Source organism: Glycine max, chromosome 15 (assembly GCF_000004515.6).
Source record: "Glycine max cultivar Williams 82 chromosome 15, Glycine_max_v4.0, whole genome shotgun sequence".
NCBI lineage: Eukaryota > Viridiplantae > Streptophyta > Magnoliopsida > Fabales > Fabaceae > Glycine > Glycine max.
In genome coordinates, this window is record NC_038251.2 from 8,783,876 (window position 1) to 8,847,328 (window position 63,453).

General features: G+C 31.6%; 4 protein-coding genes across 4 annotated transcripts; 1 reads left to right on the top strand and 3 right to left on the bottom strand.

Annotated features, from left to right (window-relative positions):
- Positions 1-16,778: 16,778 nt before the first annotated feature.
- Positions 16,779-23,251, bottom strand: LOC100804429 (pyrophosphate--fructose 6-phosphate 1-phosphotransferase subunit beta). The gene is made up of 16 exons (XM_003547224.5): positions 22,866-23,251; positions 22,636-22,791; positions 22,417-22,538; positions 21,823-21,876; positions 21,615-21,721; positions 21,339-21,444; positions 20,739-20,802; positions 19,761-19,849; positions 19,478-19,609; positions 19,157-19,327; positions 18,941-19,056; positions 18,631-18,742; positions 18,393-18,477; positions 17,595-17,639; positions 17,218-17,286; positions 16,779-17,028 (listed from the first exon to the last, which is right to left on the bottom strand). Exons 1-16 carry the CDS (start codon positions 23,047-23,049, stop codon positions 16,952-16,954), a joined length of 1,689 nt encoding a protein of 562 aa, XP_003547272.1. The 5' UTR covers positions 23,050-23,251; the 3' UTR covers positions 16,779-16,951.
- A 1,503-nt stretch (positions 23,252-24,754) lies between these two features.
- Positions 24,755-30,816, bottom strand: LOC102665237 (uncharacterized). Its single transcript, XM_014767854.3, has 3 exons — positions 30,419-30,816; positions 28,025-28,156; positions 24,755-26,449 (listed from the first exon to the last, which is right to left on the bottom strand). Exons 1-3 carry the CDS (start codon positions 30,725-30,727, stop codon positions 24,872-24,874), a joined length of 2,019 nt encoding a protein of 672 aa, XP_014623340.2. The 5' UTR covers positions 30,728-30,816; the 3' UTR covers positions 24,755-24,871.
- An 8,495-nt stretch (positions 30,817-39,311) lies between these two features.
- On the bottom strand, positions 39,312-41,684 carry LOC100806895 (plastid-lipid-associated protein, chloroplastic). The gene is made up of 3 exons (XM_003546121.5): positions 41,123-41,684; positions 40,133-40,328; positions 39,312-39,794 (listed from the first exon to the last, which is right to left on the bottom strand). Exons 1-3 carry the CDS (start codon positions 41,530-41,532, stop codon positions 39,480-39,482), a joined length of 921 nt encoding a protein of 306 aa, XP_003546169.1. The 5' UTR covers positions 41,533-41,684; the 3' UTR covers positions 39,312-39,479.
- A 5,762-nt stretch (positions 41,685-47,446) lies between these two features.
- On the top strand, positions 47,447-48,319 carry LOC100804959 (uncharacterized). Its single transcript, XM_003547225.4, has one exon. The coding sequence runs from the start codon at positions 47,555-47,557 to the stop codon at positions 48,182-48,184; it is 630 nt and encodes a 209-aa protein (XP_003547273.1). The 5' UTR covers positions 47,447-47,554; the 3' UTR covers positions 48,185-48,319.
- Positions 48,320-63,453: the final 15,134 nt, after the last annotated feature.

The following is a 63,453-nucleotide window of genomic DNA, read 5'->3' on the forward strand; positions in this document are numbered from 1 at the left end:
ATCCCTTCAAATCGTTGGGTTTTCACTATTATCCTACGTGTGCTAGTGGAGACGGTTACTTATAAAAACACTTAAACCCTCAAGTCAAATATAAATAAGTGTAATAATCTAGAATGAATAGTAAATTTATTTAAAAAATCTCACCCTGTATATAAAGATGGGCCTTGGAATCCATATGAGTTTTGTAGGGGTTCTAGACTCTGTGGGGTACAAAGGATGGTTTTTGAAAATGTCCGCAAGCACTGACTTTCAATTCTCAAAGTCAAAATGAATACATTAGAAATTGGAATTACCGTTCTGATGGTTAGAGGAGCCCAAGGATAAACAGGCTGAAGAAGAAGCCCGTTTTAACAGCAACCAAAAGGACTTCACCTACAGGTGGCTGCAGACTATTGTGGAATGTATGGGGTCCTAGATATGAGTTTCTGAAAAAGGATCATCTTGATGTGTATTAAGTTTCATACTTTCATGTTTATTTATTCGCCTATTAATTGTTTTACTAAAACTTTACTTATCTAGGGTAAAAAATAGTATCTCCATCTCTAATGATAAGATATAATTGATTAATTTATATTTATTTTGAACTTATATATAAATAAAAAATATTTTTATATGTTAGACTTAAATATAAGAAAATTTAATTAATTTTGTTATATTTAATTATATCATTCTTAAAATATTATTTATTTAATTCTATTTTTATTTTTTGGTGAATCTTTTATTTATTTATGATAGTAAGTTCCAATGAAATTTATTTTAGAAATAATTTTTTTTACTTGAGATTAGAAAAATTAAATTTTGTAAACTAATTTTCTTAATTAGTATATAATTAATTAGTTTTTTTTATATATGAGTCAAGAAGAAATACTTATTAATAAAATTAATTAATTTCATTATTATCATTAAATTTATAATATTTTTTAAAATTTATTGAGACCTATTCATCTTCTTCAATCTTCATATATAAGAGAAAGAGATAATTCATAATATTTTAATTAAAAAATAATTAATGTAAAAGAGATGAAATGAAATCTTATAACAAAAGAAAAAAGATTTATTATCTATATCTTATAAATAGAAAGGGAGACCGATAATATCATATCATGTAAAAAAAACTCTATTTTTATGAGAATCCCACGGGACACGAAAGCTTTGAAAATTGAACACCTCAAAATGAAAACAACGGAGTTGAGGTTGTTAATGGCGTTTGTTTGGAGGCAAAATGATAGAGGCATGTGGGGGCAAAAGCAAATATTATTTCATCAATGAATTTGGCCCCACTTCAAACCCAGCTTTTTAGTTTTTATTTTCTTTTTGGTGATCAGCATTTTAATGTCTCTGTAGCATGAGAAGTGAGAATTCAGATTACATAGTTAAATTTTAGCTGTTGCTAAAACTTAGCCACATGTCCATACTCCATACTCCACAGTTCTCTTCTCCAATCCTTCCATTTTATTTTCCACATCTTTTATTTCCAGAAAAAAAAATCATATGATTTTTGTCATTAATCAGCATGAAGGGTCTCATTCATTGCCATAGTTTTCTAGTAACTTTTAATGTTTGCAATTTTTTATTATAATTTTTAATAAAAAAGTTAATAAATAAGCATCATTTAATTTAAGTAAGTTACTTGTGTGGGCATACCTTGCTCACCTTAAGCTATTCAATAAAATTTTGCTTACCAAAAAAAATAAAATTAAAGTAAGGTAAAATTATAATTTAATTAAAAAACCTATTAAAATGTACTAGCATTTTAATTTTCACGAATATTTTATAAGTATAAGTATTTTGAAAAGTGTAATAAAACCGTAGATGATGATGATTCCTCTAAAAAAAACCCGTAGATGATTGTGGCATTCTTTGTCGATTAGATGTGATTTGTCAGTTTCTCCGCGGTTTATTTAATCTTGAGGAAATGCTCATTGTGATTTTCAAACCCTTGGCTGTTTGTTTCAATTTTGTGAGATATTCTTACTTATCTTAAAAATATTACGGCAATAGCTCGATAATGCTATAACATATATATGATTCATATCGCATCTTCATACATGTCATTATATTAAGAAAACATAATTGAATTAAATTTAAAGAATAAAATCAAGGCAAAGATGGTTTAAGTAAGATTAGGTTAAGTTTATAAAATTTTAAATTTTAGTTTTATAAATGAAAAAAATATAGTTAAATTATTTTTATTAAAAATAATTAATTAAATTCTTCCATAAAAATTAAATATGATAATAACATGTGATAAGATAAGTGTCCTATCATATTATAATTCTTGGTGCGTCAACTTATTAATTTTTAACACACACATATATATATATAGAATATAATTTTGCATCTTATTTTGAGAATTTTTTTATGCTTCTTATTTTCATTTTTATATAAAAATATTATCTTATTTTTATTTTCAAAGATTTATATAGGCAATAGTAAATAAAAATGATTAATTTTACTATTTTCTATACAAATATTTGAAAATAAAAAATAAAAATATATTTTGTATTTAAAAGTAAAGATGAAAATTAAAACTATTTTCTTAAATTAAACATGTATGAAATTTCCTTTTAAAAGAAAATTCAAGTTCTGTATTGAACAGACAACAAAAACTCATTAAAAGAATGAGACAATCAGACAGATTAAGAAGACTAAAATCAAAATTAAATCTCAAGTATAAGGGTAGATATGTGTGTTTAGCTTGTAGAGAATTTTGAAAATTAGCAGGTCTCTATTAAAAAAAAAAACTTTTGAAGAGAACCATCGGAGAAAGATAATGTAATTACGTTAAAACTTAGTGTTCCTTTTCCGTTTGGGTTGCAAACATTACATATAATCATCTAAGTCTTGATTACACCTACTCCAGACATGAGAAAAGACAAAGGGCATTGGAATTTAGCTCCTGATACAAAGTAAACAAATCTTTCAGATTTTCTTTTCATAAAATATTATAACTGAACAACATAAATAAGAAGAAAAATTAAATTGAATTGTCAATTCCAGGCAGCCTGTCAGTTTGTCACTAACACTTTAGATGATTATTGCTGGTCCTTGTTTGCCAAGAGGGTTCAGCACTTAAGTACCTCAATCTTAATTTAATTATTTTAGATAGATTTTATGTGCAATTGTGTAGAACTGAAGTTCTAATCTCTTTCTTTTGTCTCCCTCCCTCCACTCAATTAGGTACACATAGGGGAATTAGAGAACAGGAGAAAACTTTCAAAAATTGGTCGCTTATTAACACCATGGATCTTGCAAGTGATTAGGATAATCCTAAACTTTTTGAGTGAGTTGTAAAGGCATAATATATAATGACTTAATGAGTAAATTAGGTTAATCTAAATTTTCGGTTCTCTAGTTGTTGAACCAAAATAATCTCACGGTGTGTTTCCAAGAAGTTTCGGTAATGTAAACCCTTTTCGTTAGATCGTGCCCCTCGTGTAGTAGTTGCCTTGTGAACCTTTTGGGCTTTTCCTCTTTTATATACGCATAGTAATCTTCATAAATTCAGAGGTTTTAGGGTTCGAGTATTAATTATGCAGTTATATTAAATATTTTTTTAAAAAATTGTTCATAATAATTTTATTCAACTTAAAAAAAATTATTTTCTATGAAAGAGATTTAGATAAATTTTTTCCTTCATAATATCAGTCTAACCTACTGGGCTCTTCCTACAATTATTTGTTCAACATTTTTATAAGAAAAAAAAATCTATTTCAGTTTAAGCATAATTATTACTGCTGAGATTGTGAATCAACATGAGCTTAGTTATTGACATACTTGCAATTTAACATTTTTTTTAGTACTGTCGTATTTATTTAGCATCTAACTCCTTTATAGTTTTAACAAAAGCGAAAATGTTAAATATTTTGTCAAATATAACAATAGCCATGAACATCATTTATTTTATTCGCTCCATTTTGCACTTTGTGGGTGACAAAAGCTAAAGATATATGTTAGGGACCGGTTCATATATCCACCAAAATGATGTTAATAAAGCTTTTGATTTTTGAATAACAAATGGGAGATCCTTCCAAGTTATATCGAATCAAGAGTGAGAACTAATAGTGTGACTGTTGTGTGAGATTCAGTTCTAGACTTCTAGTGCATGTTCTACGTACTTTATCCTTTCTCCAAGTAGAATGCAACCTGTGAAGTTCTGGTCTTGCTGAGATTCATCAAAATGAAAATATTGATGTTGCTAAATTGAAGGAAAGTAAAAAGAACTTGAAGCTATCCTTAAGAGGAAGGATAAAGAGACAAAAATTAGTGGGAATCAATTTCTTGGGAAGGATTCATAGGAGGAATGATGACCATAAATTCAACAATCGTTGCTTGAAAACCAAAAAAGAAAAGGGTTGTATTTTTTCCCTCTATTGATGACAACATGGTTTGTAATTGGTTTGTTATTAATTTGTTGTTATTGCAATGAAAATGTAATTGAGTTTGCATATGTAAGAGACCTTGGATTTGATTTGAGACATGTAACACTAAGAAAATTCACCATTAGAAAAGACCAATTATTTTAGGAATGAACAAAAGCCAAATGTTATACTAATTATTATTATCATACTAACAAATGACTGATGATTATAACTTACAGTTTGTTTGATGTTGTATCAATTATCATGTGATGAATATGCTTGAAGCAAGAAAGAGTTATTTAGGCACATTTTAGCCCTCAGACGTGGAGAAAGCCTCTACTCCGTGTAAAATAATCGATTCCAAACATGTATTTATCGATAAATATCATCGATAATTACGAAAAAGTTATTGGTAATATAAAGGTTAAACTCTTGATTTTTTGTTGGATAATCCAAGGCTAAGCTCTTGATAATATGTAAGTATTGAATTTGAATTTTGTGTGCAATTTACCAAGGGTTAAATTACTGAGGGCTAAACCCTTAGAAATACGAGAGTAAAATGACGTCAATTTTTTTTATCTATTAATCTATTGGTTACTGAGGGCCGACGTACAGTTACTAAAGTTGTATTCCTCAACAATTCCAATTTTGCATAACCAAAGACTTTAACCCTCGCAAATCGCAATGGTCATATTTTTAATTTAATATTAACTAAATTAACAACATTTTCTTCATATATCATTGTTCCAACAATCAATATAAATAAATCTAAACCATTCTGTCAAAAAAAAAAAAAATCTAAATCATCAATAATTAGTATAAATAAATAAATCTCAACACTCATTTATAAAAAAAAAACTATTTTGTATCTTGGATTTAAATATAAATAAATCTAACAAATTTTATCTTTATTTAATGAAATCATTCTGAAAATACCTTTCATTTAATTGCAAATCTATTTTAAGAACTTTATTTTATTCATGATATCAAGTTTTAGTGAACAATAATTTTGAAATAATCTTTTTTTTTAGATTAATAAACTTAAATGATTTCAACTATCCTTCTTAATCAATGTAAAAATAATTATTTTTACTTATATATGAGTTCAGAGGAAATACTAATTAAATAATAGATCAAAGTCACAATTAATATTTTCTCTAAATTCATGTATAAGTCAAAAAATTATCTAATATGTTAGACTTAAATATAAACAAATATAACTAATTTTATCCTATTTAATATTATCATTCCTAAAACATTCTTTATTTAATTCTAATTCTATTTTTAATGACCCTTTTATTTATAATACAAGTTTCATTGAAGAGTATTTTAGAAATATTTTTTTTTCTTGAGATTAATAAAATTAAATGATGTTAATTAATTTTTTTAATTAATGTAAAATTAGTTATTTTTACTTATATATGACTATAAAGGGAGTGTTAAACAACATTAACATTAATGAAATAAAAAGTATTTAGATTGCAAAAATTTAAAATAAAAACAAGGGCGGACTTTACTTCAAAAGGCAGGAGTAAAACTATAAAAGAAGCATCAAGACACTAATTATTCAAAAGCATGCAAAAAGAAAAGGAGAATTCACAAGTTATTTAATTAAAATTCCAAAATGAAATAATAGGTAAACCAACTAAATGAAATCAATCAAATATGGAAAGCAAAAGCCTGAAAAACCAAGGAATAGGATGCAAGAAAGTACTTCCAAAAATGTTTGGACAAAATGTTTTTAGAAACAAAACTCGTAATATTGTAAGGCAGTTCAACATAGTGGTGGGATTTGGGGGAGGGACAATGGGTAGCATGAAAAAGAGGGGACTGTGAACAAGAGTGAAGAAAAAGACGGAGAAGAATAAAGGAGGGAAGAGGAAGATGGTTTTTATTAGTTCAAAAAAGAAACTCTGAAAGATTAAACTGTAAAATCAGGATATATTTATTGAAGGCTAATTCCACTGAATTTTCTCACATTTTATTAGATGTGTCTAGAAGTTCAAAAAATAATTAACAACAATTTCACTGTTGGTAATCATCTAGTACTTAGCCCATTCTAAGTTATTGAAGATTTAACCGACCGTAATTTAAATTAGTTATTGAGGACTAAACGCATTGTAATTCCTACGTTCTGTTTGATGTGTTTAGATATCTATTGCATTCAAACAAATTATCAAGGGCTAATCACACCAAAGAAATTATCAAGGAATTGGTTCTCGATAATTTATAACAGACTTAGGTCACTGTAGATTACTGATGATAACGTAAGTCACTATAATTTAAATGAAGTATCCAAGTCTAAGTCCATTGTAATTTCCTCCTTCTGTTTGATGTTTTAGAAGTAAACTAAAGTAATTAGCAACCTTTCAAGAAAAAAACTAAAGGAATTAGCAAGAGTTTGACTCATTTTAAGTTACTGAGGACTTAACACCCTATAATTTTAACAAATTACCAAGGGCTAAGCCTAATGTAATTCCAACATTTTATTTGATTCGTTTAGAAGTCCACAAAATTAAAGGAATTGCAAGAAATTGGACCTGATCAATATAGAAAGCTTAGTCCATTGTAAGTTATCAAAGTCTAGTCCACTGTAATTTAAAAAATTACAGATGGCTAAGCCTGTTATAAATAACCAAGAGTATAACCAACTGTAATTCAATGAATTACCAAAGACTTGACTCACTGTAACTCTTCCCTCGTCCTTTCTATATTTTGCATTCATAAAAGAGCTTACTGAGGATTTGATCCTCGGCAATACTAAGGTCTTAATCCACTGTAAATTACCGAGAGCTTATTCTTTAATAACATATTTACCAAAAAAAAAAAATTTAAAATGCAAAAATAATATTTATTGTCAATTAAGTCTTCGATAACTTCGTTGAAGCCTAAGCCATATGAAATTTGACAACATTATTCCGAGGGTTAAGTTCTCAATAATTGAAGCAATTATTGAAGACATGGTGATCTTCGATAAAAAAAAAAGCCGTGTAATAGGATAAGTTTTGTAGTGTAAATACTAATTAGCTTTGTTTATATGATAGATTTTGGCCCCTTGTTAATGTAATTGGATTTGATTGAAGGTGTTTGGTTACCTCTGTTTTGGATTCTTAAAACCATCATCAAAACATCTATTATGGGAATAAAACTAGAAATTATAAACCAATTACTTAAAATGTCAAATGATTTGAGTCTGCCATAACACAAAGATACATAATCAGTCCACAACAAAAAACATCAACACATGTAAGTCAAGAACCACCAAACTTCAAAACAAAACCAGTAAAACTTGCATCGATCTATCCTTTCTCATTTACTTTGAAATTTGGTTTTTTATGTGCAATGATGCAAAACTTTTAGATGTGATAGGAACATCAAAAGTTCTCCCGAGGGGGGGAGAGGGATGAATTATCATTATATTATCACAGTTGTCAGACGAGGATGTTTCCATAACATGGTAAGTGGAACAGTCCAAAAAGCGCAAATAAATAAGCATGGCATGTGAAAGAACAAGTTTTGCATATAGAAGCACCCCTCAAGACCAAAAGATAAACCATGGCATGCTGTGTCTTCGAGAGAAAAAACCCGTCCTTTTCAGTTTCACACATTCAAAGCTAGAGTAACTCAGTCAATGCAACACATCACTCAAGATGCCAATTTGGTGCAAAGGGAAAAGAAAGATAACAATAATCGAAGCATAAAACATCAACAAGAATTGAATGCTTGTGCTCATTTTATTACCTTCCAAATCACCTCAATTAGTCATCATATAGTACAAGACATATAGTCATATACCATATGTCCATATTCCCACCACTAAACGTGTGAATCAACTGACATAATCAAAGGTTTTGAGTTCGAGTCTGACATACATGCAGCTGCATCAAATATTCGGAGGGAAAACTTTACCGCCCACAAAGGTCCTATCTGACTCAAACAAAATTTCCTAGACCAAAAAAAATACCATAACCCCCCAGAAGCTTATAGTGTTATGGACCCAACCCTACCCCATGTTGGTGAGACATAAAATAAGTCATGTGCACGGTTCAATAAAGTCCAATACACATTTATGAGTCACAATTCACAAAACCTTTCAATTTGTTTAAGTTAATTATACATGGTTACCAAGTCATGGTACTGAATCAGCATTCTCAGTGGCTGTATCTGCGTGGATGAATGTGTGTGAGGAAGAAAAGTGAGTGATGTTTTTTCATGTACATTTAAATATTTACTACGAACCAAAATCATAAAGCGTCAATTGATTTGTCACAGACACAGCCAGCAACAAAAAATCCTTCCCCTTAAGCCCACCACGTTTGATCGTCAACGTCTTACTAGCTGTACTGTGTAGTCACCCCAAAAAGTAGAAACCAATGTTTGATAATGCAATCATATAATTCGTTGAATCTTATGATTCCCACCACGTTCATATATATCTTTCACGTAACCTTCTATAGTATGCCACTTGGGCTTATCTCCGATTATCAAGATGGATGTTTTATGTAGATTTGAGTTGTGCATTTACGTTTAGAATTTATAGCAGACACAACTTCTGAAACTTTTCAACAACCGTGCAATATGAAAACCTGAAGAAAGGAGCACGATTTGTTCAAGATTTTTCTGTGATGAGTGTTGGTATGTAAGGATGCAAAATGATCAATTTCAGTCTAATCAGTCGAGTTTAGTTGTGTTAAATATGAAGACAGACAACTTTATGCCGTGTTATCCAATTAGTTCAAGCTTATAATTGTGTTAAAAAAATTCACGCAGTCTAAAAAAAAGGGTTAATTTTCAAATTGCGGTTATACTAGTTGACAAGTGAAGCTTGTGTCTGTTAAATCTTGGTCATAAATCATGTTAAAAAGAGAATACCAAATATTATGATAAAGAGTAATTTTTCAACTGTAAATGTTTCATAATTAATACCAATATCATGATAAAAATAAAAATCCTCTTCCTTGTCATTGCGAAGTGCAAGTCTGATTTTTAAGACCAAGAAATGGAAAGAATAACTATCTATGATTTTAATTCATTATTTAATTATTATTATTATTATTATTTAAATTATTTAATTATAATAAATATTTTTTTTTATTATCTTATGAAAATTGAGTGTATTATATACCAGTTAATCACATCTCAAAACCTGTCTCTTTCTACCATTGAGGGCGTACATAATTGACACATGTTATTTTTGTTTATATGAATTTGAATTTGAATTATATAATTACGCTAAACATTTAAAGAAAGGAGTTAGTGTATTGTTATCTTTTGAGCAAGATTACATATGCACTGGATTAGGAAAAAAAAACTGCCTCTTACAAATTTTGCCGTTAAAGTTGAGTCAAAATCATACAAATGTTCACATGATTAAATTTAACTATCATGCCTACAGACTATGGCAATGGTAGGCAATTATTAGACTATATTTTTTTTTTAATCAAACGTTAGACTAGGTTTGATTTTAACATTTTGCGTAAAGTACTTATTTTATTTACCGAGATTTTTTATGATTAATCATGAACCATGGAAAGAGTAAGCAAAGACCAATTAAGGAGACACATTCTTAGCACCCCCTAATAACCGGCTTCGAGACACCAAAACCTCTAGAAAAGAAGACACAGAGAAGAGAAGGAACATAGAAGAAGAGGTCATTATATATTTCTCATTGATTTCCCTTGCTTGTTATTTACATACATACATATATATATATATATATATATATATATATATATATATATATATATATATATATATATATATGCTTCCTAGTAATATAATGATTCAAAAGATATTTGCGATAACAGAATTTGGTAGTGCTTGTGCTCCTAAAGCAAACAACATCAAGCAAGAATATTCCCTATGGTGCGAGGTGCTTTGCTGATCAAACTCACCATTCTTCCTCAGACATAGTCCTTGAGGTAAGATGGTTTTACAACTTTTCTTTTAGGCTTTGCTTCTCCCTGTACCCCTTGGTTTGCTATTTCGACCCTTGTCCCTATTATTGTTGTTTCTGAGTTCCTATCATCCTTCGGCCCTTGTAAAACCACCTTGTCCTCAAGCTGGTAAGTGCTACATAACTGAGTCCAATCTTCCCAGGAGGTCTCGTCTGGTGAAAGACCCTGCCATTGCACAAGGACTTCCTAGGGTGCTTCTGGTGATGCACGTCGACAATCAAGAATGGCGAGAGGGAACATCAGCGGCTGATCGTTAATGAAGTCAACGGGTAACTCTAGACCCGTCATCTGCTCAGGGGAGCCACAAAAGGGTTTTAGCATGGAAGAATGGAACACATGATAGATTTTTGATGCTGCGGGTAGCTGTAACTTATATGTGACTGGACCTATGCACTGTAGGATCAGGAAGGGCCCGTAAAATCGCTTGGCCAGCTTGCCCGTGATTGCTTGGGAGCCCTTAGCCGTAGTTTGTCGACGAGGACGGAGCTTCGGGAGGACCCAATCTCCTTCCTTGTAATTTACCTCCCTGCGGTGACTATCAGCTTGTCTTTTCATGGCTTCCTGAGCTTTAAGAAGCTTTTTACGAATAAGCTGAAAGGTGTCGTCCCTATCAGTCATCATCTCTTCAACAACTTCAATATTTGAAGACCCAGTGATGTATTTCGAAAAAGTGAATGGTTTGCGGCCAAATGTAATTTCATATGATGTGCTTCCTGTTCCCGCATTTCAGGAGTTGTTATGAGACCATTCCACCCAAGGCCCCATAGACTTGACCGGCGATGCACAAAAGCTCTCAAGTATTGTTCGATTATCCTATTCAAGACCTCAGTTTGACCATCACTCTAAGGATGGTAAGTTGAACTCATCCTGAGTTGCGTTCCACTCGGTCTGAACAACTCTTGCCAGAACCTGCTAATGAATAGAGGGTCTCTATCTGAGACCAAGCTTCTCAGAATGCCATGAATCTTAACAACAATGTTGATGAACGGAATGGCGACCATGTGAGCTGTGTGGGCCGCAGGCAATGTGCCTAGGTGTATACCCTTAGAGAAGCGATCTACCACCATGAGTATGGTGGTGTGGCCTTGGTACACAGGTAATCCGACAATGAAGTCGAGCGAAAGGTCCTCCCATGGTCGACATGGGACCGGAAGAGGACATAACAGACCAACAACCTTCTGGGCTTCGTATTTGGTGACTTGGCAATCCACACAATTGGCTACAAAGTGTTTTACATCGTCCCTTAGACCAGGCCAATAAAAGTTGGCCGATATTTTGGCCAAAGTTTTCGCAACGTCGGCATGGCCACCCGTGGGTGTGGCATGATATTCTGTAAGCAGTGTGGAGATGATTGGAATGTCTCTGGAAAGCCAAATATGACTAGCGTGTAGCACCAAATCATTCGAAAGAGAGAACTGGGGTTGGTTGGTGGGGTCTTCAAGAATTTGTTGGCGTTGTTGAGTATATTCCGGATAAGTGTTCAGCTGTCGACGAAGCTCTTCGAGGAAAGTCAAGGAAGGCACAGACAATATCATGGACATGGAGGATTCCTGTGCCGGCAGTCGTGATAGAGCGTCCGCAGCCTGATTATGGTTGTCGGCGCGATATTGTATTTGGTAGTCATAGCCTATTAAGCACGTCAAATACATATGTTGCTCTGGTGTCTGAATTGTTTGAGTGAGGAGCTCCTTGAGACTCCGATGATCAGTGATAATGATGAAACGCCAACCAAGAAGGTACTGCCGCCACTTCTTGACTGCCGAGGTAATAATAAACAATTCACGGACGTATGCGGATGCACCAAGGAGTTTCGGACTGAATGGTTTGTTGAAGAAGCCAATGGGGTGTCCTTGTTACGAGAGGACAACACCCATACCTATCACGAAGGCGTCAGTCTCGACTGTGAACGGCAATGAGAAATTTGGCAGGGCCAAAATTGGAGTAGAGGATAGAGCATGCTTCAATCGTTCAAAAGCTAATTAGGCTTGTGGGGTCCAGACGAATGGCTCAATGGTGGTGGTCTTGACCATGAGGGTGACAATGGTGACATAGCTTCTGATAAATCTTTGGTAGAAGCCTGCGAGGCCTAGAAAGATGCGAACGACTTTGATGGAATGAGGAACATGCCATTGATGAATGGCTGCGACTTTAGAAGCCACAGGTTCCACTCCTCGTCAAGAAACCATGTGTCCAAGGTACTCCACCTGAGGCTGCACAAAGAAACATTTAGACAATTTCAAAACAAAATGATTGTCAAGCAGCACCTGAAAAGCAGTTTCCAAATGGCTCAGGTGAGCCTCGAAAGAAGAACTGTATATGAGGATATCGTCGAAGAAGACGATGATGAAGTGGCGGAGATACGATCGAAAAAGCAGGTTCATGGTGGCTTGGAAGGACGACGGTGCGTTGCACAACCCAAACAACAATACGTTAAACTCGTAATGGACGTGGTGGGTTCTGAAAGCAATCTTGGGGATATCAGCATAATGCATCCGAATCTGATGGTAACCCTATAGCAGATCAAGCTTCAAGAAGCACTGCGCACCACCCAACTCATCATGCAGCTCGTCAATGGTGGGGATAGGAAACCTATCTCGCACTGTTACTGCATTGAGTGCATGGTAGTCAATGCAGAACCGCCACGTTCCATCCTGCTTCCGAACCAGCAATACCGGCGATGAGAAGGGGCTCATGCTGGGTTGAATGAGCCCCTTCTGAATCATGGAGTCAACCTGAAGCTCAATTTTTTTGCTTTTGATAGTGGGGGTAACGGTAGGGTCTCACGTTGACTGGAGGGGAATCCGGGACCAAATGGATATGAAGATCGGTGGACCTTGCCGGAGGAAGGGTCTGTGGGTACTGAAATAAGGCTGCAAACTTAGTGAGTAAGGTGTGGATTGCTGCAGGTGTGTCGGCCGGAAGTGGTGTAGGAGGATCTTTAGGGAACATCGTGATGTGGAAGTAGGAAACATCATCGTGCTTTTGAGAAAGACGACGAAGCTGGTGTTGAGTGAGGATTCCCAAGGTAGTGTCGTTCTCGCCCTGTAATTCCACCAAGCACCCCTGATGAAAGAATTGCATGCATAAGGTAGCATAGTCAGTGAGAATGGGCCCCAACGTCTTAAGCCATTGGACCCCCAAAACGATATTCACGCCTGAAATTGGTAAGACATGGAGGTCAATTTTGAAGACATGGTCCTAGATGGTCAAGGGAATTGCTTCACAGAGTCTAGTGCACTCCAAATATTCACTATTGCCCACCATCACTCGCAAAAGGGTTGGAGTGGTTAGACAAGACAAGCTCAAAGTGGTAACTAACTGTGGCTAGATAAAATTATGTGTACTTCCCCCATCAACAAGGAGGAGTACATGGTGGCCGGCGAGAGAGCCAGTAAGGCGCAGTGTTTCTTGTGCCAAAGTGCCCAAAAGTGAGTTTAGGCTAATTTGAGCCGGATGGGCTGGGTTCGGGTTAGATACAAGGCTTGCGGGTTGGGGCGGGTCAACAGGTTCCATATGAAGCCAATTGGGCTCTTCCTCGTCCGCGACGAGAAGGAAAACCCTAGAGGCGCAGCGATGCCCTCTATGGTACCTTTCGTCACAAGTGAAGCAGAACCCACACTCCTGGCGTAAGGTGATTTCCTCCAACATCAAGCATTTCACTATGGGTGGCGGGGGTCGAGGTGGAGAGGGCAAAAGCGGTGGGAGAGGGATAGGACGAGGAGGTGGCGTGATGGGTGGAAGGCGCGGGCGTTGGGATCGAGGATGATCAAATCGCTTCTCCTCTTGGAGGCGCGCAAGGCCGACGGCCTGGGCCAACGTTAGTGGTTGGTGTGCCTGAACTTCCTGGCGAATCTCCGGCGTCAAGCCGGAGATGAAGCAACTCAAAAGGAAGGGGGCGGGCAAGCCAATAATGCGATTAGCCAATTCTTCGAATTCCAATAGGTAAGCCACCATTGAACTTGTCTAAGTAAGTTTGAACAGAACACCTGTTGGGTCTTCATATTGTGATGGGGCACACCGGTTTTGTAGTGCTTGCAGGAATGCTTGCCAGGAGGTAAATTGGGCGTTGCTAGTCATATACTGAAACCAAGCAAGAGCCCGACCCTCCATATAGAATGTCGTTATGGTTAAACGATCATGATCAGGGGTGCCATGGTATGCAAAATACTGGTTGATCTTGAAGATCCAACCGAAGGGCTCAATGCCGTCAAAACGAGGCACTTCTAACTTCATCTTGTGGTTGGTTGCAGGGATAAAGGCGGAGTTGTGAGGAACTGGTGGAGGTTGGTTCGTGGGAGACGAGGTCACGGAAGCTATGCGGGTGAGGAACTCATCCATTTTGAGGGTCATGGCTTGCATGGTATCACCAAGTTGAGCAAGGACATCCTCGAGGTGGCCGGAGGAGTCTTCATGTTTATGAGCGTCAAACATGAGGGCAACAAGAGCACAAAATGTTAGCATCCCCTAATAACTGGCTTCGAGGCACCAGAACCTCCAGAAAAGAAGAAGACACAGAGAAGAAAAGGAACAGAGAAGAAGAGGTAATTGTATATTTCTCATTGATTTCCCGTGCTTGTTATTTACCTATATATAGGCTTCCTAGTAACATAATGATTCAAAAGATATTTGCGATAACGAAACTTGGTAGTGCTTGTCCCCCTAAAGCAGACCACATCAAGCAAGGATATTCCCTATGGTGCGAGGTGCTTTACTGATCAAACTCACCATTCTTCCTCAGACATAGTCCTTGAGGTAAGATGGTTTTACAACTTTTCTTTTGGGCTTTGCTTCTCCCTGTACCCCTTGGTTTGCTATTTTGACCCTTGTCCCTATTGTTGTTGTTTTTGAGTTCCTATCACACATATTATTCACAAGCTTAGAAAATTGGTTCAAACTTTGGTATAACGCACTATAACGTTTTACAATAACCTAAAACATTAAGTATGTTTGGATTTCAACAGGAGAATTTAGATTTTTTTTTTCATTGTGTATTGCAATTCACAATTACGCATTAAAATTAAAAAAAAAATACTTTCCTGACTTCAATTTAAACATAACTGAAATAAACCTAAATCAATTAATTAAAAATAATTTATGTGACTTTTAAGATAGTTATTATCAAAATTAACAAATTTATCATAAATAGTGATATGTAATTAAATGATAGTATAAAAAATATATTCAAATGCACATACTTTTTTCTCAATAGTAATTACAATAACTTTAGTGTGACTTAAGAATGAAAATATATACTTATTTAATTTTTAATTATTAATTATTTAAGAAAAATATAGAATTAATCTGTTGAGTTTTTACAAATAGATAAGTCAAATTCTAATCCTAAATAGTTTACAACTTACGCACTACTAAATTAATTGAGCTACATAGCATAGCAGAACTCGTACGTATAGCAGTCTTATATGTTATTGCCTTGGTCTTGTTGGGAGATGGGATTTAGATTCGCAAGATATGGTTTTGATTCTATTATTTAATGGTGGGTATCTTTATATCCTTCGTCCTCTTTCTTAATATATCATTTTTGCTGAAAAAAATATATCTAAATCCCTTAAAATTTTAAAAATCTCTATTATATACTACCTAATAAAGTTTCAACCCTATCCCGATAACATTCATGACTAAAAAAAATAAGGAGAAAAAGTCAATTAACTGAAACACATTAATCATGTATCACCTCCCGTATTATATATAATAAATAACTATTTAATTCATCAACATTAATAACAATAATTAAATTAGTTATTTTAACAAATTTTAATTTTATTTTAAGATTACTCATTCATTAAATAATTTAACAAAATCAGTGTAATCATTGATAAATATCATAATTAAGGATAAAAAATAAATTTAACAATAAAATTATCTTATGTTTCTTATAATTACAAATTAATAAATATTATCTTTTGTTTGTTTCTTATATATAAGATGGGAGTTAGTATCACCCGATAAATTACAATTGGACCTTTAGACTTTAGTGGACTAACTCATTACTGACAAGACCTTTCATCTACCTTTTGTGGCTCATTACTGACTAGACCGTTCATCTATCTTTTGTGGACTGCCCAACTTGAAATTCCTATCAGGATCTCAAATCTCTTAAATTTCCTTGCCATGTTACCCGAACCAAGAGGAAGGAAGACAATATTTGATTATCGATTAAAGTGATTTGAACACCGGGCAAAGAAAATCACTAGTTAAAAGAATAAATTGCATGAATACAGGTGTTAAGAACTTCGGAAGAAATTATCAAGGGATCTCATAGTAAATAGTATTCTTGAAATTTTGATCTTCATTCAAACTCAATTGCATTAATGCAATGTACGTAGCTATCCAACGTAATCGACCTCATATAGTGACCTAATAGAGGGAAAAAGCTTTTATTGTTACTTGCTTGTATAATAGGCAAAGTCGGAATGCTTGTCATGAAAATAAATTGCCGATGTTGAATGCAACTTTTGTGTTGACCAATTTATACTCATCAACCAACCCAAGAATCATTAGCCGGTTAATTTCAAAAGTAAACTCACTAGCTAGTCACAGATCAAATATATTATTGAAATATCCCAAAAAGAAAATATGAATTGCCACCGTCAAAACAAAGACCTCATATTATGCCTAAGCTAGTGCTTCAAGCTCCAAGAGTAGAGTGTGATTAATTACTTCAGATCCTGGGCCAGAGAATTGAATTGGACCTACAACGAAAATCATCATTGTGAGCAACAAACTTAGATCATAGTGCAAATAACTCCAATCACTCCAGTTCAACATAAAAGTAGATTTAGACCAATCTTGAATGCCACTATTAAAAAAGCCAAGAAATAAGGCTTCAGTGAACGCAGCCGAAACAAAAGGTGAAATAATAGTGTCTATATATAAAATACCTGGACTGATGTAGCAATTCTTCAGGGCCCATTCATCCCGCAAGGAGGCAAACTTTTTGAAGGGTGCCCCTGAATGATCCAACATGAAATATATTCAGTATCCAAGATAACTGGAGTTGATATTAGAAGTTTAAAAATGCAATCGCTATAGTATTCAATATTGTAAAAAAAAAAATCTATATTTTAAATAATGGACAGTCTAAAATCCAGACACTAATGTCTGGGTGACACAGTAGTGTTAGTCTTTTGTACCACATCTGAAGCTATGAAATAAAATATTTTACCCTCCCTTTCATTTCATTTTTCTGAGTGACACAGTAGCGTTAGTGGATTATTGAGCCCAAATCAATGAAGTTTTCATGAATATATATGTTTACCTTCAAGTTCCACCATTGCCTTCTTGATCACAGGCTTGAATTTACCTGCAAAGAAATTACACATTCGTAAACAAAACAGTAGACAAAGCATTCACATAAATGCAACATTTACAGACTTTTCATGATTTATATAACCAGAGGTGCAGCGGTAAAGTAGTGCCTTGGTGACTTGTTGGTCATGGGTTCGAATCCGGAAACAGCCTCTTTGCATATGCAAGGGTAAGGCTACGTACAATATCCCTCCCCCATACCTTCGCATAGCGAAGAGCCTCTGGACAATGGGGTACGAAGTTTTTATATAACCAGAGGTTGTCAGAACAGAAACAAGGGCAATATTGAGTCCAAAAATATGCAGGAGAAAATATTTCTAGCTTAAAATTCAGTGTTTTAATTATGTCGGTCTTGAAAAAAATTACACTGAATTATGAATAAATATAGAAATAATCAGATTTTTAGGTCAGATTTAATAAAAACACAGGGTTTACCCTGAACAAAGAGTTACCTCCTTCAAAACATAGGGAATAACAATCTGACAACTTAATTCCCTTTTACAAGTCTGTAACACAACTTATATATTACTATTAACTATCACATAATAACTGATGACTGCCCAATCTGAAATTAATATAAAAATAACTATCTAATAAGTAATAACTTCCTAAAACAGAATTATAACTACTTAAGTCAGATTTGAGCCTATCAAAATACATCAGCAACACTATAGAGTATTGCATGAACACTAATAAAGAAAATAGTCAATGGGGTAAAGCATAAGGTCTCAAAGATGAAAGTGTGTACCATGCCTCCTCTCCACATCCATCAGTGAGGTGAGTGCAGTTCCACCAACAGTCCATTCTTCTACCGGAGCACATAAATTGGCAACCTGATCCAAATATCAAAACAAATTAAATAACTAGGTTGGTGACTTCAATATTGCAAAACAAGCACAATTTCAAAGTACAATCAATTATCAACACCAATCTAGGAGATATTTAAGAAGATATCAAAAGATTAAGGCATGTAGAGAAGCACAAACTGATGATATTAATCCAGTCTTCCCACTATGAAGGAGGGCTCCAGCACCATAACCCAGAGCATAGCAATAAGTAGCATCAAAATTAGTAGGCAAGCCACACCTCCCTTCATAACTGCATATTTTAAATGAGTCAGTACAAACTCTAACATATTAAGTCATTTAAAAGATCACACATAACATGTATGATTGAGAGAAATTTAAATCCAAGTAAAGGAGAAGAAAAAGCATGTCCCTGGAAAGATTTTTTGATTCACAGCAATATGTTTTAGAATTTACTATTCAATAATAATATCAAAATTAGATAAATTACCCAAAAAAGTGGGATTGCCCTTTAAATTCGCCATTGTATTTGCCTTCTTGCTTTCTCTTCTCCAACTCAGTTTCAACCATTTGAATAAGCATTTTCTCTGTTTCTATCTTGGCAACCTAAATGGCAATACAAGCAAGATTAACATTGGTGCCGCTTCAAATTGGATAGAGGAGCCAAATAAACACAGCAAGATAGCACTATAACAACATTAGGCACCTGAACATTTCCATGTGGATCTCTTTCAAGCATCAATTGCTCTTGAATTGCTTGAGGTAAAAAGTCAAAAAGCTTCAACGATTGATCAGTGAGTTTCTTCTTCCATAACCCACCCTCATCCACGGTATCATGGGCAAGAATTTCATTTAGTTCTGCAATGAGATGCTGGACCTGCATATAGCACAATACCAAGTACAAATGAGTATCATCAGAAGTGTATTCATACAGGTTGTACATGAACAACACTAAAACATAATCCCAAGTGCAGAGGGGGAAACACAGGTAAAAAAATAATTGTGAAAACTGCAAAGTGATAGATACCTCAGGTATGAAATCAATTAGACCTTCGGGGATAAGAATAACACCATAATTGTAATTAATTTCAGCTCTTTTACAAACAACATCTACGATATAGTCTGTGACATTTTTCAACGTCAGCTTTTTTGCAGCAACCTGAAAAGTGTATTATGGGTTTAAATCAAATTTTGATAAAAGCAAACTTTAATCATGAGATTAACATGGAAGCATTTTTTATTTTTTTCATCTACCCCTAGTATGTACAAACACTAGATAAATTGAACAAATATATGAGGAAGTGAAGAACCTCTTCTCCAATAATAGTAATGTTTGGATGAGTTTGTAAGGCACATTCCAGCGTAATGTGTGAAGCTGCACGCCCCATAAGCCGCACAACTGCAGACAGATGATCTCATGTCTTATTGTTTGAAATCCAATGGAGCAATAATGAAAGCACACACAATCATAGGCTGGTGAAAGCATGATTCCAAATGTCTACCATATAAATTGACGCATCAATATTTTTAGGAACATCACATTTTATTTAGGTACTAAATAAAGAATCTCAATGAAGTACAGAACCAATTTCAATCAAAACTGATTTTGAGGGTTTCATTGATATTCATGTAATTGTCAATGATTCGGTAAAAATGCCATGAAATTAAATAAACCCTTTCAACAGCACAAAAGCAAGAGTTTTAATATAATTCAAGAGAATCAGAATCAGAAATAGAAAAATCACATAACAGAACTGCAGACATAAGGCAAGGATAATGAACAAACTAATCATTTCTCTCTCAAAAGTAAAACGTGTGATATGATATAAACAAAGGGGTGACAATAAGATTATATATAACCATCTTTCTCGTCAATGCTTTGGCAGTTTGGCTTAAGTTTAATAAAAGTGGTAAAGAGAATGACAAATGTTATGGGTAATTTGATATAAAAGGGGATAGCATATGCCTCATTTAGGTAATGAAGTGGAAAATGAGTTTGGTATCTAGATGGCTGTATCAATCCAAAACAAAAGAATTAAAATATGAACTCAGGTCTTCAGATGTTACAATAAGAACAGATGATAGGAGCAGTTTTAAAGTGCGAAATGTTTAAAAAGTGAAGTAGTTAATGTTGTAAGAAGAGAGAAGCAATAAAAGCAGTAGAGAAAAGTAACAGCAATCAATGCCCAAGGTGGTACATTAAGCATAGGTATACTCTCAAAGTCTTCAGTCTTTAATTGCTATAATGCTATATAGATCTAAAGAGTTTCTCAATTTTATGTACTTACAATGGTAATATTTTCCAGTTGATCGGGCATCTATCATAACATTTCCAATCATTTCAGAATATATCTGCATCACATTAACATAAAAAGAGGAAAATAGTCAAGTCATGTAATCATGCACCATGTATGTAAAACTAAAAGGGTATCATTATATAACATTTAGCAATTAGAAAATATGCAAAACTAAATTAATATTTAAAAGTATTTCTAGGGAAAAAAATTTAAAGATCATAATACTATTGCAAATTGCAATCACTTATAAACCAAGCAAAAGAAGAGTGGTAGAAAAAGTCACAACATATGATCCCTTCCCAAAATAAAAAGAATGAAAATCAAAGCAACAGAAGATGGCTAGAGAAAATAAATTTAAGAAACTCTATGAAATGTTGAATGTATTGCTTGAGAAACTGCAATTCATCTGGTGCAGTCAAAAGCATACTTATTATATACATGATTCTCCCCCTGGCAAACAAAAAATTGAACTGGTTCCTAAATATTTTTCTTAAGAATAATTATATATTTGTAGTATTTAAAAATGTAGGGGTCAGAACAATATAAAATTACAAAATGAACAATGAAGACAGAGTAAATATCTTCATTCACCTTGCAAGCAGTATCAAACCCAAAACTTGTGGGAACTTCTTTGCATTTTAAATCACCATCAATGGTTTTAGGGCATCCAATTACACTTGTTTTTAAATTTTTGCTCCTGCATGAATCCATATTAAAGCATTGCACAAACAGGATCACTGTACATATTCATAAATGGAAATGTCCTTGTATGTAAATTAAAAAGCAACATGAAAACATCATTTCATTAACAAAAGCTTCCTAATAAGACCTAGATTACACCAGAAATAAAATTCAGCTAAGACAAACCTGAAGTTCTCAGCAAGGAGGCATGCATTGGTGTTTGAGTCATCACCACCAATAACAACGAGCCCATCCAAGTCTAGCTTCTTAGCTGTTTCTTCCGCTTGCTTAAACTATACCATGTAAGTAAACTGAATTACTCTTTGGACTTATAAGAAGATATACAAGCGTTCAAATTAATCGTATAGTAAACATGTAGCCTCACAAAACTCACCTGCTCTGGAGTTTCAATCTTGTCCCTCCCACTGCAAATCATGTCAAAGCCACCCTGCCAGCAGAAATGGTTATTAATAGATGTCAAAATCTTGTGATCATTGATTACAAAAATCAGTAATTCTATGCTTACAACAAATTATGATGACAGTTTCTACACACTCATTTTTTTCTCTCCATGTATCTCTATCGCATCACTTATTTCAGAAAAAAACCAAATTGGGTGCAGTCAATTTTGCATGCATTCACAGTCAAGGCATTTGTGACCGTTGGATGAAGATCGACGGCTCAGATTTCAGATGTGTTTTATGGTTGATGGTTGATTTACCAACATAAAATATGAGTCATCCGATCTTCATTACACGATTCCAAGTTACAAACAGTGTGAATTCGTGGAAAATCAATATTTACGATAATATCAAACTTAAAACGCATCACGCTTACACAGCATCACAAATCGCTATACAAAAACGATTAAATGAATAAAAAAATATAATGATAATATCATTCTAAAAACAACACACTACCAAATTTCAACAAAACAAGTAAAACTACGTTCCAAAAACTCGTAACGGAGGAAAAAAAGAAAACGGACCTGATTTCTATAAGGATAAATATATTCAGAAGTGAGTTCAACGTATTTGCACTTCATAATGCCAGCAGGTCCACCTTTGAAACCGTACAACGTGCTTCCTGGTGCGCGCTCTTGCAGGTAATCTAAGACGAAGAAAAAAAAAGTTAAATCTCAAAAGAAGAAGAAGAAGAAGAAGAAAAGCACGTTTAACTGAATCGGATTCGAAAACGAGAGCGTTACCGAATATTCCAGAAATGACATTGTGACCTCCGGGAGCCTGGCCTCCGGACAGAACCACGCCAATCTTCAACTTCTTCTGCGTCTGCACCGCACCGCTCGGCGCCAATGCCGCGGAAGGTTGTCCGAACAAATGCGGAAACAGCTTCGCGATCTCGTCTGCACGCGCGCACGAACCGCGTCACGGAGAGTGACGGAGAATGAACGGATCGAAGTGAGTGAAAGAGACTGACCTGGATTTCCGGCGGCGGAGCTTGGAGGACCGTCGAGAATGGTGAAGGGATGCTTGAGGACGGAGGGGAGAGGGAGCGCGTGGTCCACGCGCGTCTTTTGGACCTCACTGTAGACGGAGGCTAAGCGTCCGGTGACGGAACCGGAGGGGAGGGTACCAATAGGTACGGTGGTAGTAGGTGCCATTTGCTTTGCTTCCAAAGAAGAGTGTGTGAAATGGTGGAAGCGTGAATCTAGAAATGTGTTTGGTGTGTGTCAAATAGCGGAGAAGTAGGTTTGAAAAGGGCACATAAAAGAACTTGAATATACTGATCCGCCGCTTTCGTAGTTACTAGCTACCACACTGTCGTTGTGCCAGTATGGAGAAAACCTCAATTAATTTCGGACACACTATTTTAATTTTGGTTAATGATTTCAAATTAAGAGAACTTTGATCTTTATTATTGATTCAAATTTTATAAATATCACTAATAAATTCTATTTTTGATAAAATATAATTACTAATAAAATTAGTTTATTTAAAACTAAAGTAAGGCGTTACTAGTATTCTTTTAAATTAATTTTGGAATAGTTTAAATCTTACAATTTTTTTTTACTGATTTTCATATTTCTTTTGCACGGTAAATATTAAATGCATATTTTATATTTTAAAAGCAATAAATATATTTTTTTGTTTAATGATTTCTTTATGGTAATATTTTTTAATAAGAGGTACATTATTTCTCTTAATTTTTTGTTTAACTTTGAAATAACCGCACGGTCATCCCAAAGACCAAACACCGAAGGGTCTTTTCCGTGAAGAGAAAAACAGGAAATATTTTTGGTTGTAAAAGTGTTTTTTCGTTAAATTAAAAAATTCAAAGCAATTTTTCACTGTTGACTCTATCATGCCCTTGATAGTTGGGTTAACTTATTGGCCATTTTATATGTGGACCTTCCTAGTTCAGATGGATCATAGCTAAATGGGTTGGGGTTAACTTATTCGAGAACTCTAGTTTGAAGCTGGTAGAGAGAGCTCCTTTTAAGCTTCTTTTTTTTTTTTTTTTTCATTTTCTAAGTTTTTTATTTTTTAAAGAAATTTTGTATAAAATTGTTTGGCCTAACTTCTCCTTAGAAAAAAGAAAGTTAAAAAAAGATTATCAAACACTACCTTCTTTTTTTTACAAACTATCAAACACTACCGTAATAACCTATTAAAAAGGGGTAAATATCCCTGCAGATTATTATATAGCTTCACATCATGCCATTTAAGTCCAATAGCTTAAAAACTTTGATATGTATAATGAATTTTGCTTCTATATGAAATAAAATTTTTGGACACTTGATAGTTGAGAAACGATCCTCATCCGAAATTGTCTTCCGTTTTTGGGTAAGCAAGCACCCTTCACACCCAATTCAAGGAGCTCACCTAACTTTGAGTGATTGAAAGATGACACCTAACTTTGGTGGACCTGTCACGTGTGAATTGGTTGGACAAAAGCGTATATTCTTATTTTATCCCTTTTAATTATGAATGTTACTGCCTGTTTGGTTCCACATTGCAATACAAATAACGTGCGTTATGAGTGAAGTTACTGATAGCATGCTTGCAGCCAATATTATACTTGGTGTTGGTGTTGATGTATTACTTTTGGATTTGCAAAGTTAGGCTTTGACTTGTAATCTATTTTTGTTCACCTTTACTAGCACATGATTTGGCTTCTTTATCTTTTATTGCTAATGAAAATTACTAGCTGGATGAAGTTCCATATCAATTGGAACTCAGCACAAGATGTAATGGATTCTGTTTCTGTTATGGAATGATAAGATAAGCCATATTTTACATTAAGAAAAAATCCAATCCAACAAAAAATAAAATCAAATGCTAATAGACAGTCAACGAAAGCATTATCATTCTTTAAGAAAATATCCATTAGATATTCAGCCAGCTCTTAAATTAAAATGAGTAGAACATATGAAAACTCTAACATTTAATAAACAAGGCCCAATTATTAATTAAGTCTTTGGCTTAAGTATAACCGATATTTTTGGCTTTTCTCTCCTTTCCAAAAGGAGTGACTTCGAAACTAGATTTTGGAATACCTCGTGGCCATTCTGTGCACCCTCTCATCCCACGTATTATGTGTGGGTTCGTGTTATTGTATGTAGAGTTTCCTTGTTCCAACAATTCTGAGTGTTTGAAGCTACCTTCAACAGAACCTTGACACTGAATTGAACTTGTTGGAAGTCTATGGTTACACTCCTTTTGTTTGTGCCAACCATCATCACCTAGCCTTCTATGTTGAGAACATTTTGTAGAAGAAATCGTTATTCCACCATTATTGGAGCATGACCTTAGTTGTTTAGAAGTAAGACAAACTTTCCTCTTTAAGTCTCCAATAGATACGGAACATTCCCCATTAACTCCTGTCTTTAAAGATTCCAAACATGCCTTTTCACTACCTAATAAATCCTTGTCTTGGTAATTAACATTAACAGAATAGGTGTCTCCTCTTTGTGGCATTGAGCTAAACTTCCGATCCTCAATATAACCAATAGTTTCTAAGGAATAATTAGTTGGTTCTAATCCAAAATTATAATCACTGGAGGGACTGTTGTGATGCAATATAGAGCTTTCATTCAACTCTTCATCAAGATTTTCAATGTAGATTGTGGACATAGGGCTAGTAAGTGTGGTATGGGAATAACATGGTTTAATCTTCCCCTCTTCTGTGTTTTCTTTTCTTAGCTCCTCAAAAGTGGAAACTGTGTCATCTGACTTTGAGAAATCATATGAAAGCTCCAGAATGCGTTTGATATTTACTGATTCAACTACCTGTTTGATCAACTCTGCGTCCTCTAGTTCAGTGGTGTCTAGTTCAGCACCCCTTGATCTCAAAAACACTTGGAGAAAAGCAATCAACTGGACCATCTGATTATATTTGTCTTCAAGTAAAAACTGTACATCAGCTAGCTTCATTTGCACGCGTTCTTCGCGCCATAGCTCAGCCATTTCCATCATCTCCCTCTCTTCTTCCACCTCCTTGCAAATTTTCACGGAATCGCTTAGCAACACCTCAAGCTTAGCCGTGTCTTCCCTTACTTGCATGGCTAATTCGTTGCAAACTTCCTCTATCAGTTTTCTTTCTCTCTTTTCTTTCTTGTAGTTTGTCATATACTGCTTTGCAGAAATCTTGGTTTTAGCCAATTCATGTACCAATTTGGTATTGAATAACTCCATCCTTTCTCTACTTCTTTTTTCCCTTGCCAACTTGTCCTTTATGTTATCTAACATTGTTCCAATCTTGAGGCATTCTCTACACTTCTGGGAGACCCTTTTGTCTTCAAGATTCTGCAAAAATTGTTCCACTGTTTTCTTAGAGGACTTTTGTGTAGCCTTAAGTTCATTGATGGACCTCTGAGCGCGTAGGAGTTCTAGCAAATTAGTGACACCAAAGTAACAGTCACCTACAATTTGTTTTTCTTCAACATGCTTCATTCCATGAAGCATATTAAACTTGTTGCATGCTTCATTATTATTAAGGGCAGTGTTCCATTTTGTTGCCTCTTCTTTAGAACATTTGAGACATTGCATAGAAGATTCAAGCTGAGAAAAAAATAATCAAATCACCACCATGAATATAGATTGGATTGTTGAATCTAAATATTGTTTTCTGGAGGAGAAACATATATGATGTTATATTTAAGTTTCCTTTCGCCTTTCGGCCAACTTAATAAATTTTATTTTAATTTTAACCATTGCTTTAACTTTACCAACGATATTAGAAATAGAGATTTTCTATAATATCCAAAGAAATCTAATGATTTCATTTGGTACGATTATTTTCTGGGTGAATAGTTGAATAAATTTGGACGCATAAAAAAGAGAATTTATATTAATTTCATTCAACTATTGATAAGAAAAGATGAAGAAAAAGTTTATTTTTCTGAGGGTACAATAAAATTTCTTAATCTTCAACTCTTAATTTTCTGAGGGTACAATAAAATTTAAAAGTTAAAAAAAACAAAAAATAATGTTTTAAAGTTTAATTGTGTTCATATGTAAAAAAATGATCTATTTAATAAAAAAAATTATTATTCAATTTTACTCGTCTGTAAAAAAAAAACTTGGGTCAACAACACACCATGATTGGGTTAATCTTTGATCCAATAAGAATTTCTTTTAAAAATATATTTTATTTTTATAATTTTTTGAAAATGTAAAACAAATAAAATTTAAATAGGAAAAAAACATTTCTTTTATATAGAGTCATGGACCATCTGTTCAAATATCATTTTTTGGCTTCATTGATAGAACTAGAATATAAATAAATACAAATTTTATAAAAGACGTGAAAGCTTAGATATATTTTTTAGAGTGAATTTATCTTATTGATCCCAAGTAAAAATAAGATTAAATAACTTAATTCAATAATAATAGAATTTAGATAATTATCTTATATTTTCAATTTTATCAATAATGTTATGACTATCACATTTAATATACTATCTTTAATTTTTCTTTCATATCATTTATGTATGCAATCAAAACTTTATAAATATTAATTAAAGGTTAATAATTAAAATTATTTAATAATTATTTTTTTATTAATTATAAAAATCTATATTCTTTATTCAACTTAGGTAAATATATAGTTATCATAAAAGTAACTTTAGGTAAATAGTCTTCATTTATTTAACTTCAGAGAAATTAATTTTAATTTTTTTAATAGATTGAAATATATAAAAAATAATTTTAGGTAAATATCTCTCATTTGTTATAATTAATTAAAAATACTAATTATTAGTATTTTAATATTTTATAATTTTATTACATATATTTATGTATTTTAGTATAATTTCAATTTCAGTAAGAAAAGTATAATTTTAATTATTAATTTTTAATTAAAAATTATAAAGTTTGAATTTTATAAAAAATGATATGAAAGAAAAATTAAAAATAATATATTAAATGTGATAGTTATAATTCAAAATATAAGATAGTTATTTAATTTCTGTTGGTCATTATTTAATCTCATTTTTAGTTGAGATAAATTAGACAAACACTTTTAGAATAGATAACGAGGTGAATTTCATAATCCAAGGCTGACTAAAACGGCCTTCCAGTCTTACGCAGTTGATGCATGTAAAAAATAATAATTAGCATATGTTTTCATGATACCTCACAGCGAAGTCCATTTCTTGAACGCAAGATGGTTATTGGCTTCATTTGCTGATCTTTTATCTCTTTTAGTTTTTCTCCGCAATTGAGACGTCGATGAGGAAATGTGATCTTTACATTCCCGTTAGCAAGCTGAAGCAAACATGCGCGAGGAGATTCAATATGAGACAATGAAAATGGGGAAGGAGAGAGACATTGAATAAACCCCCGAATTAGTATTTGCAATTGAGATTATATGCGTCCAGCATTTTAGTTTTCTAGGTTTCAAAAGTCTCCAATTAGCTCTTAATTTTTAAAACGACATTTACTTTAAAAATTACAGTAAAAAATAAAGTTAAAAAAAAAAACAAAATGAAATACCTTTTTATGAAGTCAGAGACTAATGAAAAGTTTTTAAAATCTCACGAATTAAATATCCAATCCATATAATGTCGAGGATTAATTTATGAGTTACATGGATGTATATGAGTTAACCTAGAATACAAACTACAGAAAACGACCAAACTAAGTTTAATAAACTATAGTTTTTTTTATAAGAAAAATATGTGAAAAAAGTACAATAAATTCTCTAACCCATATACAAAATATTCAACACATAGAGGTAACTACATATTTTTAGTAATCTAATCTATCGAGTTCATACACTGGTTTGAGAATAACAACAAAACTCCCCATCCCTGCCATGCATGAATCAAGATGAACAACAAGATCTTATCTTGATAAGTTCTAGAATGAGTAATGATACTTGAACGCTAATGATATCAAAACTACTACCCTAAAACTGTTGATGATTTGCATTAGTCAAATTGACCAACTTACAACATATGCTAGAAAATACAGTATAACGTAAATTTCTAAACCTCAACCCTTTGAGTAAATTATCATATTGAAGATAATAAGTTGGACCACATCAAATGGTAAAAGGAAAAATAAAAAATAAAATTAAGTATAATACCAAATCTGATGAGATACTAAGAAAAAAAAATTAAGCTGACCATCTATACATGCATGCCCAAGGAATATTAGGCTTGGGTTTCAAGTGGAGCTGCCTAGAGATCCTAGGAAACACTTTTTTCAATTTTGTGGAAAGAAAAGTACTAAAGCATGGTAGTTTTGTGGTTTTGCTTCTATTCGGTCTTTATGGTGGCCTATAAATGTTAATATGTTCTTGAGCTGATTAAATTTATATCTTGGGCCTTTTTGAGTGATCAAGGCATGCATGAAGTGTTTGTAGAGTCAGCACGGCTTATGAATAAAATCAGGGTTGTGTGGCAGATATTAGATGTTTTATAAATGGGTTGGAGCACTCCTTATATATCTATTTTATATCTTTTTTGGCTGATGAAAAATATATATATATATATATACATGCCCAACGCAAAAGATATACAACAAGTCGTCGTTGATGATGATAATTTTTGTTTATTTAAAAGGCTATTGATGGTTCACAACAATTTCATGCATGTGTCTCCGGAAGTCTATTTACTTATTTTTCTACTAGCGTTTTTGGATCTAGTTTTGGCACCAGTATACGTGCGTCAACTCAGAAGTAAGAGTTGTAACTGTGTCTTTCACATGATTTGATGTGAAAACATGAATCCCAAATGCATGTAGATCCAAATATGCGATACGCCTGTTATACAAAACTAAAGACACAAAACAAATTAACTGAGTTGGAATTTGGAAAGTAGCACATAATGAGATGTGGGTCAAAGAGAAACTGATATTTCAAAAACTGCAAAAAAAAACAAAAATATCATAAAACCAAAACAAGAAGCCTACGCTAAAAAAATACAAAACAAAAGTTTTTATAAACTAAATTAATAACTGAGGTTGGAAGACAATAAGAAAAATCATGCATGCCGATATTAAACTTATGATTTTTTTCTTCGACATACATACATATATATATATATGCAACCCTGGACATATTCATCAGAAAACAAAACAAAGCCTTCTTGTAATATAAATTGAGAATATTAATAGCACTCTCTTTAACATATTTTTTTTAATATACTTTCTACCGACAGGTTATTTCTTATTTTACGTGCTCTTTTTCTTATTTTATAATTTTTAATAAATAATGTGTTAGAAAAAGTGTATTAATTAATAACACTCAGAAAAAAGTGGCTTACCTAGTATTCTTTCTTTGATAAGAAAAACATAAAAGTCACAAGGCTAGATATATCTTTCTTACTTTTAGTAAAGTATCATAAATACAATTTCGCTCATATAATTAATGTCAAGGTTCATAGTTTGCAAAATATAGTTAGGTTGGGGGTTTGCCATTTTAGGCTTTTACTACTATACCGAACCAAATTAACAAATTAAGAATATACTCAAATCAAAACGTAAGTGAGGAAAAAAGAGAAGCACATGCATTGAAATTTATACCTGATACTTGGACGATGGTGAATATCGTAAAACATCACCGTTCAGAAACCGCCACTGCCACAACCCTGCTACGAGCTTCCTCGCCGAAGCCTCAGCCTCAGTATTTTTCAGTAAACCTTTCCAAAAATTCACAGGGGAACTGTTATTACTTGCAGAATGCTTCTTGTGTGCTCCCCTGAGGCGAAAGGCGACGGCAATGCCTGGATTTCGATGCTTGCAGCGGCGACGACGAATTGCCGGAATGAGGGTCTGGCCGGAGGAGATCATTGGGTCGGGTGGAGTAGTTTTGAGGTTGGACTTGGACGCCATGAACGGAATGAGGTAGAGGCTCAAAGCAAAAGCAGAAAGAGAAAAGCGAGAACATGGGAGAAAACGAACATGGGTTGGTTGAGAATTTCGGAAACCATAATGTTTCTGCCTCCCGAGGGGTCACTTGAACCCCTATTTATTTCGTTTGCTTTGCATGTATTTTCTATGTTGAAAATTTTATGTCAATGATTTCAGAGTATTTTCTTGGCGTGAATCTAAGTATTTCTTGACTGAAAGTAAACGACTAAAATACTTAAATAATATATATATATATATATATATACATCAAATTTATGATGATATATTTAAGAAAGAAAATTATCTATATATCATATTTATAATAATGTCTCTCATAACAGTGATAAAGGTATCTTTTTTTCCTAATTTATTTTAATAGAAAAAAGGATAGATTCTTTTTTTTAGGTTTAGGTAGACGTAGATTTTACATGTTAGCAATTTATTCCAGTAACATGTACAGGCAACGAGGGAAATCATGTAAGTAAATGTCATTAACGGATCAGTAACAAATACAAAACCTACGATTGTCTCTTCCGAGGTTGGTAATATCTCATCATCTCGTGGTTCAGAGCCCAGCCCACGTTGCATCCTCCGAGGTCTGTAAATTCTTTTGCATTTTAATTAAGTCTTAAAAAATAAAATATTTTTTAAAGTATAAATTGGAATATACTACATTTTTGTAAATAAGTGAAATAGAAAAAACAAGTGTGGAAAATATATGATAAAATGATTATGTAATAAAAATAAATTATAAAAGTGTCGGAAGAATTTGTTGTATAAATGTTAGAATATTTTACTAAACAGGAGTTTGTCTTAAAACATTTGAATTTTACTACTAGTATTTTACTTTTCCTTTTTACTTATTGGCTTATTTGATCGACTTTTTGCTCCTGCAAAGTCAGGCTGAGTTAAATTTTCATTGAAAGTTATGGTCTTTCGTGACTATGTACGGAACGGGGGTGTAAAAACAAACTAAACACCGATCCAAAATCCAACCAAACGATTTTAAAAAAATCAAATTACTTTGAAAAAGAATCGAATTGAACCACTTTATAAAAATGATTCCATTAACCGAATCATTTTCAAAAAGGCGTTTAATTCAGATTTTTAGACAAACCAATTTACATGTGGATAAAAAAGTAGTTAATCAAATTCAACCAAACACAACCAAAAAACATAAAATCTTAAATGATGATTTATACCAATAAGTCATGAGTATTTAAGTGAATTTGGAGTCACACTCTAACTTAAAATCTTAAGACTCAAATTTATGGGTATTTTTCTCACTTATATAGTATTCAACCTTTTGATTTCTTTCAGATGTAGGACTTCACCTCACACTTGTACTTTAACAATCTTTTCCTACCGTGTGAGTCTCTTCTATATGGTAGTCTCCTCCTGAAGTGCAAGCCATTTTCATCCACAAATATTTTTATGACGGTCATTAGAATCTATATGTTCTAAATACTTGTATCATTGTTCCACCTACGAAACATGTCGTCTAGATTCATCTTTAGGAAGATTTTCAATACAAGAAATTCCCAAACCTAAGATTTATTGTCGTCATCTTACTCATATATGTCAATTACCAAGTCGAATCATCAACTTTGATATAAAAAAAAAGCTACCCGCTAATTATATATAAAAGTCTAATTTAAAAGAAAATGTATATCTAGTTTTCCATTAACCTCTTTAAAAAGAAATTGTATATAGTAAAGTATAAAGTGTTTCTTTTGCACTAGTGATATATAAATTAAAAGCAGTTGTGTATTATTTTTTTAAAATTTAATACTTTACTTTCCTAATTAAAAGTTTGCGTTTGCTCCCCTTATAAAAATAATTTTTTTAAAGTTAATATGAGGTTACCATTAACATGTTATGTTGGCGATATTTGTTAAAAAAAATTGACAATAAATTAATGGTGGATCAAAATTGTATTTTAAAAATGTGAAAATCAAACATGTAATAAAAAATGAGAAATTAAAATTGTAACAGTCATATAATTATAGGAAGAAAAATATATTTAAGCTTAAAAATCTATATTTTCTTTGTAAAGTTTAGCTTAATTTTTCAAGACTTTTTAACCTAACATATTAACATGTGATAAATATATATAATGGATAAACCCCACACCCCTAGATGCATATGTGTTAATGAAGAATGTATCTTCTTATAATTTTTTTATTACTTCTCTAAATATTTTAAAAATAAATAAATAAATTTAATGACTTAAAATATAAAAATATTTCATATTTTATTTAATTTAATGAATAAAAGTTTGAGAGGAAGATATTGCCTAAAAAGATTTGAAGTTATTCTTTCACGGTACAATGATTGACACTTCATCCTTGAAATAATACCTGTACACTATTTTTTTTCTTCTAATACCTGCATCCTATTGGTCAAGTAAGTCAGTGATTTCTCCATTGACAAAAAAAAAACCAAAAAAGACAGTTATGCTCCCGTATCCAATTGTAGACGGTAGTTGTTTGTGTTATTTCTTACTGCAGGTTGTCAAATGTTGCTTTATTAGAATGTATTCGAGATCATTCCAAATCAGATCTCAGTCAGTATTATCATGCGTCCTTTTTTTTCTACCACATTTTGTTTCATTAATGTCCATGTGGTAAACTTCGTCTACTCTTGAGAGATGCAATTAAAGGCAATGTGAGCTGAACCAAATTAAAGGAATTGCAACTGAGACTATTACTTTTTTCTATTTCTACTTGGGACCTTACCCATTTTCACCTCATTTTGACCACTTTCATCCATTTTTAAAGAATTTTTTACTGATATGTGCTATTTCTATCTTGTTCGGCGATAAATTAAATTTGTATATAATTTGTATTTTTTTATTCATAAAAATTAAATTGAGTATAATACTCACGAATGTTGAACTGAACTAGATCCCATTAGTATACCATTTACATATGACTTGGTTATTATGTGATTTCACCCAATTACATATTTTATCATTATATCCGGTTTTCGTTCTTGGGAAGGAAAAAAGTTAAGTTTTGTTAGTAATATATTTCGGTACACAGTGAACTGGTCTACTTGGTATGAGTTGTATTCCAAGGTGTTTCTTTCAATTTCATCTGAGTTTTGGATTTGATGAAAGTCATATCTTGGATTTGGTTTAACGTTAAAAGGATAGTATTTGATATTCTTCTTTTTCTAATTGGTGGATTAACCTTCTATCTATATTTCTCTTTGATATGGCCCTACAAAATCTTTGTATTCATGTTAGAATACCTCTTTTACTCTTTTATAAATTTTGCTTAGAAAAAAAGATAGCGTGGTGTTAATATGATAACATAACAGGTTGTATAAAAGATATAAGATTAGTTTAGTAATGAAAAAAAATAAAAGAAAAAAAGGTCCTAAGTTTAAATTTTTTTACTAATAAAAACTACCAGCTAAAAAACTAAAAACAAGTGACGTGAGGCTAATACCAATTGACATAAATATAATTACACAAATATTAACGTAATACTAACCTTAAAACCAAAAATTAAAGGTAGATAGCCACTGTGATTGTGATTATGAATGCATTCATTCATGATCGATCTTCATCTATGCATAGAATAAGAAAAAAGGATAATTCAGGTGAGTTGACGAATTTCTACTCCCGGGAAATCACAGTATTGTCCACCTTCAATTATGAGGTACCCTGAGTACTACAAATGAAAGGATGCTACAACGGAAAACCAATTCCAAGTGTCTGACTCCACCAACCAAATAGAAAAAGTATTTTAAAATTTGAACTAACTCATCCAATGTACAGCCTCGACAACTCGACCAGGGTGCTGCAAAACCTGAAAAAACTACCTAACTCTCAGCTCAATAGCACTCAACAATTAAAATTTCAACCGGTGTTGTAAACAAAGGAATCATACCCTAAAAATTTGGGACAAAAAAAGTAAAGGCACAATAAACAACTCAAATAAATTGTTAATCCTGTTTGAAACCTGCTCCCTCTACTCAATTCATTTGATTTAATAATTCAATGCAAAAACATAAACATCGGCTACTGAAACTGACCACCAATAACTAACTACATTAGTATCTGAAGTGTAGAGTGTCACTGCCAAAACCTTGGACCCACTTCTTTTTAATTTTGGATACTTTCATCAATATGTTATTCATAATTCTGAGTAGCCAATAGTGTAGTTGATAGAAAATTAAATCCCAAAGGTTATTTCTGATGCAGAGAAAGATGCCAAATAGTTGCTGTAATTAACTCTTGAAATCATTTCTGGTAGATAGCCAACATGGTCATGAGTCTCATGACCTGAGTATATTTCCATCCTTTTTATTTCCTGTTAAGTTACATTTTTCCAAACTTTAATTTCTAACCAATTTCCAAAGTTGTACAAGTTTTGCATATGTCCATCTTTCAGAATTTTTTTTTGCTTAGCCCTTTTCTGTAAGGGGAGCTTCAAACAGATAAGTACCAAGCAATAAGCATTGACTTTTGAAATACTACTACTGGTTTTGCTTCACTACTGTGAACTCATGTATGCTTCTGGATAAGGGGCTGATCCTTCTGAAAATGTAGGCACTTGCGAAGACCTGAAAGCAGGTTCTTCCTTCTTGTTGAACTCAGTGAAGTCACTGTTTGGATCACTTGCTGATTCGAATGGTCTAAACCAAAACATTGTTCATTGATTGATGAATGGAGCCAATAGCACTAGGAAAATTTTAAAACCCTGAACATTACTAAAGTAGCAACTTTGAGAAGTTAGTCACCAAAAATATGTAATGTATCGTCCCAGATTGTTATAGGATATATGTTTAATTTTAAGTCATAATTGCATCTTGAATTGCAGCAAAACGTGACGTGAGATATTTTTCTAGAGAGGATATCTTTCTAGAGAGGAATGATAGTTCTTTACATTTTCTAACTACTGGTGGTTACTTTTTATTTTTCATTTGTTGTCTAAAAGCAAGGTGTGGTAAAACGAGAAAACATCCTCCATACTACTGGACTGGTACCTAGTGTAACTTTAGTAGAGTTTGTCCGCTAAAAAAAAGGTTTTGGTGATATACTCCAAAGAAAGAGGATGAGAGTTAACTCCACATTCTTAATTATTCTTGTCAACCATGTTGAGATTTAAATGCTTAATTAAAACATAATTTCACTTAGTAATATGACTTCGACTGAAATTGAAATTATATGTACGTATATTATAAACTATAAAATTAAATTTTATTTTATTAATCTTTTAGTTGAAAGTTATTTTTTCATTTTTCTTTTCAAAAGTGTTAAATTAAAAGATGCATATTATACAGATTTTAGCTTTGAGTGATATATATTTTCGGGCTATCAATTATGAAACCTAGTCTAGCCCTATGTCACGCTAGTGGGCCAAATTAGCTTTAATTAAAAATAAACAAAAAAATTAAGCATGATTCATGATCCAAAAATATGAAAAACAGATAAAAAATTTATATTTATAAATTAAATTGTTATTTTGCTTGTAAATTTGATATTATTTGCTCCTATATATAAAAAAATAATTACTTAATTTATTAAGACCAATAAAAAGTAGTTAAATTAATTAATTTATCATGAATTTTAATTATTTTAACAATAAGACTACTCATTATTTTAATGATTTAAGAGGTGCTTATTTTTTAAAAGATAATTTTTCAACCGTGACTATATCTTCTTTTATTGATAACTTAATAAATACACACTCTTACAAAAAAAGAGTATAATCATTAATGGACCTCACAATTAATTAAGAGTAAAAAGAAAACATAGTAGTGATATGTTTTTTATAATTTTGAACAATAGAAATGTAGCCTTTTGTTTAGTATATATAAGATCAGAGGTTGTATTTTCTAAAATGGATGACAAAAAAAAAGTCTTGCACAATCACAATAAGTTAGTATACTCTTTCTATTTCTTTTTAAGTGTTATTTTTAAAAAAAAAATTATTTATCTGTCATTTATAAAGTTCAAGATACATTAATTATTTTTTATCAATTACATCCTTAACTGCTTTTTAATATTTAATTAATTTTCAAATATATTTATTGTGGAGTGAGAAGAAAATGGGATGAAAAAGAAAATCTATGACTAAATTTTATTATTTTTCTTGATTTTTATCTAACAACGACACATAAAAAAAGGAATGGAGAGTGTATATTACAACTAATGATGTGTATTCAGCATTAGAATTTCACATTCCCATTATAAAGTGTTGCACAATTGTCACAATCTTCAATTTAGTTTTGCTATCAGTTCACATCTAAAGTAGATCAAAACATATCAGCATATATAAAACCACATGAAAATTCTCTTAGTTTTACGTCTTTCTTCTTTTTTTTTTTTCTTTGTAAAGATTCATGTTAGGGTTGGTCCATCAAGTTGGGCTCAAATTGCCTACTCTAGTAAAAGGTTTTTTTTTTAAGAATATTGTAGTAAAAGTTAGCACCGTCTAACACCAACACGTGGCTAAGGTGCTGGACAGTTTTAATTTATATATGTAGATGATTAAAAATGGACTTCTTAAGTATGATGGGACATTTCTTGGGTCTCATGTTTACATGTAGCTTAGTGGGTCGTTCAAGGTTAATAAGTGTAGAGGATGAACCTAATTTGTCGAGATGTCATCAACCTTTTGTACTCTGAAGTGGACATCAAATCTATGGAGCATTAAAACTTCTTTTAGGTTGAACCCATTGGATTAGGCCAGTGTAAAGGCTTAATCTAAATCACAAGCCGAATCAAGTTTGCAAACTTCTTAAATCATTAAACAAGCCAAATCAACTAGTAAATATTGGCGTAAAAACTCTCTTTTATTCATAAGTAGTTAAGCACCATGTCCATCACTACGAAAATGTAGTTACTCAGTCTTCATTAAATCCACACCTATACACCCTTCATAACTCTACTATAATACACCTTGATCACATCATATTAGCAAGGAGATTCCCTAGATGAATTTTGCTTGTTGTGTTTGGTATACAGAAGAGAAATATAGTATATAGAAATAAAAGGAGAGAGTAGGAATAGGTGGCAAATAAAATGAAAAGTAATTGTGTTTGATTGGAAAAAAATAAAAAAGAGATGATGAGAGAGATAGAGAGAAAAATGAAAATAGATGAGTATAATTTAAGTGGGTCTCATTAATTTTAAAATTATTTCTCACCTATATCATCTATAACAAACAACGTTAACTCATTTTCATCTTCACAAATTGTTTCCATCTCTCAAAACAAACAGCCTAAGGGTCAACTTTGCACTTCCTTTAACATTAAAGACCCCAGGATTCTCAAGTATCCCTTTGTTTATGGAAATATTTTCTCAAACTTGTTCCATGACTCTATCTTCATAGTTTACAGCCTCAATCTTGTCGGCAAGAATACATCTTAGTTAAACACTTAAACCCAACTATATAACAGGGACCTATCTCCACCAATACAGCTAACTCGATTATGACAACTAATCATGTAAAAAATGGAGAGGAGGATGTGGAACATGACTTTGGGTTATTTAAATTCAATTTAGCCACATTTTGGGATTGTTGTGTATCTCTTTAGGGCATTGCTATTGTCACCGCCAAATTTGTTATTGGTATTACTAGTCATAGTAAATTCTCCATGTTATCATTCTCCCTTCCTCCTACACCCCAACCCTTCTCCCTTCCTTCCCCATCTGCCCAACTCCCTTCTCCCTTCAACTCTCCCTCTCATTTCTCCTTCATTTCTTCGTCAAACAAGTGTGGTAAATTTTATTTTTCATTTTTTTATACAACGAAAATATGTTTTTATTATGTTTTGGATTGAGGAATACAATAAAATTATATTTTCGTTGTACTTTTTTACAAAACAAAAAAAAATACACAACAAAAATATAATTTTATTATATTTTTCAACATAAAATACAATGAAAACATACTTTCATTGTGTATCATTTGAGGATGAAAAAAATTATAAAACAAAATCATGTTTCCATTGGACAATTACTCCCACCCCCAAATAACATGACGGGATTTCATTGTGCAATCTTTTTCACCCCTAAAATATACACAATGAAAGATTTCATTGCAAATAATTTTATTGTGTTTTTGTCAAAATGACTTTTCGGAATAATGCTAAAAGACCTCCACGTGGGTAATGCCAATAGCAACTCCCATCTCTGTCTTGAATCCAGCGAGGTCGAAAACAGATTAGTTGTGTATCTCTTTATTTTTGGCAGAACAAAAACTGGTTTGGCCCAGAAAAAAAAAACATGGGATTGAACATGTGACTGATATGAGCAAGATGGATTTAGCCATACTTTCACAACTACATTTTTACTTCAATATCTATTCTGAGAAAGAATACAAATGTTTATTCCCTCAAATATTTATTTCCATTTTAATTAGCTACCCCAATATTGAAATTTAAGTATAAATTGAGTGCCAATCTGGTGAGGAAGAGTATAGATTAACAAGAATCTCACTCTGTTCCCAACAAAAGCATACTGGTTGTACCACTTCCGATCCTGAGAAAATAGTCAAACACAGAAAACATTTTATGATGTTACTTGAAGTTGGTTGATGCCTTTCGATTCTGCTCATAAACCATCACATTAACAACCAACCAACAATTCGCAACACAGCATTAACAAACTGTTCTACACATGTATCTTCAAAATCATTGTATAAAATTCAGACCCTTTACTTATTTATAAACATAAGCCTGATATTGACCACCAAAGTAAACTAGTTTGTTTTGTTTATCTTGTCAAAAGAGAGCTTCCTTCTTTGATAAGAACAAACACACTGCCACCATCGCCCCTTGAGATACGCAATTCTTCGTCGAGGTATGTGGTGAGTAACCAGGACTGAGCATTGCTGTTGGAAATTGGGATCTTCAAGGGAGGCCTACTTGAAATTGTTTTCACTACCGATGTGGCTGTGTCTTGGACAGAGGTAAGGATGCCTTTGAAAAGTGTAAGGTCAATCTTTTGACCCAGAAATTCCACATTTTCCGGTATCTCTAATGAGTCCGTAAGCTGTGGAGTGCCAATTATGCCTTCCTCAAACTTTATCTAAACAACATGCAAGATGACAAAATGTCACTTGTGGAGCTAAATCAAGATATTAAACTATTACGATAGTCTAAAGATAAATGTTAACAACACATTCTTTTGAACACATCTTTTATTATTGATTGAAATTTATTGAAAATTACAAATTAGATGGATCCAACAACTCATTTAATGACTCTCTCTCCCCTACTTTTTGTAGTTTTCAATAATTTTCAATCAATAAAAGGGTGTTAGAAAGAATATGCTAGAGAATCTCTTGCTAAGACTCCTCATAGTCTAAATCAAGATGGTAAACTAATATCATATGATAGTCAAAATTCAATTTAGTACAAACAAACCTGCACACGTTTTGGACTTCGAACATCAAATTTGGCATTAGTACTAATTGAGGTGGTGGCCAAAGGACCAGCGAACTGAACAGAGTTTTGGACGGTAAAATTCAGCGAGTCAATAATCTGGGATATTTCCTCTACCTTGACCAATGGTAGTGTTCCACTTGACAACAATGGGAATAAACCTGCAAAGGATGTATACCTGCGGAACCTCAAATCCACCCATGAGTTGGTAACTTTCAGTTAAAAACTTCACAATCTCTACCCTGCATCTACACATATTGCAGGGGAAAGAACACAAACCATGCAAGAAAACTAAACAGGCTTAAATATGTTTATGTTTTACGTTTTAAGGTTTTCGTTTTTAGTTTGTGTTTTACTTGTTGATCCCTGTAATGTTTACATCACTTGTTTTAATATCCACTGTAATGTAAAAACTAAAAACAAAAAATTATTATATTTTGCTGGAACATATGACACAGACTAAAAACAAAAAAAGTTACAATTTACATATTCTGTTAATCTGTTATATTTGCATGGACATAAAACATGTTGCTAATGGCAGATTCACAACAGAAATTAAAACAAGTAACATTGCAAGGATTAAAAACTAAAAGAAATACAAGAACTAAAAAAAAAAAAAAAATCGCTATACTTGGACGAACCTTGAAGGTATTTAACAAACTAAAAATTATATATTAAGTTACGTAATAGATGTATTGAGAAAAGAAAACTAAACATTTCATTAAAATTAGGTGCAGGGATATTCACTTCCATTCGCACGAGCATCTAATTGAAGAGCTAAAAGAAGGTGTCACAAAAAAATATCCAATTGAACAAAAGCCATAGAAGAAAGTAGAAACCTTCTAAAATTCTATTCAATAAAAGCCCATGCAATTTAATTGGAATTAAGAAAGCGCATAGAAAGAAAGAAATAAAGAAAAGAAGCAAGTTAAAAAAGCGATTTTCAGCAATTGGTGGAAGAAGGTAGCTTACGCGAGAATCCATTTTCCGTTGAGAAGAGTCAAGGCGTCGGTGGGAACAGGGTTAGGGTTCTTGGCCTCGAGCTGTGTGATGAGTTCAACGATCTCCGCTCTCGTTTCGCTCGTTGCTTTCAGTCCACGATCGGTGCCATAAAACGAATCCACCAAGGCCTTCTTCAGCTTCTCCGTCTCCGTCTCCGACTTCGTCGGTTTCTCCTCCACCGCTACGCCGCCGCCGTACGCCTCCTCCTTCTCCGGCCCCCACTCGTCGTCGCTCGTGACCGCTCGGACACGCACCAGTAGCCTCGGCCTTCCGACAGGTTTGGTCCAAATTCCGACGCTGCTGCGTGGTGGCGAAATAGAGGGTGAAGAGTTGAGCGGGGGCATGCAGAGGAGTTTGTTGAGGTGAGAGAGAGACGCCATTGTTCAGAGAATAGAACAGAACCGAACGAAACTGAGAAGGGAAGTGCTGGATTTTATAACGACAGCTGAGGTTTGAGAAATTCATTGTCCTAACTCCTAAGCGTTGACGACGTTGTAAAATGAAAAGAGTGTGGCCTTCGCCAAAATCACAATATTCTCCTTGCATTTATTTACTTATATTAATTAATTAGTTTCAACTAAAATTTAAGTGACTTTATCAGATTCATAAATAAGTTTTAATTTGATTCATAAAGACGTGCAGGCTTGGAGATAATTAAAATATATATTTACTCTGTCTCGTCTCATTTTTGTGTGAGAATTTTTTTTAAATAATTATTATTTTAATTTTTAAACGTAACATTAATTATTTTTTTCTTGAAATAACAAAGACTAAAAATAAATACTAATAAGATTAATTTTAAAAACAAAAATTCTGTGTAAAACAACTTATTAATTTTTTCAGTGTAAAATAACTTAAAAGTGATAATTATAATGAGATAAGGAAATAATGAACATTTTTTAATATATAAATTATGTTATAATTAAAACTTATAAAATTCATAATATAGGAATATAAAACTTATAAAACATATAATAAACATTTTTTAATATATAAATTATGAGTCATATCACATATTTTGTTTGATTTTCATATAAGTTTGGAGAAGGGAAAGTCGGTTTTTAAGAAAAACGCCAATCAAATGAGATAGATAGGAGAGACGTGTAATACAGTAGAATCTTTAACGGTCATCATATTCATATCATGTTAAATGGGCCAGTGTCTAGCAGTAGAAGGGGCTGATATTTGAGTTGGCTTGGGGGACTAGCTTGAGGCTTTGAATTTGCGACGTGAAAATTCAAAGTGTGAGGCACACAATCAGTTATCGTTTTCTGAGAATCTGAATATGCTAATTGTTAATCGCATCGTGGCAACTCTAGAGTCTTCCATCTGTTTGTTGTTTTTGGAGCTTAAACGTAGGTGTTTGCTTCTCTTGAGAATTCCAACATTTGTCATCTTCTCATTCCCCCACCCCAATATTCATAAATTATATTATACTCGTGTATATATGGTATCATCAATATATCTATAATCAATAGGTTAGCATCAAAGTAATCAAAAAAGAAAAATAGGTTAGCATCAATCTTCTAACGTTGTTTCTTTTATAAGCTAAAATTTATTAAAAATTAAGAGTATCATTAAATAGAAAATTAATTCACCAAAATTTATATTTTTTTATCTAATAATAAATTTGTAGTTAAGGACGAGCATAAGGTGGTGTATGGTTAGCTATTTATATAAAGGAAGAAGTTCTCATAGTATAGATTGAGGTGATCATAATGAAGCTTTTAAGTTGCTTACATGAGAGTGAAATTGCGAAAAGACACTTCTAGTTTTCTCTAACCGGAGGAGGGTCATTATTTCTGGTTGTTGGACGTTTGCTCCGTGTATTTATAAAAAAAAATCGGAGGAGGGACATTATTTCATTTATCGTGTAATATTTTCTTTAATTATTTATAGGAATAATATGTTAGACATTAGAGATACTATTGAGTAAATTTATCCCTCATTTTTTAAATTTCTTTTACTATTTTTGAGAAAGGTAAAAATATTTTAATCTTAATGGTTTGATATTAAAATTAAAATACTAAACAATTTTACATCATCTTCCTTCACACAGATCATCAACACCAGCAAGGAGGTATGAATCACCTACTCAAAACAAATTCTATTGAAATACAACAGAAGAGACTAAACAAAGAATGAAGATGAGAAGCAATACCTGTTTTAATCCCTTCCCTATATATACAGACACGAAGCCTTCGAATTCTTCAAATCCCCTCACATACAAGCACGAAACCCTCAAATAACGATATCTTAACGGTACTCTCGGAATCAGAGACTCCTCGGTTTTCGTGACGAAACCACAATTGACCAAAGCTGGTAATAAAACATTTCATTCCGCAAAAAAAAAAAAAAAATCAGAAAATGAAAACCATAACTATTAATTAAGAAAAAACAAGAGAAATTCAGAACGTGCCTCGAGCGAGCAAAAACGATTGGCGAGACGACGAGACTTTGCTGAATGTTGATTCTCCTTTATCCACAAGCGATTCTAAGGTCACAGACGAAAGCAAATGGCGCTGATACTGCATTGGAAGAATCGATAGTGTGAAAACGGAACAACGGTTATGAATGGTTTTGGGATTTTGGTTCCTCCACTTACCGGCGTGAATCACGTGAACCTTCTCATTCGCGTCAAAGTCAAAGGCTTGTGGATATAATGATATAGCAGCGCAATAGAGAGGGACGAAGGCTTTGAAGAGTTATCGGCGATCAACTAACAGATTCCGGTGGCGGTGGTGCTGCGTACTCTGAGATCTTTGGGACTCGGGGGGTTTAGGGGAGTAATGGGTTTAGGTTCATGCTGTAACGAGGTCGTTATAGTGCCAAGCTACGTTTATTCAAGTCTTTGTCATAAAAAATTGTAGATAAAAACACTTTTATATATATATATATATATATATATATATATATATATATATATATATATATATATTTCTTTTTTTTAATTTTACCTGTACTAAGTGACAGTAGGTGGTAGGTGTAAGGCTTTAAGATTTTACATATACTGTAGGTTGATTCTTTTTATTAACTTTTTCCTGCACCAAACAAGTATAGATATAAATCTTTGATTTTACTATAATAAATATTTGTACGTAAAAAATTTTCCTAAGTTTTACCTAAATTAGATTAAACAGGTAGGCAGACGGTGATTTTTAAATTTTAATTTTTCACAACCTATCTCAACACAATTTACACCAGCATGTTTGGACGCGGCAGATTTGTTATTTTAGAGTCAAATCAAATGGCATCCACATAAAGGCCCCGTATCGATTGGTTGGAATCCATTTACTAACAAACGCTAATCATTGATTAAAATTGCTGCATGAGGAATATATAATGTTATCACGATTCAAATTAACAATAAAAGAAATTTCATTACTACTATTTAGTTCAAATCAATTTTCAAAATCCTTAATCCTCTCCAATATTTTTAAAAAGTTTTAATAAATTTATTATTGCTTTAATCACGAAGGGGATGATTATGATCATGATGACCACTACGTGGCTACTTTAGTTTAGGTCTGAATTCTTAGCAGAATTTCCACAAATTAATTGCTGTGACCGGGAGGTAAGTACCAGTCCCACGCATACCAAACCACAGTTCTGTTTGTCACTTTGTTCTCTCCTTTCTTTGTTATCTCCTTCAGTCCTTCTGTTCCTTCAACCTTTATCAAATGTTATAGTTTGATGCTATTTTTTTTTTTATTTTTCTGCTCACCTAATTTTGTTATTCATATTTCATCCTATCTTCGAACTGGTGATGCATAAAGTTTTCTGGTCCAACAAGCTAGCCACATATATTATCAGTTGTTTTTAAGGTTTAAGTAGCTCAACAATGGCGTACACTCTTCGTGCGAACTTACACTCTTACACATTGAATTGATCTTGATTTAATTAATTTCTACACACAAACTTTTAAAAATAAATAATAATAATAATAATGATATTTTTATAATTAAAAGATAGAAATAGAAAATAAAAAGCTAAATCATCCCTAATTTTCTCATTACTAAGAGAATGAACTAAGTTATTCTACTTTTATTAATGAAAAGTATCCACTTCTTTAAATATCATGTAGCTTGTGTAAAGTCAAGTCTATAGTTTATTGAGATAAAGCTAATAAAAAAAGTTTATTGAGATAAACTATACATTCGCTGTAAATTAATTAGTTCGTATATAATTGGTTCAAGTATTCAACCCCTAGCGAATTGGTGCAAATACCGTGCGGTCTTCATTGACATCGTAAGCTCTTCCTAGTTAACGGGGTATTCTAATATTCTATATACTTCATGCCATAGTAGAAAATGCGTGAGAGTGAGTTGTGTGGATTTTTATTTTTATGTTAGCAACATTGGTTCAACTGATTAATGAAGATATATGGGCAGGCGTTATAGCATCTTCTAACCTAATATTGGTTTAGGTGACATTTGGTGCAGTTATGGATCCCTAAGATTGGATAAGAATAAAAAAATTCAGTATATATCGGTTCTCTGAAGTCACTAGTCAGAACTAATGCTTAAGAGTAGTACTATATATAATGTTTCCATTTGTTTCTGTGTTTCTTTGAATGGTCATATTGGTCACTGAATTAGATTAATCTGAATTAAAAATATTTTCTTTCAAATATTTTCCATTTTTTAACCATCGTAAATAAGATTTTTATTTTTTATAGAATTGTGAGATATGTTAATTCTTTAGACGGATTATAAGATTAAGGGTCTTGTTAGTTAAGCAAATAAAAAGAAAAATATGTATTGTGTAAATTATAAGAGAACCTAAAAAAAATCATGAGTAATCTAATTTTTTACCTCTCAATAAATATATTTTTATTTTAAATTTTTTAATCAACATCCTAAAATCATTTATTAACATTTACCTAAAAGTAATTCTTAATTGAGAAGTTAACCGCACTTAAAATTGTACTCTTTTTTAAGATTAAAAATGTGTTATGGTGAATATCAAATTCAATCCTCCATCAAAATGTGTGTTTACGGGAAATGCAAAATTCCCATTGCAGAATTTAAATGTGTACAAACTATCGGCTTATTCAGACTTTTGGGTCTCAAATTATAGATTCAATTCAATGAACCGATTATTAAAAAAATAACTATTAATTAGGTTTAATTTTGCTGATATTTTTAAAATTAATTTGTATTATTCTTTAAATTATTATTTTTATCCAAATTTATCAGAAGTTTGTAATTCTTTTCTAAAAATCAAATTCATGTATAAAAAATATACAACAATTCCCGCACATTGTCCAATCAAGTAAACTAAATCCTTAGTTATTATTAGTTTAAGAAATTGATAGTTTTACTTTTGCCCATAAGATATCACACACAAATGATTAGTAATTTGAGTTCTGTAAACATAAAATGAAAGTTTGATTTATAACTTCATCAGTTTGAACAAAGAACCACTATCTCTTTTTCATATTTTTGATGTTTAGTTTTCTATTTTTTTAAAAACAATTGATGTTTTAGGATTTCAAAATCTATTTAATGCATTTTTCTTAAGTATATCTTTATTTAATACTATTGCTAGTAATGTAAATATCAAATATCAAGATATTAAATAAGGACATTTTAGTCTAAATATAATAATTTTTAGTTTTATTAAATATTTCTCAATCTATGTACAATATTTTTAAACATCAAAAGATATGAGAATGATGTAGTATTTTATAGTTTATTTTTGTTTAAATTGATTTTTTTTTAGTTAGCAAGAGTTGATGGAAAAAAGAATTTAAAATTATTTAATCAGTTTAATTTTTTATAAATTTCAGTAAAAAAATAAAATTTCAAAACTTTAGATAAGAAAAAAAAATAAATGATAGATCAAATTACTTAATTTAAAGAAAAATATTAATTATTTTAGAAAAAGATTAAATTTACATAAAATATTTGGTATTAAAAGGATCAACAATGTAATTTAAAGGTTACATTAACAATAACAACAAAGTAGAGAATCCAAATCCTCAGTCTCACCGTCACCGCAAAGAGAAGAGGGCATGACATGAGCCATTTGGCCAAAATCTTGGTTGCCGTGCCGGTTTCAACGGCTTTTGACTTTAGTTGTAAGTCCGGCCAACACAGCACTGATACGTGTTCAAATTAATTACTAAACTATGAAAATGTAGCACTTAATATTATGAATAGATGATCCTTAGCAAATTACTTTATTCTCCATCGATAATTATAAGATTTTTTTAAAAAAATTGTTTATTTTTTTATAATTTTTAAATACATTAATTTTATATATATATATATATTCTTGTTTAAGAAGTCGTTTTCTGTTTAAATGCTCTTCCAGCTCACGAGATCTCTGTGGCCCTAGCCTACCACTACTCGCGTCCCTCATCACTTCTTCAATTCGTAACTCTTTTTTTGGTTCGATATGAGTCAACTCGGTGTGGCGTTGCAGGAATCGCTGCGGACTCAGAGGGAGGCCAGGAGTACCATTCTTGGGTTGTTGAGGGAGCAAATGGACGGTGTAGATGGTGGGACCCGCAGGAGGCGAAGCTTGAAGGAGCGGTTCGGATTCATCGGCATGGGATGTTGTGGGGCCTCCTGGGGATTCCGTTCTGACGCGTTAAGTGTCAACCAGGGAGAGCAAGAACAACAACAGGAAACGGATCCCGGTCGAGTAGCGGCGCCAGAATGTGTGGGCCCCGCGGGTTCGGGTTCGGGTATGAATCTTGCGGCGGCGCTGGCGGCGGAGAGGCAGCTCAGGGTGCCTCAGGAGGAGGGCGGTGGGGTGAGGGCGCCGTGGAGGGTGTCGCTGATGAGGCTGCTGGAGGAGACGGAGGGAGGGGACGCTGCCACGGCGGAGAAGGAGAAAGAGAAAGAGGAGAATGTTTTGGGGAATGATTCGGTGTGCTGCGTGTGCATGGGGAGGAAGAAAGGTGCGGCGTTGATCCCATGTGGACACACTTTTTGCAGGGTGTGTTCCAGGGAACTGTGGCTTAATCGAGGCTCTTGTCCCCTTTGCAATCGCTCCATCCTCGAGATTCTCGACATTTTCTAGAAACTATTTTTCTTTTTAACTAATACTACTACCCCTTATTCTTGATCCAAAACCAATCACTTCTTCATCCCTCGCCATCTGTAATAGTATCATCATCATGTATTTCTTACCGCGCTAAATGTTCTATCTTTTTAATCTCTCGTATATATTCAGCTTATATTTCTAATAATGTAATTACAGATGACCATATATTTTTATCTGTCGATTCTTAATTATATAAGGTTTTTTCAATGAAGTTACGTTTCTTTCAAAATGGTTAATTATATTTAATCTCTTAATTAATTATATTATTATTTTTAAATTATTATTGTTTTATCTTTCTATTCACTTTGGAAACAAAAAAATTATAAAAAGAATGTTGTAATCAGGGATGAAAGTAGTATATGACTGTTACTTTACACTAGAGAACGTTCAACAAAGTCGGCTCTATTACTTTCATTCTTTTAAAATTTTTATGATTTTTGTTATAGATTTATTTGAATACAGTACAAATTTGTTAAGATCGATCTTAACTTTTGGTATTATCAGTTTTTCATTTTAGTTTTTAAGGATAATATTTCTATATGCATTGTTACGAGACTGATTCCTCAAATACTATCGATACACTCACTCTTCAACTCATTGGTGTTTAATTAATTGCAATGAAATGTTGATCAAGGAAATTCAGGGTGTGTTTAGTTGTATTTTTGTTTGGTTTTTAAAATATTTTAAAGAATACTAGTAATTTAAAAAAAAAATTAGAGTAAGAGTGGGAAAAAAATATGTGAAGAAGAATAATCACAATGGAGAATTAAAAGTAAAAAAAAAAATCTAATTTGTCCAAACAATTAAGAGATATTTCAGTTTTTAAATATTAGAAACTGAAAAAGAGATATTATCTTTAAAATTAATTTTATAACTTAGTCTTATTAAATATTTTTTATTTTAAAAGTAAAAACAATTTTCAAAAATAGAAAATAAACATTTCTGTAAATCTTATCGAGGAAGAAAGCGGGTTCATTTTCGTACGCCAATGTTCTAATTTAGGCAAACGTAGTAGTCAAAGAAGAAATATTAGGCAGAGAAGCAAACAATTAGGCAAATGTGTTGACTGCATATATATAATAGAAAGCTTGTTTAACATGCACTTAAATAATTTTTCTATTATTAATTAACTTATTTTTAAAATTATAGAAATATGTGGATCTCATTTTTCTTTCTTAATTTTATTCTCACAATGATAAAAGTTAGATGATAAAATTTATAATTAAACCTATAATCTAATAGTATATATTTGTAATTTTCATTTATTGTTGTAAAAAATGAGAACCATAAATCTGAGTCATATAACACAATCATATATGGATGATTCAAATTAATTTTTTTTATCAACAATAATTAGTTATTAGTTTTTTTTATTAGTGGAGAGATTTGAATCCATAATTTCTCAGTTTATCTTTTTTTTTTTCACTGTGAAGTCAATCCTATGATTAGGATTAAGATTACAAGTTTGTCAGCGATTACGTGATTGCTTAAAAAAGTCAAGTATGTTCAAATGATAACTGAATTGATAATTAGATTATATAGTTCAAAATATCATCAACCGAACTTCAACTTAGATTAAAAGCTCTTCCAAAATAAATCTAAGCCAGGATTTTGCTCTTGGGTTTGATATACGTCGGTCTGGACCAAGAAAAGGTACGCTGATCCAGTTGCAACTGATTCTCGAAACAACAATAACAAAGAAAAGGGCCAACGGCCCAAGGTCGTATAATTCCAACACACAATTAATTTTCTTAAAACAACAATTATGGGGAGTTCGTAGCTAACTCTAGTTTTCTGTTAAAGTTAAAAATCATTAATCTGATTTTTTTAAAGTAAACCCTGTCTTCCATTTATTGGTGTTGCTAAAATAGTTTTCTAATTTTTTTTTTAATTATCAACTTGGTCATTTAAGAACTTAAAATATTATCATATTGTTCATTTAAATTTTTATCTCCAAATATTTTTTTTAAAGATCTAAAATGCCACTATCTTTATTCTTATGGATGACCCATGTGTTCATTCTTTAATAGGCATACATTAAATACACATTTTCTTCAAAAAAAAATTCATTGTAATAAGTATTATGACTCTTTCACATAATTAATCCCAAAATCAAAACGTGTTTTCTGTCTTGTTTCTATTTTTATTCAATTTAAATAAAACATATTGACACAATAAATAGAAATTGGATGGTAACAATTAGCAAATGCTAATTTAAATATGACTATTGAGTGTGAAAAGTTATTTCAATTTAACTTTTTGAGTCCGAATAATAAATATGTATTACATTAATCAAAATATTTTAAAAGAAAGTTTTGTTATTTATAATATTCTTATTTCAACTTGAATAAGATTACTTTTGGTAGAAAATATTTGTGATTAAAAAATTAATCTAAATATGACCCTTGAACTTGTGAACTAAGCCCATTTTAAGTTTTTATTTCCCTAAATGCACCATGATGAGAGAATATGTCATTATAATGATCACGAAAGGGACTTAATATACACGTAAAAATTGGTTCAAAATAGTTTTTGTCGTATCAAAAACATAATTAAAGAACCAAAACTTATGAGCGTGCGTGGTTACACAATAGAATCAATTTAATTGGTAGAAAACTAATATGAAGTTTGAAATGGATTTGCATAACTTAATTAAAGGAATTATGTATAAATGATAGTATTTTAAGACAGAAAATGAGGATAAATTGGCAAAGCAGACAACAGGAAGTAATTCACTGGTTTTCATAGATGCTGAGAATACAGAAACACAACAACATACCCAGAAAGAGAGGGAGAAGCTAAAACATCATTTCCCGCTTAACAGTTAATTGATTTATTTTTCTTAATTATCCATCATTTTCTTCCTTTTCTTTACCGCCCCCTTCACAATGATAGAAGATGAATTTAAACAACACTTTTTTCTTCTACATAAATCGTTTTTCATAATATTCATGAATATACATCAAATTAAGTCTGTGCAATGGAATCGAAATGACATTAATTGAATTTAATTGTCATCAAATATAACAAAACTCATATTGCTAATAATCTTTTACAAATGCTAAATTTTATCAACATCCCTCAACATAAAAATGTAACATTTTATAAAATTAATTAAGTTATATAGAAATTTAATTATTGCGAACTGATAAACACATAGGCACCATAAGTGGAAAAGCACGATAGTGTGTGGAGAAGGATATGATTCCCCCTGTTGAGTTTGAAAGTAGATATCTCTTTCCCAGTTTGGTGCAAAGAAGCACATACTTGAACATGAATGCCTTTAATTATTTTGGTTATATTATTATTATTTTACTCCTTAGTGGAGCGTCCTCAGTAGTAGTTTGCAACATGTCATAAGTTGAAATCGAGAAAGTTCAAAAGGGCTTTTGGCTCTTTGTTCCAATTATGTGGTCTCCGAAACGTGAGGTCTTTTTCTCTCAATACTTGCACATGTGTCTGATCTCTCGCTTATAGAAGCCCTATCCCTCATCTTTCGCATCAGACTTATCGGTGTAGTACTTATGTATCTAGCCAGCTACTCATCTTATTAATATTTCTGATGCACTAGAGCTCCAAAACTTTGGGTTATTAATTGCATGCTATATAGACAGTGACTGTGACTCGTACACACAACAGTCCCTATCAGCTTTTTTGCTAAATTTGAACATTCTTTGTATTCTACCCAGTTGTTGAAATTAGCCCTAAGGCTCTAGCCATTGGATGAAATCATTTCATGTCTGTCTTCTTTAGAAAACTATCGTACTGCAAAATACATGCATGCACGAGGACGAAAAATTTCTTCTATGAATTAGCCTTTTCTTCCATAAACATTACAAAGTAATATAAAACTGCTTAAATAATTGCTTTGCAAAACAGGTTCAGATTAAAGATTTGCATGTACTCCAATCAGCAATGTGGTGTTTTGATAATGAGAAATTCTTATAAGAGAATCACACGCTTTGGTTAATAAAAAAACAAAACTAGATGAGGAGTTACGTAATCATGCATGCATGTTGGCACGAGTCACTAAAATTTGTTAATCTATAACAAGTCATTAACACAATTGAAGTAAAAATTAAAGGAACAGCATGAAACACAATTTTGTTACACATAACCGCTAATAAATAATTCATCTATTCCTTTTTATTTGTTGTTTAAGATTATTTCATAAAAATTAAGAAATGCAATAATTTTTTATTTCAATAAAATAATTGTAAAAATTTATATTTTACCCTTTTTTTGTGAAATGCATTTGTAAATTAATTAAAGATTAGGAGATAAGTAAAAACATAATTGATAAATAAGTAATTTATGTGATATTAAACTTTGTAAATCACAAATAAATAAAAATAAATTATTTTTCAAAAATCTGATAGTTAAAAAGAAATTGAATGAGTACATAAAGAGCGCTAAAAACACATTTTTTTAATACACTCTCTCATATTAGTTAAAATTTATTGAATATTACACAATTATAAGAGAAATTCATTAAATAGGATGTGAAAATCACAAAATTTTATTTTTTAAAATAAATTTCAACTGATATAAAAATGCATTCAAAAAATCAATTATTAATATTTGTCTAAATATATTCTTAACACTTCTTCAATGTTCATTGAAGAATGACTGGTTAAGAATTAGAGTGAAAATGAAAATATGAGGATGCTACTAAATTCAAAAAAAATTTGATGATTTTTTAGATTGATTATTCAAAGAATTGATGTAAAAAGTATTTTTTTATATATTAGTTCTCATTATAATCGATATAAAAATCTTGTTAAAAATTTTAAAGAGTTAAAAATACATCAATAATTTATATCTATTGCACGAAGAATCAATTTAGAATGTATTTTTTAAATTAGTTCTATGTATAACTTAGGTAAAAAGTTATCAAAATTTTTAAATTTATGTTCAACATTGATCGTCTTTGAACCGATTTATAAATTAATACTTCAAAATATCAATTCTAATATCTCAAGACATCATTGTCTCGCTTACTATATATTGATTTCCAAGTAATTGATATAAAATGAAAATGTATGTGAAAGGTGTTTTTTTAGTAGTATTTGAATATTGAAGTTCATATTTTGTTAAAATTAATTATATTGTAGTTTACAATTTATATAACTTTTGGTTGACGAAAACAGGGACTACACGGATGTAGTTACAGAATAATGAAGATGATGATGTAACATTATTCATTAACCTTCACTTAATAACAGAACTTTCACAAAGTAAGAAATTTACATTCTCAAATAATTCAAATTAGGATTCTTCGATCGGTACAAGTGTTAGATTTGTTTAGAAGTGACGGGAATCACTCTTATCTTCTGTTTCAAGTCGTTTGGTTTTTAAGTATTGCAAATTAAAATCTGCTTCGATGCTTCAAAATATACAACTCCACGTCCTGTATATATTCCAAAAGAATAACCTTATTGGGTTTATGATTATATTCCCTATAATGGCCAATGTATGATGGCAGCAAATCAATTTGAGTATGTTTATGGATGTCTAGTGGAGCTCTTCAAAACATTATAAATGCGTGATTCGATTCTAGTATGATATATATGACAAACAATTTTCAGAATTTTAAGACTCCAGACATAATCGTGGTACGAATTTGAATGCCTATCACTCTTTCAAAATATGTGAATATATTCCCGTTAATGGGAAGCGCGATTTTAACTTATGAAATAGAAACATATAGATTCCAAAAGGGATGAATATGACTAAATGCATAAGCTAGCTTTCGTTTGGAATAATAACACAGACGACAAAATTTTGTAATTTATATTAGTGATACACATACCATTCAACCAAAACCTTGAAACTGATATATCATTATCAAAATAATATAGATGGACCTTACAGCTCAACAGAATACCGTAAATTACCCGTCCATGCATGAAATTCTTTAAAGTGTGATCGAAGATAAAGTATACGCACAGATCATTTCTCCAAGATGATTAATGTATGTCTTCAATTAGTTTTCTTGAATCCTCTTTATTTTTAGGATGATAGCAAGAAATCCTTCTTAAGTGAAAATATAGTCAATTAAATCCTCTTAATTAATATATGAAGAGATATATTTGTTACAAATCAGGAAAATGTTTGGGTTAACATGATAGATACTCAATGTTATGATTTTATATATCAGGAAGTCTTAGTAAGGTTAAAAAAGAGAAAGAATATTAATTAAGCATATAATTGAACCATAGTTTAAGGAGTATCAACTTAATTTTCTGTACATATATTTGAAAGGAAAAATTTCTCCTGTTACTGAATATTTTCACTGAATCACCACAGGAGAGGACAATATAGAAATGTACTTCTTTTATAAAACCCTATAGAAAATATTGCATATTAACATATTCCGGTTAAAGGCCCACGTATATTGAAATGAGAAAAGGAAGTAAGGCATGCATACAAAAGGCTGAGAGGACTCCACTGAACAGCATATCATGTGCAGATAATTGGTATTCACCAGAATGTTCCTCTATTGGGTATTTTTTTCGGTCACCAAACCAATACTAAATATTTATGTGGGAAATAAAATAAAATTAATGAAAATATATAATGCAGGATATGGAATCCTAACAATATTTACAACGACAAGGGAAAGAAAATTCAATAGTCAATACCACTCTCGGGAAGAGTCCCGCAATATGAAAATTCCTTGCACGCCATAGGATATTTGTTGATGATATATGCTCTTTATTAATGTCTTGGGTGTCCATGATTACAGCACTAACTGATTGTTGCAGGTCTCAAATTGGTATCCACAAATCAGATAAACAGGAACAAATTCAAGGAATTTTGAACAAGAAACAAAGTACGACATAAACCATTGGGTATATACGTGGTCATTTATTTTACAATCCTGCTTCCACATGTGGTTTGTGATCATCTCCCTGCAACTATACATAAAATCTGCGTAATCCAAGTTAATTAAAGGCGTTAAATCTATGCCGAGTCCATATATTATTAGTTTGATTTAGACATGAAATGACACCATACATCATGCATATATGATTTCATTCTCATTGGAATTAGTTGGAAAGAGGTTTATGATGATTACCTGATTCAAGATTTTAATATTAGAGCATATTTAGATAAAAATTTCAAGAAACACAACGAAGAAAATGAAAAATAAACTAATTTTAGCTTGTAGCTAGAGTTTTTTTTCTTCTTATTTTCTTTGTCTACAAATACAAATGTTTATGGTAAATTTATCCAAACAAACTCATAATAGATGTTGGAGACATATCTAGTGATATGGTATTTTTTTTGAGAGAGAGCAAAGAAAATCTATATCAACCATATAATTATATAAAAATAGTTAAAATTTAATGTCATATAACTATATAAGAAAATCATGTCTTTTTTAAAAGTCATTTAACTAGATTGTTTTTAATCTCAACTACTGATAATAAAATTTAATAGTCATTAGTTATTTTCTTGTTCTCACATATATAAGACAGACTCTTTCATCAGATACATTCATAAACAAATATGAAATGTAGTTGTTGAGACAAAAATGTTGATATACTGGGACTTCAAACATTAAGTACACTAGCTGTTATTTAAAATCACTATAAATTATATTATAGTAAATTAAACATTATTTGATGGTAGTATAAACCTAGAATGTGAAATATTAAATAATTTTTTCTAATACAATTTTAAAATTCAATATACAAGGATAATAGTAACATGAAAATATAAACGAGAAAGCGAATTAAACTATTAATATTAGAAATATAAATCCATTTTTATACTATTTGAACACTAAATTTTAAATAAATTTTACAAATTATAGATATAGTTGTCAAGCTTGTTACAATTGGCTGGTCATTTTCGATGGCTTGTTTGTATTCACTAGCACTTCACATTTGGAAAGACATTTACCTGTTCAACGAACGATGACTAAAGAATGGAATAAGATCCTGTTAAATCTTTAAAATTTCTCGAGTACCATGATAGTCCAGTTCAACCTAAAACTTGGATGGTAATTGCAATGCTAGCGATGTGAGTTCTAATCAAAATTGATATGAAATGACCCTGCACCTATATATTCTTTCAAACTACTCAGTCCGAGTTACAATAATTAATCAATTATCCTTTCCTCTTTCCACTAATCAAACAAGATCGCTTTATAGGAATGGCATCAGAAAAGAAAGAAAGATTTGTGGGAGTTCAGGCGTGCTTAGCTTCGTGTTATTTTTCAACTTTTCTTTTTAGTACTCTAAATTATCTGCTAACTGTTTAAGCTCTCATGCTTTAACAAAAGACCCCTATGGAGATTCAATTTCCTATTGGTATTTTTGATCTTTTCTTTTATAGGTAAATATCAATTATTAGTTTTTGTTAATAAGAGTAATTCGAACACAAGATCTCTTCCTCACTTCTTCCTTCAAACATCAAATGATTTTATAATTTCTTTTGTATTTTTTTATGTTGTTCCATATTTTATTTTTAATGCTTTATTGGCTGAAAGTTAATTAATTATCCCTCCACAGTAGGAGACACAATCTGCCACTGCCATTATAGAAAGCAACGTTGCATGTGAATCAAGACCGAAAGTTGATAAATCCAATTCCCGTCACTCTGCAGCCCATGCCTTTGCATTGGCTAGTAGACAATATAATATGAGAAGGAAAAATGTAAAATTGAAAAATTTGAGAGAAAGTATATAATATAATGGAAAGAGATAGATGGAAAATAAAATGAATTATTAGGAAATTAATGTCTTAAAAAGATGTTTTAAAAATAAAATAACTCGCAAAAAATGAAAACATATCCCACTATTGTTTATTATATATATTTTCTGTAGTAGAGAGACGGATCATTTTTTTGGTCGAAAAGAAAAGATAGCACATTGTCTAGTAAAGCATGTAGAAAAGCAACACTAATTGTCAGTGACTACTATGCAGTAGCAGGTAAACTCAAGAGGTTCTTTGTTTGCTTGTATGCTCAAGTTGTCATGGAGGACGTTAGAATAGAAGTCCACTCGCTCTAAAAAGCATGAAACGCACGTATGAAAACAGTCACCAATTGTTTCCGTGAAACACTCCCAATGTTTGGTTAAATGGATTATCTTCGTCCTCAAGAAAAAATATACAGGATATATTCCCTTTATTTGGTTAAAAAAAAGGATAAAAAATGTTTATTTTAGATATCAAAATTAAAATTATTATTTTCTTTTCTTTCCTTTAAAACAAGAGACGGTCTAATTTATCCCAAATAGAAATGAGATTAGATAATATCATCTAAGTGGTTCAATAAAATTAAAACAATTGTATTATGAGTTTTTTTTATACACAATTTTTTTATTAGTTATATACTTTTCCTATTATTTTTTACTAATTACATATTTCCTCAATATTTATACCCTTTTAATTTGGCTTCTATGTGGTGTTTGTTTTTCATCACTCTCATCATCGCATAATCTCTCTTTCACCTTCTCAATAACACTTGTATTTACACTCTCTTCAATCGTACGCCAACACCTTAATGTAGTCTTGCACCATCGTGTCTAATTGTTTCCCCCCTAATTTTCTGCTACGCTCGGCATGTTCTACTAGTTTAGAGAAGTTTGAATATAACTGCAAATTGGAACTAAACAATTTCCACGTAAGTTGAAAAAATTACTCTGCATTATTATATCGTCTACCGTACCCCTTAACAGAGTAACCCATCGATTTTCATACACATATGAACCTGTGATATATATTATCCTACACACGTTCATTGCGTTTTTAAAGTGTGATTAAACATATTAAGGTAAGGTATATAAAAATCATAAATCATTTATGCTTGTTAAATTGGTGATGGAAGGTGAGTACTTTTATGGCAGTGCGTAAGCACTAGCCTGTGTTGTCATCATTTTCTTCCATGGATGCAACATTGGATGAAAAAATTAGGTTTCATCATTTTTTTGTATGAGATGGCATAAAAACAATTGCATACAAAAAAACCCTAAATTTAAATGTGGGCAGAATTTAAAATTAGTAAAATATAATGGGAGGAATATATAGTTACTCAAAATTTTATGTATAAAAAAATTTAAACAAGTGGGTTCACTTTTTAATATTATTATTCTAATTTTACTGATATGCAATCTTACCCCAAGAACATTAGATAGAAGACTCTAAGAAGATTGAGCTAGAAATGCAGGAGAAGGTCATAGGGTAGATTTTGAGCTTATGGGCTAAATGTGAGTCCACTTATCTTTATACATATTATATTAAGATTTCGTTATTTTTGAGTCTTGTATTTAGGATTCTATAGTGTAGAGAGGGTACCCTAGTAATATAAGATTTTTTAGCCTTTTTATTTTAGGACATCAAGACTAGTTTTTGTATTAGGGATAATTTTGTAATTTCATATGCATTAAGTGTACTATTTGGTGTGTGTTGTGAGAAAAAATTAATTGAATTGGAAGAAATCCAATCCAATTAAATTTTGGACCAACCTAAGGGGAAGTGAGTATTTGCTTGTTACACCCCATCGTCACATCATATAGTCACACTTTGTGTCTTTCATGATTTACATGCCTCATGACACCTAAGCACGCTTAGTGGAAAATCTTGAATTTGATATTGGATGAATAGGTTGAATCACAGTTGAAATTAACTAATCATAATTAATGAAATTTTGGCTCAAAATTTGGCTCCACAAATTCAAATTCAAATTCAAGTGAAATTTGAATAAAAATTTAATTTTTCCTCCAATTTTGTGTGACACTTGGGCTTTAAATAGAGACCTTGTGTGTGCATTTTTTTCAACTTTGATCATTTAAGAAATTAGATTTCAAAGTTTAGATCTTATTTGATACATAAATTTTGTGTCCTCCTCTCTCCCTTTCCCTCCACTTATCTTCTCCTATCTTCAGGCTCTTATCCATGGTTTGTTATAATGATAAACTTGTTCTTGACTCATATTCTCCTTAAAGAAGTAAATGACTTCATTAATAAAGAAGATCTAAGGCATACAAACTTTACATGGAACTATATCAACTAAGGCACACAACATGAGGTTATTTAACCCTAATTTTAGTTGGAGTTAATTAGACAAATCCTTAAAATAAGAAAAGGATAAAAGCTTTGAAAAAAAAAAAGAGAGAGGAGAAAACAATTATTATAGAATTGAAAAGCAAAGAAGACAAATGAGGATAGTTGAGGGGATATTTGATTTTTGTTAAACTTTTTGGCCGGCTTAGTTATGGTCTAAAAATTTATACGATAAATTATAGAGAGTATTATTTTTATTATTGTGTATGCATGATAACCTCGCGGTTAGGAAATGATCCATTACATATTATTATTCAATAATAGGATTTGACTGTCCTAAAGTGACGATAGTGCACTTTGGAAAATAAAGTGCAATAATAATTATTAATTCAAAACAGTTGTTAATATTATAATTAACTTTAGATTTTTCACATATATATTTTCGTGGTTAGAATATGAAGTGAATAACTCTTATTAGAGAATAAAGTAAGAAATCGTAGTTATTAAAAAGAAAATCAATATTGATGTTACATATGTATACATAACAAGCAATGTGTATTGGTATCAAAACAAATCACGTATATATGCTTTATTATATCAACCATAGCTTAATTTTTTTATTTATGGGCTGACATTACGTATTTTATCTTAATTGAGTCTACCTGTCATCTTATGTTTTCTTATCCTTTTTCTTCTACTATATGGAAACAGTGTTGTTATAGCTGGTTTGGAACTCTGGTAGTCACCTCAAGATTGTAGTAGGAACAATATTTTACAGCATGTGTATAGGGAAGGAATCTTAGAAGGTTTGGTGGATTGTGTGGTTTGCAGTAACATGGATTCTGGAGTATATGATGAATCATAAATAAATGTATACGGTAAGTTTATTAATTTTTATAAATATTATTTAAAAAGAAATACTAGTTTTAATTCGTGATTGTATAATAATATAAAATTGTTTTAAGTGTATCTCTACTAAACTCTCTCTCCTCTCTATATATCAGATGTGCAAACGCACATTCATATTTTTAGTATAAGTGTTTTAATAAATTACATTATATTTTAAGATATTTTTTAATTATAATTTGCTAACGCATACATACTAAAAAAATAAGTTTGGCAGGTTAGTAAATTCCACTAACATTTACTAATTACATCTCCTTAATTTTTAAGTATAAATATGTTAATAAGTTATATATTAATATATTTTAAGATGATTTTGAATTATAGTTTACCAACACATTTAACTAAAAATTAATGATGTCTACATTAACAAATCCATATATATATATATATATATATATATAAACCATTAATTTCCATTTTTTTTAAATAACAAAGTTGAGATCAATGTTATTATCAACTTCAAAAGTAAAAAATAATATAAGTCGACAATAACATTGTGAATTCCCACAAATTAAAAAAATACATTAATTAATAAGTTGATCGTGAAAAAATGGACCCCATTGACACAATCCAGTTATCAACTTACACAAATTTGAAAAATATTTTTTTAAGTTATAACATTTACTTTAAAATTTATAATACATCTACCGGTACCCCAGCTGGGTAAATTAGAAAGAGCCACACAAGTAATTTAGATCATCATCATTTAAGTGGAAAACATTTTCCGAAATCTCTCAATGCATGTCTTGTACTTCTTCATCACGAGTTGAGACACGTTAATTGATCCCTTTATCAATTATAGTGCCAGTCCTGGCCGGTCATACTTTTTACTTCACACGTTCGGTAACCCCCTTCAATGGCATGCCTTTTGCTTTTTGTTTTTCCGGGAGGTATGATATAATGTTGTTGCCTCTAACATAATTGAGAATAAAACATTACAAAAAAGGTGTTAAAAAGAGGTTAATAGAACATGATGCATCAATTACATATATAATATATTGTGTTATATTCGTTTTGCTAAATTAACTTTTCAAATACTGATAAAAAAATTACTTTTCTAATAGTGCTATTTCGATCTGATCCTTTGGATGGGAAGGTGTCAAGGAGATATAGTGTATAGTGTGGATGGCAGTCATGTTTATTTATACTTTTTTAGAAGGATAGTATCAATATTATTCCACTAAATTTAGGCCTTAGTTAAATAGCTTATATGCATGTTTATTTAAATATAAAATATAGACATCTGATCGATAAACATTTTTTCTCACAAAATTATAACATTTTTCTTTTGCTAACTTATTACTATTTCTTTAATTATAACATTTTTATATGCTTTTTTTATAAGTAAAATTTTATTAAAATAATTTTAGATGCTACAATCTTATAATGTTAATATAGGTATATTGCATTAAAAAATTGGATTAACTCGGTCTTGTCCCATAAATTTCAAATCTTGATCTAGTCGAGATCAAATTTAAATAAATGGTCCGATTAAAATTTCAAGTCAAAGTATGGATTAGAATAAACTCGTCTCTTACTTACCCCTATATTATGTATATTATAAAAAAGAAAAAAAAAAATCAACCAAACAATTTTTAACTAACTTTTCAACTTTAAATTAATTTACTAAACATAGTTGTTTATATCTGTAATGTGTATTGTATGTGTTTGCATGCTAAATTCATATCTTAACATATTAATTTAGGCTATTAGGCTATTTCTACATGTAATATATATATATATATATATATATATATATATATATATATATATATATATATATATATATATATATATATAAGTAGACATAAACAGATCATCAAGTCAATTGACGTACGTGCCAGAAAAACGTGTAGATATTAAGTTTTTTATTTTTCTATCGGCACGTGTAGATATTACGTATCAGTGTTGTCGTTAGAAGGACTGGGATAACATAACGTACAAAAGTTCATGTTTCCTATAATAACCGAAGGAAAAAAAGAAGGAAATAATTAATGTGAGTAGGCGTTTTATAATATTGCATTTCCAAAAATATAATTTAGGGCCGCCAAATTCATGCACGCTCGAGGGATGGCTTATGTTGTGTCATTTTTGGACCCTCTTGGTGGCTGCTGCCTAATCTTTATATTAGCGTGTCCATCATAATGAGGTCATTGGTCAATTTTTTCTTTGTATTTTAATTAATTATGATATTTAATTTTGCTTCTTGTTGTATGATCACTTTCAAATTCTATTTATCGCCATAAGTTTCTCTGGTTACCAAATAAGAATAATAAAACGAAAAAGCTAGCTTAAGTTTGCTCCTGTATACATGCATCGATCTAGCTCATGCAATGAACAATATTAAGGATGATGACATTTCCTTTTTCTATTTCGTCTATAAGTGACTTCTGCTTAACTAATTACCAAATACGAATAATAAAAAGAGAAAAAAAACTAGCGTAGGTGTGCTCATTTAATGCGTCAATCTCTTGCAATGAACGGTATTAAGGACGATGACATTTCCTTTTTCTAGCTATTTCATCGGATGATTATCGAACCATTATTCATTACCAAATTCTTGTTTTTTTTATGTGGTATCAACATATATAAATAATATGTTAACAAATTCGTAAACTAAATAGATAAATCCTTTAAGCATATATGTTTAAAATTTAATTCCTAACTGAGCCTATAGAAGAAACTAAAAATAAAAAATATTTTAGTAATTTCTATACTTTAAAAATAGTAGTTTCCGATGACTATTGCCTAAAAAACATCCTTTATATACACGTGCCAAAACATAATATTATAAATAATATCTTAGATAATTCAGATAGAAAAATTTATTAAACACTGTTAGTCAATATAAACTATTTACACCTTAGAAGTTATCATTCTGGATTCGAGGAGGTAGAGTACTCAACAACTAGCAAAATCTATTCAGCACATATCTAATTTGATTTAGATATCTCCATATTTGTTTGTTGACAACTGAGCTATCATAGATGATCGATAATCTTTTGACGAGGTAGAGATTGATGTTAATGCCATTAATGCATATGTAAATACTACTCTTGGCAAAAGAAAATTATCAATACACTGCAATTAGTGGGAAGTTAAGTTATTTGATTAGTATATATGTGATATCAAATAATGTTTTGCGTATGAAAAGCGCACCTATACATGTCTACGTGATTAGATTTGTTTAAATAACATAATTATTACGCGATTCTTCGTCATAATTTTGTCGAGTTAAAGAATAATCAATTGAGACGAGAGGGTAATCAATTATTACGCTTATTAGGTTGGTGTCTTTCCTTGATAGGATGTATACAAAGGAGA

Coding starts and splice junctions, on each gene's coding strand:
- LOC100804429 (XM_003547224.5), bottom strand. CDS start 23,049: ATGGCACCTACTACCACCGTACCTATTGGTACCCTCCCCTCCGGTTCC. Junction 22,539..22,635: donor TGTCATTTCTGGAATATTCG/GTAACGCTCTCG, acceptor TCTTCGTCTTAG/ATTACCTGCAAGAGCGCGCA. Junction 19,850..20,738: donor AACTGGAAAATATTACCATT/GTAAGTACATAA, acceptor ATCTGTCTGCAG/TTGTGCGGCTTATGGGGCGT.
- LOC102665237 (XM_014767854.3), bottom strand. CDS start 30,727: ATGGCGTCCAAGTCCAACCTCAAAACTACTCCACCCGACCCAATGATC. Junction 28,157..30,418: donor CACCATCGTCCAAGTATCAG/GTATAAATTTCA, acceptor TGTTTGCTTCAG/CTTGCTAACGGGAATGTAAA. Junction 26,450..28,024: donor GAAATGGACTTCGCTGTGAG/GTATCATGAAAA, acceptor TTTTTTTCTCAG/CTTGAATCTTCTATGCAATG.
- LOC100804959 (XM_003547225.4), top strand. CDS start 47,555: ATGAGTCAACTCGGTGTGGCGTTGCAGGAATCGCTGCGGACTCAGAGG.
- LOC100806895 (XM_003546121.5), bottom strand. CDS start 41,532: ATGGCGTCTCTCTCTCACCTCAACAAACTCCTCTGCATGCCCCCGCTC. Junction 40,329..41,122: donor AACGGAAAATGGATTCTCGC/GTAAGCTACCTT, acceptor GAGGTTCCGCAG/GTATACATCCTTTGCAGGTT. Junction 39,795..40,132: donor GAAGTCCAAAACGTGTGCAG/GTTTGTTTGTAC, acceptor CATGTTGTTTAG/ATAAAGTTTGAGGAAGGCAT.